At 34.6% G+C, this 72,089-nt stretch overlaps 1 protein-coding gene and 1 pseudogene across 2 annotated transcripts; both read right to left on the reverse strand.

Moving 5' to 3' along the window:
* Window positions 1–16,307: 16,307 nt before the first annotated feature.
* On the reverse strand, window positions 16,308–46,679 carry IL13RA2 (interleukin 13 receptor subunit alpha 2). 2 transcript variants are annotated; one of them, XM_016132215.2, is made up of 10 exons: window positions 46,586–46,679; window positions 29,799–29,925; window positions 27,843–27,994; window positions 26,564–26,717; window positions 25,909–26,029; window positions 22,619–22,803; window positions 20,939–21,084; window positions 19,590–19,734; window positions 17,202–17,317; window positions 16,308–16,437 (listed from the first exon to the last, which is right to left on the reverse strand). In XM_016132215.2, the coding sequence occupies exons 2-10, from the start codon at window positions 29,890–29,892 to the stop codon at window positions 16,387–16,389; spliced, it is 1,164 nt and encodes a 387-aa protein (XP_015987701.2). In that variant the 5' UTR covers window positions 29,893–29,925; window positions 46,586–46,679; the 3' UTR covers window positions 16,308–16,386. The 2 variants fall into 2 exon arrangements, with proteins under 2 accessions (XP_015987701.2, XP_036083126.1); XM_036227233.1 differs by lacking the exon at window positions 46,586–46,679 and adding an exon at window positions 30,967–31,470.
* LOC107503631 lies at window positions 44,668–45,504 on the reverse strand (annotated as a pseudogene).
* Window positions 46,680–72,089: the final 25,410 nt, after the last annotated feature.

A 72,089-nucleotide genomic window follows, 5' to 3' on the forward strand; every position in this document is an offset into this window, starting at 1 on the left:
ATATGACCGATAGTGAAAGTCACCAGGTGGGAGGTAGAATTAACAATGTGTTAGGAATGTAAGAGGTAGGAATAGCAATGTTTTAAGAGATCCAAAGTATTAGTGTGAAAGAACTGGACTCACAAGGTAACTTTTGGTGGTGTCAAGATGTTCCCTACCATGACTGTGATGTTGGTACACAGGTGTATACAATTTCAGAATGAGTTAACTGTGCACCTGAAATGAATGCATTTTGTTATATGTAAATTGTGTCTCAATAAAATCAATTTTAAAATGTAAAAAACCTGTGGAACATATACACTTTGGAGTTCTACTCAGCATTAAAGAAGAGTGAACGATTGACACACAAAATTTAGATGATCTCAAAGAAATTATGCTGAGAGAATAAAGCATCTCAAAAGGTTTTATTATATGATTCTATTTATATAATATTATCAAATGACATAATTATGCAGATGGAGAACAGAGAAGTGGTTCTAAGAGTATAAGGACTTGGGAGGGGGGGAGTGGAGGAGGGATGTACATAGCTAAAAATTAGTAGCACAATGGATCTTTGTGGTGACAGAACAGTTCTGTATTTAGATATCTTGATTGTGGTCTACACATGTGATAAAATTGCATACAACTACAAACAGGCACACACACAAGTGTTCATAAAACTGATGAAATCTAAATAAGCTATGTAGATTATACCAATGTAAGTTTTCTAGTTTTTATTTTGTACTATGATTATGAGGGATGTTACCATTGGGAGAAACAATGAAGGGCACATGGATCTCTTTTGCATTATTTTGCAACCTTCTGTGACTTTAGCACTATTTCAAAATAGTTGTTTTTGGAAGAACATTCAAACACTTTATCATGGTCTACAAGACCCTACAATGCTTGGCTCCTACTACTTTGATATCATCTCACATCATTCTCTGCCATGAATGACATACTAACGACATTGATGCCTTTTTGGTTCCAAAATACCAGCATTTCTTTATTCCAGGTATTTTGTATTTGATATTCCTTCTGATTAATACCTTTTTCCTATCATTTTTTATATTTCATCAGAGAGAACTTTTCAGAGCACTCTGTTAAAAGTACTATTAAACCATATGATTTAACTCATATGTGGGATATAAAACTGAAAGCAACAAACAAACATGACAAACAAACAGAGACTCATGGACATGGACAGTGGTTACCAGAGAGAAGTGGGGGAGAGGGGAGGTAAATAGGGTAAAGGGGGTCAAATATTTGGTGATGGAAGGAAATTTAACTTTGGGTGGTAAACACGCAATGCAATGTATATATGACATATTATTAAATTGTACACTTGAAACCTATTTGATTTTATTAACTAATGTCACCCCAATAATTTTAATTAAAAAAATCTTCTTAACCCAAGCAACAACAAACACATTGTCATAGAACATTATTTCTCTCAAAATACTTGTCACAATCTATATTTAGCTTATTTCTTTAATTATTTAGGTTTCTCTGTCTCACTAGAATGCAAGCTCCCTGGGACATGCCTTTTTCATTTTTGGTCACACTGGCAGTCATTACATGTTTGAAAGAGAGAATGAATAAATGGGATGGTACAACTTGGTGCTGGGAAAACACAAAGCCTATACTTTGTGTGTAGTATAGAAGAGGCGAATATTTCTAAATATTACAACCATTATCTCAAGAAGTTGCCATAGCACTGGTGTGAGGTTAATATTTGGGGATACAGAATTCCAGCAAAGGTTGTTTTTTTTTGTTTTTTTTTAACTTATTATGATTAATCCTACATATTTTATGAGTTTGTTGTAAGAAACAATTAGGGGCATGGTTATAGGCATATTGTGAAATACATAAAAACACACAACAGTGCCAAGAAATACCACCATAATTGTTATCACAGGGTTGTTTTGGCAATACACTACACAGAATAAATATCCTGATGTAGACAGGTTTATGGGGGCTCAAAATCTTTATGCCAGAAATATACAAATTCTGGTCAGCAGTTACATATTACATGTGGGAGACAACTGCTTAGTGAAAAAGTAGACCTGGAATCTTTATTATCTGAAGCAAATGGGGTTTCATAACAGAACACTAAAATCACGGAGAGAAACCACATTATTTCAAAGCCACATCCCAGGAAGATTAATGTGTATTATTTTCTTTTATTAGGTTTTCAAAGTACCAGCCAAGCACATTCTGATAGCAAGCTTATGATAGAAAGGATTATCCCAAGAATTGAGGCTTGATTTGTAATTTGCATGACATTTTTTATGTCACTCCCACTTCCTTCTATAATCCCGACACTCATTGTCATCATGATGCTTCCTGGCTGCCTAGGATCCCAAGCAGTTTTCAATGGTGACTCAGACTTTCTCTATTTTCTGGAAAAATTAAAAATAATGTGACGTAGTATAAAGATTAATGGAGTAGGGATCAGAGGTCTGGGTCTAGTTCTAGTACTTTCGTGAACTAGGTGAACTTGAACTGATTTCAATTTCAGAGCCTCAGTTTTTCCATCCACAATATATAGTAATTAGACTGGAAAACAATCACTAAAGAGTCTTTGAACTCTGATATTGGTGCATAAGTATGATTCTAGGAGAAATTTGATGGTCTGTGTTTTATTTCTTTATGACCCTTTTTTCTGTTATGTAGCAATATCTGATACTAAGTTATTTATCAGATAAATCAATATCTAGCAACATTCTGCTAGCTATTGTGTTACTCCTGCCAGAGAGCACAAAACAAAATGCATGGTTCTTGAATGAGGCCTTTTTCATGAGGAAAAAAAGTAAGGATAAGGATTTCAAAGGTATTGATGCTCTGGTGGGAAAGAGCATTCTAATTAGATGGCCTTAATTCTCATGAAGTAAATATGCACTTATGGATTAGAAGGGACAGCAATGGGATAGATCTAATCTGAGCATAATGTCACCTCGAAATATCATAAACATATAAAAACCAATAGTCCCTACTGCCCTCTAATAATAAAAATGATTTAGTATTTAGCTTTTTTGTTATAATTATAATAGAAAAAAAAGGATAGTTCTCCATTTCTTGACTTTCTGGCCCTAAGTTTCCATGAGGGTGAGCAATCCCTATGCCCTTGCTGTGCCCCGCCTACAGATCTAGGAAGATTTATAGATAGGAACTATTGATTTCTACTTTTGTATAGCTAGATGGAGCTGTTAGTGAATTTATCCTTTAAGTTACTATCAGTCACTTGTATCTTTATATAAATTTATTTGTTAAGTAAAATGTTTTGTTTAAAGTCATTCAGCCAAAAAAAAAAATGTGTAGTGAAAGCATCCTAATTCTTCTTCTAAACATCACTCCTTCTCTAAACGTAAGATACATACTACCTTCTAAATATTCAGAACCACCCAAACTGGGGCTCTACTATCACCTACACTTATTATCGACCAATCGAATTTCCCTTTTCCTCAGTACAAACTACTCAGCTGGGGAGAGAAGACAAATAAGTAATTACTAATTAATACTAAGATATCAGAGACTAATAAAGGCAAAATGCCCAAGAAACTTCAAGGATATTTACATTTTAAAAGAGAATTCAGGTGGCTCCATAGTGTAGTGGTTAGCACATCTGCTTTACATGCAGAAGGTCCAGAGTTTGTGCCCCAGGTGGAGCCACAGACCATTCATTCCACGGGTGCATCTGGCCCAGGGTGTACCCGGCAAGTGTGTGGGAAGAGACACCCTGCCTTCAGACATCCAGTTATTAAGGGGAAAACGGCAAGATCCATAGGTCAGAGGTAGAAGTGGGGGGCTGGGCATGGATTTAAAGAGGGGAAAAAATAAAAGAGAATGTAAACTGCACACTCAAAATATATTAATTTCACTGTATGTAAGGAGAGAGAGTATATGTCCCAGGCCAGAGTGTCAGAGCCCAAACACGTTGTAAGTGGGGCGTGTTCGTGAAACAAGCTCTGGAAATGGAGTGTCAGGTTGAGGAAGGCATTCACATGGATTGGTGGCAGTCCAGTATTTTTGTGATATTAGAGACTGACTTATATAGAGTGGACACACACACACACGCGCACACACACACACACATCCCAAACTATGTTCAATGAGAGGAGCTAAAAAATAATGAGTACTTTTAACCCTCATAAATTGGTTTCTAACTTTTATTTACCACTTAAAGGAACTGAAACTTCCTGGAAAAATAGTTAATTACATGGCTAGAACAGGGATGGGCCCAGAATATCTTGCAGCAAGAGCATGTAATTGCTTTAAAAAATGGGCAGAGGATGTAAATAGACATTTCTCCAAAGAGGACATACAGATAATCAATAGACATATGAAAAGATGCTCAACACAACTAATCATTAGAGAAATTCAAATTAAAACCACAATGAGATATCACCTCACACCTGTCAGAATGGTATTATCAATAAATCAAAAACAACAAGTGTTTGCAAGGATGTGGAGAAAAGGAAAACTTTGTGCACTGTTCATGGGATTGCAAACTGATGCAGCCACCATGGAAAACAGTACGGAGGTTCCTCAAAAAATTAAAAATAGAACTACCTTATGACCCTGCAATTCCATTTCTGGATATTTATAAAAAAAAAAAAACCAAAACAATAATTCAAAAAAAAAAAATATGCACCCCTAAGTTCTCTGCAGCACTATTTTCAAGAGCCAAGATATGGAAGCAATCAAAGTGCCTGCCCATCACTAGACAATTGGATAAAAAAGAGGTGGTAAATATATAAAACGAAATATTATTTGGCCACAAAAAATGAAATCTTACCATCTGTGACAACATAGATAGACATGGAAGATATAATGCTGAGTGAAATAAATCAGACAAAGACAAGCATCATATGAACTCATTGATATGTGGAATTTAAAGAACAAAATAAACCAAAAACAAAAAAATAAAAAAAAAACAGACTCATAGATACAGTGAACAATCCGATGGTTACCAAATTGGATAGGGAGGTGGGGAGGGAGCTGGTGAAAGAATTAAGAAATACAGATTGGTAGTTACCAGATAGTCGTGGGAATGTAAAGTACAGCATAGCGAATATAGTCAATAATATTGTAATAACCATGTATAGTGCCCGGTGGGTAGTAGACTAATCAGAGGGATTACTTTGTAAATTATATAAATTCCTAACCACTATGCTGTATCTCTGTAACTAATATAAAATAATATTCAGTGTTAACTGTAATTGAAAAATTGAAAAAAACAAATCACAAGAATATTAAACCACCTATATATAATTTTTAAAAATATTAATATAAAATGGCTAACTTTTACTGAGCAAAAAAAACCATGAAATTGCTCAAAGAATGATGAAGACATGTCAAAAGGACAAAAGCCAGCTTAAAGAGGTTTCCACAGTCTAAGTCTAGAATAATGTGAACATCAAAATAAATAGTGATAGTGATAGACTGTAGTTTATTAAATAAAATAAGAAACCATTAATCAAATAGATATAAATAAATTAATAAACCTAAAGTTTGATGAGGAATAGGTTATTTGCATACTTTAAAATACAAAAATCTTATTAATTACAAGGTGGGGGGAGAGAACTTACAGCAAAGAAGCTTGGTAGCAACCACTTTGATCAAGTGATCCAAGTGAACATCATCAATAATGGGACACATTAAAATCATGCACCACCTGATAAAATGCAATATGATGAACAGAGCATCATTTCAGTGATGTTCTTGTCAAAGATGCATAACATGCAACTAAACACGAGGAAACACTGGAGAAAACAAAATTGGAAACTCTATAAGATACCTGGCCTCTAGTTCTTGGCATTCGGGTAATATTGGCCTCATTGAGTAAAGAAATGTTCCTTCTTCTACATTTAGAGATTCTGGAGAATAGACATAATTTCTTGTTTATATATTTGACAGAATATACTAGGTGAGGCCAACTGGGCCTAGGCTTTTGAGGGTGGAGGGCGGGGGGAGTTTCAAAATTACTAATTCTATATCCTTTCTTTACTATTCCAATACTTTTTATTACTTTTTGAGTCAATTTTAGTCATTTGTCTCTTTCTAGAAATTTATCCATTTCATCTAAGTTTTCTAATTTGTGGCATGGTATTTCCCTATAATGAATTTTTATTTCTCTAAGGTTGGTTATAATTTCATCTTTTTCATTCTTAATCTTTGTAATTTGAGTCTTCTCATACACTTTTTTTGTCATTCCTTTTTATTTTTAAAATTATTTTTATTTTTCAATTATAGTTGACATTAAATATTATTTTATATTAGTTTTAATGGTACAGCGCAGGGGTTAGACATTTATATAATTTATGCAGTGATTTCCATTGATTAGTTTAGTACTCACCTGGCACCATATATAGTTATTACATTATTATAGACTATATTCTCTATGTTTACAACCCAGCGACAACTTTGTAACTGCTAACTTGTACTTCATCCCTTCACCTTCTTCACCCAGCCCTTCAAACCCCCTCTTATCTGGCAAACATCAGTTTGTTCTATCTATGAGTATGTTTCTGTTTTGTTTTGTTTTGTTTGTTATTGTTGTTTATTTTAGTCTCTAAATTCCACATATAAGTAAGATCATATAGTATCTGTCTTTATGTGTCTGACTTATTTTACTTAGCATAATATCTTCCAAGTCTATCCACATTGTCGTAAAAGGTAAGATTTCATTTTTTATTATGGCCCCCTATTATTCCCTTTTATGAATGTACTACCTCTTTTATATCCAATCATCTATTGATGAGCACTTAGGTGGCTCCTATATTTTGGCTTTTGTAAATTGCACTACAGTGAACATAGGTGTGCATATATCTTTTCAAATTAGTGTTTTGAATTTCTTAAGATACACAGAAATGAAATTGCCTTCTTACTCCCTTAGTTTCATACAGCTAAAGTTTTGTCAATTTATTGATTTTTCCAAATACAAACATTTGGGTTGTTGATTATGTCTACTGTTTTCTATTATCTATTTCATTTATTGTGCTCTAATTATTATTTATTATCTTCTACTTAACTTTAGGTTTGGTTTGCTCTTCTTTTTCCAGTGTCTTAAGTGAAGGTTATTATTGACTTTTCCTTCTTTTATAATATGTGAATTTATAGCTATAAATTTCCTGCTAAGCACTGCATTAACTGCATCCCATAAGTTACATATGATTTGTTTTCGTTTTTATTCTTAAAGTATTTTCTACTTTCCCTTGTGATTTCTTCTTGACCTTTTGTTTTCTTAAGAGCGTGTTATACTAACCACATATTTTTCCATTTCTCAATTTTTTTTTATTGTTTTCTAATTTTATTACATTAGGTTCAGAGAACATAGTTTAAATTATTTCAATCACTTTAAATTTATTTAGGTTCATTTTATGTCTAAGTATATGGTGTATCCTGGAGAATGAGAATATTACATGTTCTCTTAAGGAGACTTTTATCCTGCTGCTGAAAGATAAATTGTTCTATAGATGTCTGTTAGAACCAACTCTTTTATATTATTGCTCAAGTTCTCTATTTTGTGGTTGATCTTCTGCCTAGTTGTTCTATCTATTATTGAAAGTTGGTTATTAAAGACTAACTATTATTGTCAAATTGTCTATTTCTCTCTTCAACTTTATCAGGTTTTTTTCTCCATGTATTTTTGGACTGTTTAGTTAGGTGCATATGTAATTGTTATGCCTTCCTGATGGAGTCAAACTTTCCCTGTTATAAAATGTCTTTTTTGATCCCTACTGACCGTTTTAAAAATTAAAACCTTTTTGTTCAACATTAGTATAGCCAATTCTGCTTTCTTTGGTTGACGTTTGCATGTTACATGTTGTTCAGTCATTTCACGTAAAACCTAATATTATTGAATCTAAAGTGTTTCTCTTATAGGTAACATATAGTTGAGTCTTCATTTTCTATCCAGTCTCAAATTTCTGGCTTTTTTATTAGATTGTTTAATTCGGTCATATTTTATGTCATTATCCATATGATTGGATTTATGACTACCACTTTATTTTTTGTTTTCTCTATGGCTCATCTTTTTTCATACTTCCTTTCCTCCTTATTGCCTTCATTTGTAAGTGAATATTTTTAGTGTAGCACTTGAATTACTTTGATTGTTCACTATATATAAATTTTGGTTATATTAGGGCTTTCAGTATACATATTATCATATCTACTTCAGATTTATACTAACTTCAATCACAGTGAGATACAGAAATGTTACTTCTATATAGCCCCATCTCTTTTCTGCCTTTTTGTGTTATGCTTGCTCATTAGCAAAATCTGTATTTCTTTACAGCATCCTTAGATTTAAACTTCCTCAGACTATTCCAGATAAAATTAGTTCATTTACAGTAAACTTGCAATGTCACCCCTTACAAGAAAAACTATTGTCTGGGGGTGCAGGAAGAGGAGGGCATCACTGGTCTTCTAAGTTTTTCTCTCCCAGCATGGAACCTCTACCCTACACAGAAGCTGGGTGATTACTGGAGCTCAGTATTCTCAATTTTCTGTGGCTGGGGTAGTTTCTGTCCTATGAATGAAACCTGAATGGAAGAAGGGAGCCTCAGACTACCCTTGTCTAGACTAGAGCTTCTGCAATACAGAATTGGGAAGGATAAAGAATGTTGGTGGCCAACCCCTCCTAGAGAAAAATCAAAGTCTTAAACTGGGATGTGTAAAAAGAGGAAGATCTTTGTTATTTGCTACACCCAACAGGGATAGACTTTCCATTGCACTGAGCTGGGAAAAGTGGGAAGGCAATTCACGCTCAAATGCAACAGACCATAGCTGATTGTACCAAGATTTACTAGATTTTCTCAAATAAATGTTTCTTCATTTGTTGTGTTTTTTAAAAATAATTTTCACCAGTTATGATTGTTTTACTGACTGAGAGGGACAATGGAGTTCTTCATGCCAACATTCTATAAGTGCTGTATCAAATAAGTTCATTTTAGAGTAAATTAACCTGAAACTTTTCTGAGCATGGTAATAATAATGAATTTCCATTCTAGCCCTAGCAATATAGATGTATTATTTAAGTTTTTCTTCATTTATAATATGAGTACTATATATATATATACACACACACACATATATATGTATATGTATATATATGTGTGTGTGTGTATATATGTGTGTGTGTGTATGTGTATATATATATATATATATATATCAGATTATGGTGAGGATTGAAAGATTATTAAAATAGTGTTATATAAAGCATCTAACATAAAAGTTGACTCATAATAGACACTCAATAAACATTACTTCTATCCTCTTCAAGATTGTCTCAGGCTGGATAACTGTATCTTTAGTGACTATCAAAGTGTCTGGCATATGGTATGTATGCAATTAATGTTGAACTGGATTGAAGGATGGATGGATGGATGGATGAGTGGATAGATGGGTGGAACGTGAATAATTTCTAAGATTCTAATAATTAATTTACCAATATAAATAAAAACAAGAGATGATGTTCAAAATTTTTTAATGCTACATCCTGAGCAGATTAATCAGAAATGATGCTGGCTCTCGGGAGTGGCTACAAAATTAACAGGAAAGAACGAGGGATAAAATATGTTTTCCCTTCTTCAAAAATTAAGAATTTCAAGGTTGTGACAGGAAATCACTAAACCATGCTTGAGGCCCTTCCTAGCATCCAAGGATGAGATCCTGTGTAATTATCCAGAACATATACCCGTGAAGCTATCTTCATTCACTTTTGCCCTAGACTAAAATCTTGGGGGATGCCTGATGTGAAAAGTTTCATTCCTTAGTTGCTGGGAGGTCTTAGGGGATCAGGGTAAAAGTGAGAGCCTAAGGCAGCCTTAGGTGGTAGAAGACAGGTGGACAAGAAGGGCACTAAGACTTAGGGCACTGTCTATGTACCAAGATTTGAGAAATATTCAATATCTTAAAGCTCTATCGTAATGCAAAAATAAAAAAGTTCAATTACAGAAAATTTCAGGCCATGTTATTTAAAGGTTAATAATCCTACACAGCTGGCAGGCTACAAATTCTATAGGTCCTTTGCAAATCTGTCTAGATTTAGTGCCACTTGCTTGCTATATCCACTTATTGAAGCAATTCTGCAACTACAGAACCAGCTCGAACTGGTCCTATCTTGTTTTTAACAAGACCTGAAACCAAAGTTTAAAGCTTGGGTACACCACTTACAAGTAAGACTTGTGAACCCTTAACTGTTCTCCCACACTAAACCAAAGGACCGGGACATAACCAGAACCTGAATTCCAGAAACTTTCAGAATCAAAAGTTTTGTTGTCCAGGAAGATCTTGTCCTGAAGCTCTTTAAATATTGCCCTGAACCCTGGATCAGAGACACGGATTTGAGCCTTGCTTCCTGTCTTCTTGCCAGTTGGCTTCACAATAAAAGCTTTTTTCTTTTCTCAAGAGCAGGTGCCATAGTATTGGCTTTTATGTACATCAGGCAGTGAGTCCTCACTGGGTAACAATTCTAGTAGGAACTTCTAGGTTTATTGCAGGGATTCCAGAAATCTTTTAATTAGTAGAGCTTGTTATGCATGTTCTGAACAGGGGAATTGAAATACTGGGTCCCCAAGAGCCATCCAGACCCCCAAGGATGAGGTTGCCCACCATTTTCCTGCCTAATCTTGACTTCTTCCCTCCATATTCTTCTCTTCCTCCCCAACAGCCCTCATTATACTAGGAACAACTTCAGCAAGTACTGGCTTGAGAGAAATTTCCATTCATTTTATACTTCAATTCATATTACTGTTGGGGTTTTATTTAACAAGGATACATCTACTTAGGGAAATGATAATGCCTCCTATCATTGATTACAAATGATAGTAAAGAATTATCCCCACTGTCAGCTATGGATAAATCATCCAAACAGAAAATCAATAAGGAAATATCAGCCTTAAAAGACACATTAGACCAATTAGATATAATTGACATTTACAAAACCTTTCATTCCAAAACAGCAGCTTATATATTCTTCTCTAGTTCACATGAAATGTTCTCAAGGATAGATCATGTGTTGGGAAACAAAACTAGCATCAATAGATTTATGAAGATTGAAATCATACCAAGCATATTATCTGACCATAATGCTTTGAAACTGGAGATTAACTGTAAAAGCAGGAAGAGCCACATACACTTGGAGATTAAACAACATGCTACTAAAGAATGACTGGGTCATATAAGAGATAATAAGAAAGATCGAGAGATACATAGAAATAAATGAGAATGAAAATATATCATATCGAAACTTTGGGGACATAGCAAAAGTGGTAATAAGAGGAAAGTTCATATCATTACAGGCCTATCTCAAGAAACAAGACAATCTCAAATAAACTATGTAACATTACATCTTAAAAACTAGAAAAAGAAAAATTGAAGCACAAAGTCAGAAGAAGGAAGGAAATAATAAAAATCAGAGTGGAATTAAATAAAATTGAGAAGAAAAAGTCAATAGAAAAAACCAATGCAACAAAGAGCTGATTGTTTGAGAGATGAGTACAATGGATAAACTTTTGGCTAGACTTACTAAGGAAAAAAGGAGAAATAACATGAATAAAAAAATAAGAAATGAAAGAGGAGTGGTTCCGGTCAAGATGACAAACTAGGTAAAAGTGGGATTGGACTCCTCTCAGGAACACAATAAAATTACAACCAAATTATAAAGTAATCAACATGGAGTATCACCTGAAGTTCTGCTGATTATAACACAGACATCTGATGTTATAAAGAAGGAGCCACATCAAAACCAGTAAGAGAGACAAAGTTGCAAATTGTGTTGAGCTCACATCCACGTATGACAATGGAGTACCAGGAGGGAGAATTCGGCTGCAGAGGCCCCCTTGAAGAAGAGAGGGATCCTAGCTCAATACAGGGGTGCCTTGACCCAAGATCCCGGCCCAGGGAAAGGGGAGTTCCCAAAAAATCTAATAGTAAAAATCTGTGGAGATTCTTGTCACCCAGGTGAGATGAAAGGAGACTGAAATCCCAGATGCCCCTTTAAAGGACCCACAGACTGTCTTGCTGGTGGACACACACTCTGGGCACCACTGGAGTGATGGAGGTTCACACAAGTACATACAGGGAAAGACAGCATTACAAGGCCTGGATGGGCAGCCACATTGTGCCTTATTCAGGGCCCACCTATGGGACAGCCAACAGGCTGACACCGCTTGCTTGTGCTGAATCCTCCCCCACACAGCCAATTTTGAAGTTGCATTGGCCTGGGGAGAACGGCTCACCCTACCCAAAACACATACTGCCCAGGGCGGCTCCACAGTGGCTGCCCCAACCCTGCCCCTTTCCAGGGGGTAATATTTGGTGCAGGCTTCAGAGCTCAGCCAGAGCTGTGAGAAAATTTCAGGAAAATCAGTTGTGAGCAGATCACTGCTACATGGACGAGTTGCAATATCGCTTGAGGGGATCACAGAGGTTCATGGGACTACCCCAGATGGCAGCTGGTCTCACTGTGAATATGACTTCTGTGAGAATGTGCAGACATGGAAGTTGTAGCAACACAGAGATAATATTGGCCTCATAGCCCTTGCTTCACTGAGAGCCTGCCCCATCCAAACCATAAAGTACTCGAAGCCGGTTGACAAGCAGACTCTTCCGCCCTGCCCCTTTCCAAGATTTGGCATTCTGGGCAGGCAACAGACCTGTTAGTGCAGTTAGTGCAAATTTCGGGGAAAACAGTGGTGGGCAGATCACCGTGGCCAGCAAGAGACACAATATCGCTTAGGCAGACAGTAAGAGTTTGTGGTTTATCCCAGATGAGAGTGGGTCTTTCAGTATCTGCGACTTTAGTGGGAGACCACGGTCTCAGAACTGGCAGCAAATCTGGTGCTGTAATCTGCTGTGTCTCATTGAGATGCCACCATACCTCATACACAAGTTATCTGTGTCAAGCCTGTTCCCAGGCAACCCAGTCCCATCTTGTGCTTTCCTTGAGACACCAATTCAACAGTAACTAACAGCATTCAGATCATGCGGCCCACACAAAGTGCATGCATCCCAGGAGAAACTTTTGGTGGTGGACAAAAAAACCCTGCCCACGATCTTCAGTAATTTTTTAACAGGTCTCCCATGTTTGTAGGCCCAAAGAGGACAGCAACTGGCCTCGTTGTGAACTGAGACTTTTAGAGGAAGCCACAAAGACATGAAACCAACCTAAGCCTTTCTTGATAGATTATTGAATAAAGAAGATATGGTACATATATACAATGAAATATTATTCAGCCATAAGAAGTGATTAAATACTGCCATTTGCAACAACATAGATAGACCATGAGATAATCATGTTAAGTGAAATAAGTCAGACAAAAGTTGAGAACCATATGATTTCACTCATATGCGAGATATGAAATAAAAGTAACAGATAAGAGAAACAAATAGGGAATCAAGGACATTAACAGTGGATTAGTGCTTACCTGAAGGAAAGGAAGAGCGAGGAGTTAAATAGATAGAGGCATGGGGGGTCAATTATTTGCTGGCGGAAGGAAATTTAACTTTGGATGGTATTCACGCAATGTAATATACATATGACATATTATTGAATTATATATTTGAAACCTATTTGATTTTATTAACCAATGTCACCACAATAATTTTAATAAAATAAATGAATAGTGGAGCCTGAGAAGATTCATTTGATATGAACCACAAGAAGGAATGTTTCTGCTCATATAGACTCCCTACAGTCAACCAAGGGCCCAATTTTATGACTATTAAGAGTCTAGCAGCCATTTGCTCACACTGGCTCCTTACCCACTTTGTACACTAGGAAGAACCCTGGACTGAACTCTCAGCTTCCTGCACTATGCCCACTTGTTTCCACTATAGGAAAGCCTTGGTTTCCTTTTCTACCACAAGCCTGAGACCTGTTCCATCCAATCAGAACTACATGAATTTATTCTCATTTGCATCTATACCAACCAGTTGGAACCACCCAATTTGGAAACCTCATTTGCATAAAATTGGGAACTTGAATGGGAACTTTATAAAAGATGGCCGTCTATTTGCATCAGGGAGCACAATTTAGGTTGCTACTTGAATCTGTGTCCCCTGGACTGAAGCTCCTTTTGTTCAATAAATGCTTTGTATTCTTTATTACAATTTAAAATTAATTTTAGTTTACAGTATTCTAGGTTACACCTGAAGAGGGGCAGAATTTGCCACCCCAAAAGATGCCTCCATGGCATAAGGATTATTTTAGGCTGATTGTTTTTGAGAAATAGCAGACATAGGAAAAGCTCTGGAATCTGAGTAGACACACTTTTGTAAGAGAAATTTACATTTATAAGGGAAATCTTTATCTGTAAGGGTGTCTGTCTCTCTGCACCAAGAGAAGGATGATTAAATTTCTATAGAATCATCAATGTCGAGGGCAAATGACTAAACTCTGCATAACAACCATGCATTCGTTTACCATGCTTTTCCTGGTAACCTCCCATAACTGGCCTCCCTCCACCCTAAACACCTTTTTTCTTTAGGTGGAGATGATATTTAAGGTGATGGCTTCTGCCATTTTTGGGACTTACTCAGATTCTCTAGGCCTCTCCCATGTATACAGGAGGTATACATATTATTAAACTTCTTTTTGTTTTTCTCCTGTTAAAATGTCTTTTATTATGGGGGGTGGAGCACAATCAAGAATCTAGAAGGGTAGAGGAAAAATTATTTTTCCTCCCCTAGACGCCAAAGTTTTAGCTATTTTTTCTCTCTTAGAAACAGATATGATCAGTAACAATGACAGTCAAAGTTGTAGTTATGCTGCCCATGAGCTTGCTTCTTCATTATTTTAGTGGTTTCCATTCTAAAATAGGGATGTACAGTAAATCCTCACTTAACATAATTGATAAGTTCTTGGAAAGTGTGACTTTAAGTGAAATGACATAAGGAAAACAATTTTACCAAAGGCTAATTGATATAAACAAGAGTTAAGTTCCCATGGCATATTAAGAACACAAACATCACCAAACTTCTAAAGACCCAAACACATCTAATATTAAACATTTAAATAAATATGAGCTATACATATATTTTTTAAAAATTAATAAAAACAAGTATTATTTCCTCGCCCACTTTTTCCAGTTCAGGTGCAAGTGGCAGGAGCTTATTCAAGCAGCTTAGTGTGTAAAGCAGAAACCCACTCTGGACAGGATGCCCTTCCATTGCAGGACACACTCACACACTCACACCCTCACTCACTAAGACTGGGGCAATTTAAACACACCAATTCATCTAACTTGCACATCTTTGGGATATGGGAGGAAACTGAACTACCTGGAGAAAACCCATGTAGACATGGAGAAAATGTGCAAACTCCACACAGACAGTAAACAGGGATGGGAAACAATTTTTTTCATTAATGTTATAATGAAAAGATGTATTTCAATGATTTGCTGTATATCAATGCTTTTCTAACTGAATGTGCAAATGAGTCACCTGGGGACATTATTAAAATGCAGATTGCTAATTGAGTCGGACTGAGTTGGGGTCTGAGATTCTGCATTTATAATAGACTCCCAGCTTATGCCCACTCTACAGGTGTGTGAACCAAAGTAGAACGACTCTGAATAATATTAAACAGAAATTGTTCCAGATTAAACCTTGTCTCTTGATTGTAATCTGTAGTTTATTCATTGCTTTCTAAATTTTAAAGCCCTAGGTTGCCACATTCTCTCCTGGAAGTCAATGGAAGTCTGCAGGTTGGATATACGTTTTAAATTTTTTCCAACTTTCAGAAGCTTGTGCCTTTTTGTCTCTGAACTGAAAAAAAAATCACACCATCAGAAAGTAGGAAATGTTGCCTACCAACTAGTATAGGAAACTCTCAAACTTTAATTGCTTAGTTTGTGACATCTGAAAGTTTCAAATATGATCTCTAGTCATTTCATTATTTTCAGCCTTTTAGGCACTGCATTCTCTCAGCTTCTTTTGTTAAATGTGAAGCACATTTTTAGATTATGAATGTATATAAAATTTCCTGCTTCTCATTAATCCTCTTCATAGGTTGCTTTTAAAGCCAAGCAAACTTATTCATGGTGAATACTTTCATCCCAAGTGCAATTTTCTTAAAAATTAGACTCTTGTCCTCCAAGATTTGACAATATCTCTATGGCTTAGTGCAAGTTGCAAAATTGCATTGTTTTATTAATACATCACTGAATAGAATCTGACCCATCCCTTGACTTCTGTATGTGCAGCACTCTCACCATGGATTAATGAGGAAAAAAACCTGTTAATAGAATCCATAAATTTTACTACTAGTTGAGGGTTTGAATACTCTAATGCCTACTAAAATACAATGCTTTTAAAATAAGATTTATTCAACATTTGGAGAAAAAAAATCATTTAATAGGGCTCATAGTTAACATTTGGCCGTAAGACAAATTTATTGAGTCAAAAAAGTGTCTCCTGATGAGAAAAGAGTTCTTTTTTTGTATGAAAAACCTGAAATTAAGAAAGAGCTCCATTATTAACAGTCATTAATAATACAAACTATTTCTGAGATTAATAACTCAGAGGAATGGGCAATAAAGCATTCATTAGAGAAATGAAGTGAAACATTTCATATACATTTACATTTGTCTTTATCTTTAAAACACTGGCATTAGGTTATTTTTCTCCAAGTCAATATTTCTTCTTAAAGCCCACCAACCCATAGTGATCTTTCCATCTTCTTCTGATCCTATAACATTATCTGAGAACTCAAATAGCAATTATCTAAAATCAACTCTTAATGCAGGTTATTTTTTTGTATAAATTCTCTCTCTCCAAAATAGAATGTGAGGTCTTGAAGGGTAGGTACCATTGTTTTAAATTTTTGTGATCATTTGCTTGTGGCACACTAGAAATACATTTCTGTCTATGTCCATTTTAAATCATTCTATCCTTTCTCTCAATTCCATAACTCTTTTCTTATATTTTCCCTAATCTAGAGGTAGTTTCATGTTCTAAAGTTGTTTTTTTTATTATTATTATTCTTTCAACAAAAGTAAATCCACCGCAACATGTAGCTTTTTATGGTTAATTTTTAAATTGCTATCTTATCTGAAGACATCATCACAATCCATACAACATCAACTGTACACCCATACTGCATAGACAAAATTACAAAATCACAAAATTAAAAAATTGGATCCATCGTCCCTAAATGCAGAGCATTCTTTTTATGTACTGTCTCAGACTAAACATTATAATGTTATACAACTTACCATTTTCAGTAAAGCTTTTTGCTTATACAAAAGCATACAAGTTATTAACAAAACAAATAATGAGACAAAAGCAAATGGTATCAAGAAAAATAACAAGGTTTCCCTCCATATGTCACCTAGGTGAAAATCACAAAAAAGGAAAGAGTTAGATGTTTACAATTATTTTTGAAACTGATTTTATAAATAATCTAATAAATAGTGAAAAACTGAATTTGACTCAGAAACTTCTGCCATCTTTGCCAAAGCATAGATACCACAGCTATGTTTGAGTATAGCATTCCTTTCATTTGTGTACTCTTTATATAGAACAATTACCTTACTGAACTGTGACATTTCTTCAATTCACTTAGAAAAATAACTCCCCAAAGCCTAATTCTTATTATCTGATATGACTTTGTTTAAAATTGACCTTGTAAATTTTTCATAGGAAAAAATGATAAAAAATTAGCCAAGTGGTTGGATAAACATGTGTATCACTTAACTCTCAAAAAAGTCAAATGTTTATATCATATAATGCTGTAATGAACAAGAGTTGATCTTCAATAAAAGTCCCTGTATGAATAATGCAGCTAATCTTTAAAGGTCATGTTTTTAAAATCGTCTCATATTTTAGTGGCTAAAGAGATGTTTTTATTTTCTTTTAGGGATGAAGTTCTAATGATTCTTCTGCATACCAAAAAAATGAGCAATTGCTAGACAAACTTTAAAAAGTAGACAAAGTCTGTCCTTCCAAAACTAGTATCTCTCACTTGTTTTGAAGTAGTACTACAGAGCATCCCGAATCCTAGGCCCATACATATACTTAAACCTACTCCCAACCCCTCCTATTTCTTTGCCTCATTTTCTTAGGATCTTATCTTCTACTAAGTCAGATTTATATGGTCAATTCAGTTAAGATTTGGAAGGATATAATTCAGAGAAATGACTAATAATTTAAGTTTCTGGCATGCAAAATTAACAGTAGGAAAACAGGCTTCTTATCTAGGGTTCCAGTTGCTTTCCCTATATAGAGAGTCAACCCTAGAGAAGATATAGTTTCATTTAAAAAAAATATTCTCCTATTGTTCTATACTTCAAAACATCCAAAAAGAAATACTAAAGAACTAAGACTACAGGCATCTTGAGAAATTCTTTTTTCCTAATCTCAAAGTTATTAAGATTTTACCAAGAGATATCCATCAGGGAAAAAGAAATCTCAGCCATCAACATCATGTTTAGCACTATATGTAAAATACATAAAAGGATGTGTTTATATATTTAAAGTGGATACCCACTCTAAACTATGCACTGACCAATGACAAAATGCAATTTAGGACATGACTTTTTCAATGTTAGTTCCATAGAGTAACGAGATTTCTTACAACAGTGACAAAATGAAAAATGTAGAATCAATAAGTGTTTGTTCTCATTCAATATATCTCTTAGTTTATTAAGTTCTTCTTCTGTCTGCCTATTGTTTCTCCATGGCCTTTAATGATTATATGATATAGTTTATATCTTTGTTTATTGTCTATCTCTACTCAACTTGGGAATAAAACATAAATTTTGTGAAGACAAGGATTTTTTCTGTTATATCTCACATGCCTAAAAATGTCTAACACATAGTCAGTGCTTAATAAATATTCGATGAACAAAAGAAAACAATGATTCCATTATATTAGTAGGGAGATAATAGTGAAACAGCAATTTTAGTATAATGGAATAACATGAAAGGAGGTGAATGATTTAGAGAAATGTAACTATCTATCTGTATCTATATCTGTATACGTATGTACATATCTATATACCTGAAAGAGAAATGCTGAGTTAATTTAATTTCAAAAAAATTATTAGTTATCTTTATTGATAAAACTAATATACTGTGAAAAACAATAATTTTTTGCCTCATTCTCAAGCCTTTTTAGTTTATGTTGTTATTTAAATATGTCTTTTTACCATAAGTCTCTGTCGTGTTGCGAGTGAATGAAATATGCATTTTACTAATGATGACATTAGAAAATATTAATTACACATAGTACTAGATACTTAAAAACTAGTTTATGCTGATCTATCCTGGCTTTAAAATTTCTGTTCTTTTAAAAATTGAAAGTATAGGAAAATATTGTTAAAATGGGCTCCACCTTAAAAAGAACTAGCATGTTCTTTTTATTGAGAAAAAAAGAATGTTCACAATAGAACTATAACAAGATCTCAACTAGTTTAACTCCTCTTAGTTAGAACTGAATATTATATTTTCCATAAATCTATGTTAAATTGAAATACTTGCTAATTTATCTTCTCTGATTATATACTACAGGAAAGAGCCCTTTGATTTTCATAAATATAAAGTACACTGAAAGAACATTAATTTTACTTACAAATAGCTTCAATTATTATTACTGTTCCTACCTTGCCAGCATTGTTTATCACTCCATTCACTCCAAATTCCACCATCTGAGCAATAAATATTCACTCTGCTTCTCACTAAAAAGCATAATTGTTGGCTTTTATTTGATGTTCTTGTGATATATATTTCATTTTCAAATGTGGTAGTCTGAAAACCAAGATAAAAATTAGATGCCATTATTTGATGTAATTACTGCTAGACCAATCCTATTTCTTTTGTCACTTTCAAAGTAGGTTTTGTTATATAAAATACATGCATCAAATGACTAAAAGAATATATACTAAAATACTAGCAATGATTATCTCTGTATGGTGGGTTACTTTTTTATTCTCATTTTATCTTTCCTTATCTATATTCTTAAAGTTTTCTATAGTGATAATGGATCAGTTGTAGTAAAGGGTATGTGTAACAGGACAAAATTCCTAGGTAGTTTTGTTGTTTATGACACCCAGTATTTGTATGAATGTCAAATTTCCCAGATTCCATAAACTTGAAAATGCTACATACACTGAATTAAACAAAAAGACAGAGCCATTACGAATGTTGTTTCTATGAAAACTATAACATTCATAAACATAAAGCTTTTTTCCCTTATTCTTATTTTGGTTAACTGACATAATACCTGAGTAGCAGTGATCAGGACTTGGCATGAAACTACCCTTTCAGATATGAGAATACACAAGGCTGGATGATTTCAATTCTAATTTTAGTTATGTAGTTCGACTGTAAATCAATTAACTTCCTTAGGACTTGGAAAATCAGCTCGACTCTCTGTTTTCTCATCTGTTTATGGTATGAATTAATTAGAACTAATGCCTCATTTACTTTATCTCCACCACTTTTTGAGTTAGAAACGAATGAATAAAATTAACATATAATAATGTGGGAGGCAGTCTTGCAACCATTACCTACTTCCCCAGTTAGCCCCTTTCCCTGATACAAGCAATTCTTGGGTAGCCCTGCCAGACTCTAATTTTGACTTGATGGTTGTTCCTCAAGGAGTGTTTTTTATGTTTGTTTGTGTTTTTTGTTGTGTTCTCTTTTTACTTGAGGCATCTTCATAATCCATTTTATGCACACACTTGGCAACTTTAATTTATTGACACAATATTGGAAACAAGTTGCTAGATTATTTCTAAGGTCCTATGTAGCTTTAAATTTGGTATGATTATACTTTCAGACTGTAAAAATCTTTCTTTTGTCCATTAGATTATTTAATTTGCTAGAAATTAAACTAGTATAACTGTCATGTTCTAGTCCCCATGTGGATAGCAACTGATTGATTCTCATGTTTGCTATTTTATTTAAAAGCTATGTTTATGATTATCCCAAATAAATGTAATGTTCATACCACCAAAGTAGTATCATCTTCTGTGAACTCAATTTCATAAATGAAACACTTTTCTGGAATAGGTCCTATAGGAATGCTCCATTTCAGGTTAATTTCCTCTGAATTCTTCACAATAATACTAAGATAGTCTGGTGGTAAAGGTTTAACTGAAAAGGAAAAGGAAACCTTTTAACATGGATGTAACTGAAGTTTAGCATTAACCATGACCAATAGTTAGGGAAACTTAGTAACCTAAGCCTCCAGCATTAGTCAGGTGGCTTGAGACTATTCTCTATAATGTGAATTAAAATCCAAGTTGCTTACCAACCAGGTTTAATTAATTAAGAAATTGGTTTTTCTTTGGAAATTAGTTTTTATAAGTCACCTACTGACACATATTTAAGCCCAAGATAAAAGTTAGAGGACCTAAATCATCATAGCCATTTTTTTTTTCACTTTGCAGTGAAGAGAAGCAGAATAAGCTGCCCCAAAATATGCCACTTTGACACGTGGATTATTTTGAGCTGAAGACCATCAAGACTCAAAAGACTCAGGAAAAGTTTTCTTTTTTTTCTTTTTCTTTTCTTTTTTACCACTGCCTTAACTCACTAAAAAAAATTTTTAAAAAGGACCTGGTCCAGGAAGAAAGCTATCACCAATGAGTATGGGCTAGGTGGGGTAGGCTGGGAGGAGTTGACAGAGCATGTTTGTACAAACTTTTCTCTGTGTCCTATTGTCTCTGCATGGCATGGCAAACATCTTTTTACCAAACATTTGTTCTTCCCATCTTCCTGTGAACTGCTTCATTCCCTTTGAAGTTCCAGACCCCTACCCTCTTGTCCTTAGCTCAGGATGGCACATAAACTTCAATTGCCTAGTTGCCTTTGGACCTTTCTTGTCTATGTGAAGCTCCCATATAGACAAGATAAAATTTGATTTTCTCTTATTAATCTCACTTATGTCAATTTAATTATTAGACCAGATAAAAGAACTTAAAAAGATAGAAGAAAAGTTTTTAGCTTCTAAAGTAGCATTAGGAACAATTACCATAACCATAACTATTACTGTTTTTATTAATAGCTAACACTTATTTTGAACTTATGATATGTCAGACACTGAACCAGGGATTTTACATAAAATATTCATTCATATCTCACATAAATTTATGAGGTGGTCCTTTATTACCCTCATTTTACTCATGAGGAAATTGAAACTAATGTTAAAAGTGACTTGCCCAAAGTCATACAGCTAGAAAGTGGTAAATCCAAGATTCAGTCTCAGATTTGGCTGACTCTAGAATCTGTCATTGTCATAATTGTTACAGCTGAGAACCCAGACTTAGAAAATATCCAAGCATTTGTTTATTGAGGCCTGGAAGTAAGTGATTCCACAATTACTCTATCACTAGCACTAGACAATAATACTATATAACAGACCAACTTTTGAAGATGAGAAATAGAGTCTGAGTTATAAATAAAAGTGACATTTTACCCTTCGTTCAATTCCTTATCTTGCAAACTTTTAAATTTAACAAGAGCTTCCTCATATGCTCTGTTGCCCCTCATTTTTCTGGCTTTGCATTTCAGTAGGTATCTTTTTCTTTATATCTCTATATCTTTATCTCTATGTCTATCTCTTCTCTTCCATGTGTTTGTAAATGGCTTAAACTAGGAACATCTTGAAGCTGCTTGTTTACCTCACCTATATCTTGAAGCTGAAAAATGAAATAGCTGGGTCTGATAAGCTGGGATTTTGATGATCCATTAACACAGATGTAGAAATCTTTATAGTCTGATGACTCCAAATAGGGAAACCTGCATCCAATATTTTTTCCATTACCCTTGATATAATCAACACATTGCAATGCATGATCCAAGCCCTCATACCTACAAAAAAAAATTTGTAAGAATTGTTTTAATGATACATTCTTGCATCATGAAGTCCAATTTCCAATTATCTTAAGATATCAAGTGAATTAAAAATTATTTAATAATATGCCGCATTTATTAAGTACCAACTATGTCCCAGATCTTATAACAATTGCTAGGGATACCACAGTAAGGAAGATTAAAAGATAATGCAAGGTTAGGCAGACTCACCAACAGGATTTGTGAATTAAATAACAGGATTCCTATTAAGGAAACAAGGGATTTATATAGACAATCTTGGAGGATATTGTACTTCTTTCCTATTTTTTATTATTAAAGTATAGTTGGCTCACAATATTATATTACTTTCAAGTATATAAATTTTTATACCTTACAAAGTGATCTTCATGATAAATCTAGTAACCAGATGTCACCATAAAAAGTTATTACAATATTATTGACTATATTCCTTATGCTGTATACTACATTGCTTATTTATTTTATAATTGGAAGTTTGTACCTTTTATTCCCCTTCACCCATTCCTCTAGCCCCCTCTCCTCTGGCAACCCTCATTCACTTTTGGTGAGATTATAAATTGGTGGATTCACAATGAAAAACAGTATGTATGTTCCTCAAAAAGTTAAAAATAGAACTACCGTATGACCCAGCAATTCCACTACTGGATATTTATATAAAGAAAACAAAAACATTAATTAAAAAGACATACATACTTCTATGTTCATTACAGCATTATTTATAATAATTAAGATATGGAAACAACTTATGTGTCCATCAATAAATGACTGAATAAAGAAGATGTGAGATATATATATATTTTATATATATATATAGAATATTACAATGGAATATTATTTAACAATAAAAAAGCATAAAATCTTGTCATTTGCAAAAACACTTATGCTAAGCGATACTATCTTTTTTTATATTATACTAGAAAACTTATATTTGAAGAAAGCAGATTTAAAAGCAGATTTAAAAATATTGTTATATTTAATAAATGAAAATTCTCGACCGATACAGTACACATCAAGAGATCAATTTCAGAAAAGCCAACAGGGGTCAAAAAGAAAAAAATGAACTATTTGCCAAGTAAATATCTAATTTCCCTTTCTCTTAGACAAGAAATGTTACCATATCATTGAAAGTTGACCTCTTTCCAGTAACAAAACTAATGGGAATTAAGGGGGACTTCCCTATTGATTTCCAAAGTAAAAAATACCTCATTTATTTTCCTAAAGAAAAGCTTGCAATGCATAATGTGGCATTATTTGTAAAAGCAGCCAAAATCCCTTTTGAAATGTGGCCAATCTAGCAGCTGGTAAGATACTGGTAAAAATATCTGGATTCTACAGAATTCACTTCTTGCCAAGTATTTACTTTAGGCAGAATTTGCAAAGTTGTAGTATCTTGGTTAATTCACCTGATTAGAGTTTGAGAGACTTGAGTTCTAGGTTTGACTTTGCACAAATTTACTTTGTGCCAGTGGGAAGCCTTTATATTCCATTCTTTATACTGTTAATATTTTCCCCTTACTACTTTACTAACGTGAGGATAAAGTTATGTTAAACATGAAATGCAATGTATAAGAGGGCAGGAACTTTGTCTTATTCACACTTTCGTCCATTTTATCTAGAACAGTGCCAGGTATTTAATAATTGCTAAATATTTGTTGAATTAATGAGCAAAAAGTTAGACCTTCGAGATTAACACATCCAATTTCAGGTGAGGAAACTGAGACCCCAAAAACAGAAATTGCTTGTCCAAGACCACCAAGTGAAATGATGCCAGAGTGGGATTAGAAACCAGTTAATAGGTTATATCTTATCACTTATTATTATAATTTTCTAAAGAAAAATTTCATGACAATTTGGGCTTGAAATTTACAAAGACTAATACTTTTTCTTTTCTGTTATTTAAGAAGTGCAAAAGTTCTGATACTTATCTATCAATTTACCAATACCATCATCATTTGTCTCATTCATTTAATGAATATTTAGTGATAATCTACTATGGACATAGCATAGCAGAGATAGTCAAGGGGAAAATAAAAAAATAATTCATGGCCACCAATCTCTTACAAATTTAAGAGAGGAGACAATATATATACATATACATATATAAAATTTAAATGTCATCTAGACAATAAGTAATAGTTTAGAAAAAAAACTGAACAGAAGTTGTGATCGGTAAATGGTTAAGGAAATTTAATACCGAATAGGCCTTGGAGGTTGGATAATGATTGGTGAAAGAGAGAGCCAGAGGGCATTCCAGATAGCAATGTACACAAAGGCATAAAAAAAAGCATAACATGGGTGAGAAAAAATGTAGAGATTGGTCTAAATGGAGTGGAACATTCACAATGGTGATAGTAGAAAGTAATATTGGAAGACAGTGATACAATGAGGCAGAGACTTGAATGGCAGCCCAGATTTTTATCCTGGAGGCAATGAGTAGCCCTTGAGGTTTTTGAGCAAAAGAATGGTATATGAATATAGCCGTATAGGAATATAAATCTGGCTACACTGTGCAGATAAATAGGAAAGGGAGAGATTGGAAACACAGAGATCATCATCTGGGCTATGGCAATCATCCAGGTGTGGAATGAGGTGAGTCTAAAATGAAGTTCTTACAGAAGAGGTGGGAGGCGAATAACAGATGTATGACCTTGCAAAGGAGTGTCAGAACATGGTGATCAATGTTATCATGAAACAACTAAGGAATAAAAGAAACAGAAGGTTCAAGATGGTTTTAAGTTTAAAATTAGAAAAATGATCAGGTTTTAATAGGTACCTGTGTTTTTAAAAGACAAGAATACAAAATATGCCAATTTTTAAGCTATAATTCCATCTATCTAAGGGATAGAAAATTTAATCTAGTATAGAAACAGTGATTGAACCACCCATAGAATACCTTCCAGTAGCTAAAACCAAAATTTATTTATTTCCATTGAAAACTCAAAATAATTGTAAACAACCGTCATCATAAATACAGTTCTGAAAAATATAATATATTTAATTAAGTGAAAATACAGCTATTCATACTATGGATTAATTTTGATAGATATTTTCCTAATATGGAATTCTTACTATAAAAATACTTACCAGTAAAACAAGTTGTAATTGGTATCAAAGTGGACACCCAGGCCAAGTTTCCAAGAGCAGACTAAATATTCCCAGTTGTAATATATACAATCCATATCCCGAATTTTAGTTTCCAGATTTCCTAAGGAATGAATCAACTGTGAATGCTTAAAAGGCATGATGATGAATCATTTGGGAAATCGCTATGCAATTTTACTTTATTTTCTTTGACCTCTCCATTTAATTTAGCAATCGACACAATCAGGAATATTCCAAAAGGAAGTTGTTGGAAATCACTTCACTGTAAGTGGGGCATGCAAAATTGAAAACATTTGAGGACTCATTTACTAGTGTAAGTACTAGTGTAAGCATATGCAAAAGTACTAAATTAATAATTCCACGGTGCTCTGAACAGTTGAACAAATGCTAGCATGCCTATTTATTGATATGACCCCAAAATTGGGAGCTATATTAGCCTAATAAGATGTAGGTTTTGCCAAATGTATTTGCTGATTTAAAGAATTCGTGAAGGCCAGTTCCTCACTCTTAAAAAGGATTCTATTTTGTGCCACACTCTCAAATGTACAATACAATTTCATGTATAAGAGTTAAAGGACTTATTCAAGATATGGATTTTTCTGACAGTATTAATGTGAAATGAGAGCTTTATTTTAACCTTGTGGTGATGTTGAATAAGTAGCTTCTGACCATGAACTTTGAACTGCAGATCCATTTGTGCATTGCCCTTGCAGAAGCGTGTGTATCTTTGCTTCAACACCTTTGTTAAGATCAAACCCGTCTTTATAATGTAGATTCTTAGTAACGATCGTCTGATAAAATGATAAGACAAAGGCAAGTTTATAAACAGTGATGGCATCATTACAAGCCACATTCATAAAACTAAGAAGTCACGAATACCCTGAAGAATTCGCAATGTCTAAGAAATCTCTCATGATTGTCTGATACTATGTCTCAGATATATTTCTGGCAGAACTCACTTCTGCATATTATATCATTTGATAAGATCATTTGAATCTTTTTATACCGTTTAAGTCTATATAATAACTTCTCTTTATGAACACCAAAATGGGTTAGACTTTCTTGCTATAACAAGCTCAGATTGCGTCAGATATTTTTGCATTTGAATCTTAACATCTCATTTAAAAATAAAATTCTGGAAGAGAAAAAAAACTCTATGGCAGGACTTAATCTAAAACCAACTTGAAATCAAAAGACAATTTTCACTTGCCATATGCATATTACACGACAAATTATTTATCACCTTTAAAATGTCATTTGAATTCTTCAGGAATCATACAAAGTAAAATCTTAGGGGTAACTGGAGAAAGCTAGACAAATTATGAGTTCCTAGTGGACTAAAATCATATATCATTTATTATTGTATTCCTGATACTTAGCGGAGTGCCTGACACCAAAAAAGTTTCTCGATAAAAGTTTGATTTAAATTATCCCTTGAAATCACCTAGCTGAATTGGAAAGGTAACAGAATTCTTATGCAACAAAAATCCTTAAATAAACATGCTTGTTGATTATGTAGTTAATAATTTAATAAACTTTTATTGGCTATTAACTATAATATATGCAAAAAAGTGTTCTATGGAGAGAGTACAAAGATAACTAAGACTTGATTCCTATAGAGAAAAAACTCAAAGTCAAGTAGCATATATATGACCCATATACAGGTATATATGTAACCATAAAATATGGTAAAATGTGTAAATACTCTTCAAACCCACTATCTATGATACCAAGTAATTTTTTCCTATACTTCTAATAGTAGTCTTAATAATGAGCGGGATGAAAATGGATGTGGCAGCTTGTTATATCTTAATAATAGCTATTGGGATATGGGAATCAGAGTTAAACACTGACACCAGGAATCACAAGAAATTCCTAATAATCACTCTGATATCACAAATACATGTTTTACTTACCTTCCAGTTTTCACTATCAATGTTTCGGTATTTTAATTCATATTCTATTGTGCATTCCTTAAAATTATCCAGAGACAGTGAAGGTTGCCATTGTAAATAGAGATAACCTAAATATCCAGGGTCCACTATCTCAAAATCCTGAGGGGGGTTAACTGAAATAAAGTAAAAATATTTTTACTTTTTTATTGTATTTTATTACGAAAACTGCTAAATCTAGATTACTTTGAATGTACATCACCGATGAATGGATAAACTGTGGTACATCCATACAATGGAATATTATTCAGTCATAAGAAAGAATGAAGTACTGATACATGCTCCAACATGAAGAACCTTGAAAACGTTAAGCTAAGTGAAAGGAGGCAGTCACAAAAGACCTCATATTGTATGATTCTATTTATGTTAAATATACAAAATAGGCAAATCCATTGAGACAGAAAGTAGATTAGTGATTGCCAGAGGCTGGAGAGAGAGGAAAATGAGCCATGACTACTGAATGGATATGGGTTTTTGCCAGGGGGGGGGGTGGCGGTGATGTAAATATTTTGGAATTTGACAGTGGTGGTTGAATATATTCACTTTGTGAATATACTAAATCCACTGAACAGTTTTTCTTAAAGGGTGAGTTTTATATTATGTAAATTATGTTTAAATAAAGCTGTTAAAAAATCTGAATTACTGCTGTATAGTTATCCCCTTTGTAATAAATCACATATGTAAAATGTGCATATATATGACCCATTGCCTAGCTAGGTACTACGTTGTCACAGAAACAAGAAATTCAACACGGAGTTACCTTTGTGATCATACAAACTATAATTTGGTCTAGGATGGGAACACTTTATTACAAAAATTTCTCTAATAGAAAAAACTAAACAGTATTAATTCAGTGTTTACTATATCCATATAACATCATGGTGCGCGTGCGCGTGCACGCGCGCACGCACTCACACACATACACACACAAACACAAAAGCTAGAAAATATAATTACAATAACTAAGTGTCTTAAGAATTAGGGGAACAGACAGATCTTGTTGGTCTATCCTGGTTAATTAAATCCTCTAATAAATCAAAGTTCAGAACTATCCTTAGAGTATGGTAAACCAGGGCCACTCTTTGAAAGGATGGCAGCTGAGTAGAGTGACATCAAGAAATAACCTCTTTTTTATTTTGGAGGAGGAGGCAGTGGGAGGCAATGGCTCTCACATCTGGTAACTTAAAAAGCAACAAAAACAAATAAACAATAATTCTATAAATTTTCCTACAGGCAAATCTAGTAGTACTATACTATTACGCTCATGTTGACTTTCTGCTAATAATTTCCTCTCATTTTTACATGTTGTTTAATACTTCATAACATTTGAGGTGAGAAAAAGAATACACAGGAAGAAATTGTGGATAAATTATAATTTGATGTGGGACTCCCTCCATGTACCAATTAAGAATGTCTCCATTGAGGAAGAAATAGAAATCATGTTGTTTCAACTTTTATGGTTAGAAATCTTTGTCAAATACATTGTTCTAATTACCTTTGGTAATAAGAATAGTTTATTAGACATGATTTAATAATTCTGTAATTATTTTTAAATTTTACTTTAAATTTCTGTGTATTTTTCTTATTCATCTAATTGTCTTAAAAGTCAAGGATAGTAGTAAGGAAAGTTCCAGATAGTTGTGTACTAGGTTGTGAGGTTTCAGATAATTAACCTATTCATTACATAAGATTATACAAAATATATGGAAAGTATCTTTCAGTCTGGCTTTTATTCCACAAAATGTTTATTATCATCAGTTACCTTATACATGAGGCTGGTGACTAAGAACATATCTTTTGTGCATGGATATCCTGAATGACTTCCAGTAACAATCCATCTCCTTGTGATACATTTTCTTAGGGTAGGTTGAAAAGACAGTAAATATCCCTAATTTTAAAACTATTCCATTGTTGGTTTACCTTTTATTTCAGCATCTGAAGACAAAGTAGAGCCAAATGCTGTGCAAATAAGAATGGCATATAGACATCTGATATCCAAATGAATGAAAGCCATTTCTCTAAGGTCTAAGACCTTGAAATTTTCACTCTAAGGAAAAAAAAATACATTTAACTTTATCTTAGTTCAAATAACCAAATGGCTAAATGTGATTGAAAATACATCTGGGGGTTCTCTGCATGTTTTCTACCAAGAATTGGTAAAAACATGCCTCTCTGAACCATGGACACAGAAAAAATCAAGTTTGGAACCAATATAATTAGAAAGGGAAGATCCTGGTCTCATACTTCCTATAAGAGTAAAAACAAAGAAAAATAAAAACCTATATCACTTCACTCCCAAACCCCCACTCCCGCACTCTTCTATAAACCACATGCTGTGGTCAGGATGGGATGACTTCAAATAACCTTCAGCTTGAAGACCGAGCCAGACCCACCAGAGTGTTCTTATTAGTTCACAGGGCCTAGCGACAAAGAAAACACACTGACACATATACTCTTTTCTGAAATAAAAAGTTTGAAAGTTATCTGACTATTGAGAATGTTTAGAACCTACACCAAAGCCTCAGATAACTGAAAACTTTGCTCCATTTCTTCATAAATATTGAATCATCTTCTACTCTATTATCTGTTCCACTCTTTACTATGATTCCCATATCAGTAAATGCTATTATCATCTTCCCAGTTACCCAAACCAGAAACCTGGGAGTCTTCCTCAACTCTTCCCTCTCCCATCCAATCTCACAATTATCGCTACAATATATAGCAAGGATGATCTTTCTAAAATGCAAATCTGAACTTATTAGCCCTTTCTTAAAATAGCACTTCACCACCACAGAATACAACTCAACTTTTTTAATCATTGAAGAATATTGCTTTTATGATCAAAACTTAAAAGATTTGTGTCTCCACATAACTACTCAATCAAAAAACACTCTTCTTTCAAAGAAAATCATTACTCCAAGTTCTACACTTCTCTTTGAGTCTATATTCCTGGAAACAACAATTTCACAAGAAGTTAAGGATTAAAGGTCATTCATCCCAACATTCAGGAACAACCTTTCTTTTTCTCCTACATAAATTAATTAATCAAGGCAGACCCTCCCTTCCTGCCCCGCCCTCATCATCCTACCTGGTCCATCTGCAATGTTCTAATGTTGGTAGGCTTCAATTATTACATAATAGAATCTTGAAATCAAATTGTTAGAGCCAGCAGATACATCGGAGACAATGCTAGTCCAATCTTCTTTTATATATTAGGAAGTAAAACTCAGACTTGCCCAAGATTACATAGCAAGTTAGTAACAGAGCTGGGAGTAGGACAGAGAAATTATTCCAAGTCCAGTTCACTTCCACCCTAGTATGCTGGATTTCACACATTTAACTCAGAATTATGAAAGCTTTTTCTCTGAGACTCCGGTATTTAAGTCTTCCTTCAATTAGCTGGCCAAGCTGAATCACTATGCTATTTTTTCTATGTCTCATAAACTTGTAAGAGGATACCATTTATTTTACTGAGGTCCAATAAATCTCTCTCCTCAATTCCTCCCTCCCCACTCACCAGTCTATTGCTGCCCTCTAAATCATCTGTAAGTAGTGAGTAGATTTGGCCAAAAGAAGGTCACAGATCTTCCATAGAGTTGCTCTCATAGATTGAGATTAACACACTGGTTACATTTGGATCCAAGGCAACATGTCTGACCAAAGAGAAATCTTTCCATATTACCTATAGAGACTAAGACAATCGGGCTTCCTTTAATATACTCTCATAAAGATCTTAAAATTCTCTTTCACTTATCAATCTGTCCTTAAATATTTCATAGCCTTATGTCATATATAACATAAATACTAAGTAAAGAGTTAAAAATTATTTGTTTCTATTATATTTATAAGCTACTGAAATTTGACTCAGGCTATCAAATACATTTCCTGGATCAGCCCAATACATTTAAACAAAGGTAAGAAATGATCTAGCTGGCTTTCTGACACACTTATCTATAAACCCACAAAAGGAGTTCCTGAATTACACCTATGGTCTTACCTAGATTCCTTACTCAAATTCAGAATTGTCACTAGTGCAGAGAGGTGCTTTATATATACTATATGGTTTCAAGAAAAAACAGAGTTTTCACAAGGGAATAGAAGACTTGAAGACAAAGGGAATTTGGGCGATGGAAATACAGACCCTAAGATTTAAAATAGTTTCTGATATACTTGTCACCCCAAACCCACAGTTAACAATGACTTGTCTGATCTTAATTTATTATTTTTAAAAATGAGAAAACACCCAAAAAAGAAGGTGAGTTGTCGAAGCTCACACAAATTATTGGTGGCAAAACTAGAACTTAAAAACACTCTTTTAAGCCCTTTCCACTGACTAGCAAACAAACCTTCTTATAATGAGTCTGCCCTGCACCTATCTTACCAGAGGCCTCACTGTGAACCTTCTCAGCTTAGTGTCACCACCAAAACCATCAATCCCACCACAGAGTTTTATCATCATAACATTTTTGGAAGAGTAATAATTCAACAAGCTTTCACTGGGCACCTAGTTTTGTTGCCAGGTATTATTCCAGCCAAATCTTGTCAAATATACAAAGTGCAAGTGATAAGTCATAATATCTGTAATAATATCTCCTACTATTTTTCAACATTCACAGTGAATAAGCATTCAGTATCTCAGGCACTAACCTGTGCTAATCACATTATTTACATTATTTCATATAATACAGTCAGCCTTGGATATATGTACTATTTTTATTTCCATTTTAAAGACCAGAGGAAGTCACATAGAGAAATCAAACAACTTCCACAAGTCTCACAGACAATAAATGGTGAAGCTTAAATTTGAACCCAGTCTTATAGAAGTGCCCTTGATGATAATCATTACACTTGGGCATTTTCCATGCCTAAGATCAATACGGAAAGCACCTTCCTTTTTTTAACAATTAAGTTTTGAAAACACAACACTATTGCTTAGACAGTTTCCCACTGAGAATCTCTTTTGGAATGACAAGCCTAAAACTATTTCCTGTTTTCAGCCTTACTTCTCCACTTCTTCAAAGCCAAGCTAGGCTAGGATAATCCTTGCATTATTGGAGAAACTTCAAGTACTTACCAATAATAATATGGTTTCTCAAAAAAAATCAAGGGCAATTATCACAGGTACTCTTTTTTTTCTCTTGTCCACTTTAGAGACATTAAATAGAATTTATAATATTTTTCCTCCTGCCCAATAATCGAACACACTAGCACAATAAAAAAAAAATTAGATAGGTGTTCCTGAAACAGCCAGTAGCCAGGATACAGATTCCACAAGTCACAAAATATGGGTGGGGCTAAAAGCCATCTAAAGCAAATTTTGAATCACAGCAAGGTGTTGTAAAAGCTGACAAGACTAATTAATTTTTTGAGAAACTAACAGATATATAGCTGAGGAGCTTGCTATAAAAGGCACAATGGTATAAGTATCAACCTGGATTTCAGCCCTGCATCAACCATTAATATGCTCAGAAATAAATTATACATCAATTTCCATCCATAAAATGGAGATAATGAAACCAGCTTGGCAGATTTGTGTTAAAGATTAAATAAGATAACACATGTTAAAGTGCTATGAGAATAGTAATTTGTTCTATATACTTGAGAGAGGTTTGGTTCTGTGCACTTTGCCACTAAGCAAAGACTTGAAAATAACTTGCTCCAACCTATACATTTGCACCTACTAATTCAGCAAAATTGACCTGAGACTTGATAACTAGGCACTTAATATTAAACTCTAACTTTCAACACTCTTGTTGATATATTATCTGCCTTTACTGATCTTTGTCTTAATAACAATAATTTCTTACATTTGTTTAGCTTTTTATAGTTTACAAAGAATTTATTGAATTATTTTTATAAATCTTCAGGTATATAATGTTGATATTGCATATTTGCAATCAGTAAAACTGGGGCTTGGAGGAGTGATATGACTTATATAAGATACCACAGATAGTATAATCTGTACTGAAAGAAAAGTTTAAAAAAGAAAAGGACAGAAAAATGTTGTGAGACTAATAATTTAGTCATCTACATAATATAGTTTTGTAGAAAAGTTTCTCCTCTACATTGACAAAGAAGAAAAAAGATTCTTCCAAAGTACCTGAAATGACCACAGGTTCTTGTTTCATTTATAAAAGCGGTGACTAAGTTACAGAGACAAATAATTATGTATTTGAAAATGATACATGGAGTTTTTCAATGTCATTAAAGTGGCTTCTAAAAAACCACCTAAAAGAAATATGGGCATGTTATTTCTGTTGTCACTGAGTTAAAAAAAAAATCAGTGTTATAAAATTCGACACTTTCCATTCACAATATTTGAGATATCTAAAAATAGACAAAGCAATTAGAATGTGGCTTGGAGAAAAGGAAAATTGGAAAATAAAGAAGTGGAGCTTGAAGAGAGAAAAATGAAGTAGTGTCATTACAAAGGCGTAAATATTGTGAGTGAAATGATAAATTTATATGGCCTTGCATGAGAAGGAATTGATTAGATCTGGGCTCTACCACCAACTTTGCCAGGTGATTTAGAAAATAGTAATAATAGGGACAATAGTTTATTAAGTTCTAATCGGGTGTCAAGTTCTGTGTCAGGTATTTGATATGAATTAGCTCATTTAAGGTTCATCAACATTGATAGTTACCATTATGATTTATCCCAATATTACAAATGAGTCTTTGAGACTTTAAAAGGTTAAGTAAATCACTCAAGCTCATAAAACTTAAGCAAGAAAAGATGTATATATCTGATTATAAAGACCGTGCTCATTTTAAAGAAGAAATTGTCTTTTAGTTTCACTTTAGTGAAGCTCAAATTCCTCTCATATAATTATCTCAGAGATATTTTTTTTCCATTAGTTAACCTGCTGTGTATCCATCCACAGTTTCAGGATGTGACTCAAAAGCACAGGCTTTTTGAATAACTAATCTTGTTTCAAGGAGACCATCCAACATGTACAAATGTCTACGCAGAGCTTCTGAAGTATGATTTTGACTCAGCATCATAATCGCATGTTTTGAACCTGCCAGATCTTAAGGACTGACAACATGCTGAGATCAATACATGGCTAAATAAAAGTACAATCAGCTTATTAACTGGTGGTGAGTCAAATATAATTTAGATAATAACTAGCCAATATTATGTCTTGCAATAGAGTCATTTATAAAGAATGATGATGACTTTGTGTACTTTCAAATACAAAAAAAGACTTAGAATCAGACAGATTCATCATGCTCACCACTAGTCAAGTGGTGTAAGTCATTTCCCACAAAAATATTCAAAGAAATTAGGCACACATTGCATGATGAAAATCACTGTAGACAAATGAAATACAAGTAGGATCTCTGTTTAACAAATATCACTTTAACCTCATTATGCATAACATGATATTTTTGGGTCCCTGACAATATTACATACCAATATTATTTATTGATATTTATAAAATATATTCAACACATCTTATAAAACATAGGTAGTCATCTTATTCCATAACTTTTTAAAGATGGTTTCCTGTATGACATACTTAGTTCATCCAGCTAACAAATTTCCTAAAGCACCATCAAAGCTAGAGAATTCAGTTTTGAACTACTGTAGCAACTGCCAGATTAACAGTGTTAATTCATGAAGCAGTTTATATATTTCAGAATCTGTCCCTAATCTGAGCAGATCAGAGCTTTATTAGTTTAAATTTTCATCAAACATACCACCAACAGACTTTTATGACCCTTTTTTAAAAATCCCTTTAGATCATCAATTTTTTAACACAGGTCAAATTATTATTAAATATGTCTTACATTCTGTTCAAATGTAGTCAAAGATTAAGAGCAATGTGGTATCTTGAAAGGCCCCACTGCTCTGAAACTAATAAAACAATCTATTTTGTTCAACACTCTTCTCTACATTCCCAGATGCTCTCAAATATTTGTTAGCAAGCAAACACCGTGTAGCCAAAATATTCACTTAGCATAAAAACTTCAGAAGTAAATAATAGAGTGTGCCCCACCCTCTCCATACTAAGAACAGAATACTAATTGTACAATAGCAGGTTTTATATTCCTTCGAGGTGATTCTACCAGTATGCTCTTTCATGACCATAAAGTATAAGTTGTAAATACATATTCCCACGTCAGTTATGGAAGAGAATGCTAACAAAAACTTATAAATATTTCTATCATGTATTTATTATTCAACATTTTTTAGAAACCTACTACATACCAGGCACTGTTCCATGCACTAAGGATACAGCAGTGAACAAGAAAAAGAACCTGCCCTCTTGAATTAACTTTCTGGTGTGGGAGACAGACAATAAACAGATATCAAATAAATATAAGTTTTACCAACAAAAATAAAAAAGTATAATATGAAAGTAAGTAATGGGAGTCCATTTTAGATTGGGTGGTCAGGGAATGCCTCTCTGAGAAAGTGACATTAAGGACCTCAAGAAAGTAAGGGAATGAGCCAGGTGAAGATACAAGAGAAGAATTTTCCACACAGAAGGAATAGCATATCCAAAAACTCTGAGATGGAAATGAGTTTAGTAGTTCTAGAAATAGCAAGACCACCACAATAGGAAACAAAGTTTAGATGATTTCACAGAGATAAGCACATTTATTTTACCATTTATTTTTAGTAAAATGAGAAGCAAGTGGACAGTTGTGAGCTGAGTGAGATGATGTAACTTAAATTTTAAAAGGCTATTCTGCATGGAAGGAAATGGTAAAAGTAATAATCCAGGCTAGAGTTGATGGTGACTTCAACCAAGCTGATAGCAGTAGAGATACTGATACAATCTACTGATGGACTGACTGTGGAGGATCAGAGAATGATGTTCCATTTTTGTCATGGGCAACTGAACAATTGTGTATGGGGCCTGGAAATGATAGACAAGAGTTCAGTATTAGATGGTTCAGTTTGAGCTGCCTGACTAAACATCCAAGAGGAGAAGATGAGTAGGCAGCTGGCTATTTGATTTTGGAGATCAGGGAAAAGGCTGTGTGTGTGTGTATGTGTGTGTGTGTGTGTGTGTGTGTGTGTGTATCTCATCAGCATATAGATAGTATTTAAAGCCATGGGATCAATTGAAGTCACTTAGGGTATAGTGGAAATGAGATTAAAAAAGAAAAAAAAAGAGGAGTAAAGACTGAGATCTGGGACCCTCCAACATAGAGAGATTAAAGAGATAAGATGATACCAACAAAGGAGACTAAAGAGAAGCCAGGGAGGTAAGAGGAAAACCCAGAGTTTGTGGAGTCTCAGAAGCTAAGTGAAGAAAATGTTTCAAGGACAGAGTTATAGTCAAAGATGTTCATAGATCAAGTAAAATGAAGCCTGAGAATGGCCTAATAGATTTGGCAAACTGGAGATAATTGATGATATTTATAAGAAATACACAGAATGTTTGGAGCAAAGCTCAGATTAAAGTGAACTCAGGAAAGAATGGAAGGGTAAAAATGGAGATAATGAGTATAAATAATTCTTGAGACTTTTGCTATGAAAGGCCTCTAAATAGGAGTAAATCACTCATTTCTTCTTTCCTGAAAACACAAATGGAGAACATCTCACATAAAGGCTTGATCCAGCTCTTCCTCAGATTTTTGCCAGACATGTTTAGTAATGGTGGGTGTTATTCTTGAGGGACACAGGTCAGAGTACCTTAGTATTATAATTATCAAAGGGTACCACACCAAGGCAGAACATTTTTCTGAGACAATTAGAAACCACCAAAGTTTAGTTTCACTACTGATAACTTTAACAAATACTTTTTATCTGCACAAAACTCTCTCCAACTTCTCGCATTTCTAATTAAATATTATTTTTTAAAGACTGCCAAATTCTCCAGACTATAGCACACTTTTGCTTTCTATCTATGTGGAATCTGAGATTCCATTTTTTTTTCTTCTAAATTTGTTCCCTGCAGCAAAAGTCTTCAGAAATAATTTTAACTATATTTTTTAAGGCAGTTTGTATTCTGACTTAGATGCACAGCCTATTTGAAACTCAGACCATGGAGGATAGCGATTTCATCATTTCAGTCTCTTACTTTGGGCTTCTCCCTCATGCTCTGTGGCCCCCTCCTCTTCTTTCTTCTCTCTACTTTTCTTTTTCCATTTTCTCCTTCTTTTCCTCTCTTACTGATGTTTCTCTTTACCAATAAGTGGAAATTAATATATTTTGGGGTCACTGGTTATCCTTATTTTAAAAATACTGGAGTATTATCTCTTTTCAATACATTTCCATTAGTTCTTTGACTTCGGAATATTTTCCATGCATCACTTAAAGATTAAACCAGTTTTGGAATCTTCTAAGCTTACTTTTTAAACGTGCTTATGACGAAGTTATTTTTTACTTGTGTGTGGGAAGAGCCTTATTGTTTTTCAGTGGACTGACTTGCCCTTCATTAAAATAAATTTCCTGATTCAGGACAACTGGTTCTTTAGAAACATCTGCTTAAAACCTCTAAATCTACTTTAAAATCTTAAATGGTAGGTCTGCATACTCATCTACTTTCTCACCGTTTCGATAGCTGCTTTTGAGCTTGGGATAGCAAATGTTTCCTAAGTGATTTTAGAGCCTTCTCATCAAAATAGAACCTCAGAGTTTCTGTTTTTCTAACCTGTGCCTTTGATTGCTGTATTGATGCTGACATGGTCATAGGCATCCTTCCAGATCTTTATTTCACAGACATTTCCTGAGTATCAATTTTGCATTGAAGACTGCAGACATGAAAACAAGCAGGGAACATTGTTCCCTGCTCTCAAATGTAGTGAAGGAGCAGACAAAAAAATACTCATTACACACCTATTAAAATGGCCAAAATCCCATAGGAAATGCAGACAGCAGTAAGGTAATGGCTATGTGTAGAGCCAGAGGGAAGATAAAGCAATCAGGGAAATTGTTTCATAAACTATATAAATGTCTAACGAAGATACTGTATACCTGAAACTACTAAAAATTAAAATTAAAATTAAATGTTCAAAATCCAAAACACTGACAAAAAATGATGGCAAGGATGTGTAGCAACAGGAATTCTTATATTTTGCTGGTGAGAATGTAAAATGATGAAGACAGTTTGATTATTTCTTACAAAACTATACTCTTACTATGCAATCAAGAAATCATGCTCCTTGATATTTACCCAAAAGAGTTGAAAATACGTCTACAAAAAAACCTCCACATGGATATTTAAAGCAGCTCTATTCATAATTGCCAAAACTTGGAAGCAACCAAGATCCTTCAGTATGTGAATGAATAACTAAACGGTGGCACATCCAGTGATAATGTTTTTTGGTTCTAAAAATATTTGGCTATCAAGCCCTGAAAAGGCATGAAGGAACTTTAAATGCAAATTACTGAGTAAAAGAATCTAATCCTAAAAGATTACATACTATATGATTTCAATTATATGACATTTTAGGAAAGGCAAAATTATGGAAGCAATAAGAACATCAGGGGTTGCCAGAGGTTGGAGTGAGCAGGAGAGATGAATAAGCAGAGCACAGAGGATTTTTCTGGCAATGAAAATATTCTGCATAATGCTATAGTTATGTATACATTTCATTATACATGTGTCTAAACTCATAGAATGTATAAAACTAAGAGTACAAGCCAAAACTAAACTATGGACTTCGGGTGATTATGGTATGTCAATAGAGGTTCATCAATCGTAACAAATATACCACTCCAGTGAGTAATTTTGATAATAGGAGGCTGTGCATGTGTGGGGACAGGAGTATAAGAAAAAAATCTCTGTACCTACCTCTTAATTTTGCTATGAACCCAAAAGTGCTGTAAAAAATAGGCTTTAAAAATTAACTTATATAAACTTATAGTTAAATAAATTATAATACAAGCAAATTTAATAAAGTGTGAGCCTTCTTTCAGGCTACTGGTAGAATTATGAAATGGTACAATTCTTTTTGCATGTGGTACAGTTGAAATTACTAGCCATCCCCTAATTTTCATTCTTTTTTCCTTCAATAGTAATGGAACCCCCAAGTTTCAGCTGGGTGGAAAGTCACACAAAATGAAGACTTCATCTGAATGTTCTTTAAGCTGTATGTGATATCCGATTAAGTTTTTGGCCTAAGAGATGTAAATTGAACTGTTATCTCCAATTTCTGGGTCATGCCTTTAAAGAGAATAGACTTTTTCCATCCCTTCACTTTTCTCCCTTTCTCCATCCTGTGTCTTAGAATGTGCTCTTGATAGTGAGCCACCTTTGATGAATTTGAACTCATTCAGTAAAACTACATACTCTTCATGCAGGCCTGGATTATCTATCTCGTCATCTGAGAGCAAAATAAGCCACTTTCTTATTTAAGCAAAATCTATAATCTAATTTAAGCAAAATCTATAATCTAATTAGGGGAATATTTAGCACTGTGTTTCAAAATCCTTTAAAAATTCATAATATTTTAAGCCGAGATTTCCAAGTAATCAAAGAAGTATGCATTTATATAGTCCAACTCCTCATTTTCTATACAGTCTTTGAGTCAAAAGTTCATTCCTGAGGACACCATTTAAGCTACATAGCACTTCCCTAGGATAAAGTCTCTGACCAGATATCTGGGGGGGGGGGGGACTTCCTGAAGCACTCCAGTTGCAAATGTTAGAACCACAAAATACTGAAATAGAAACTTTTCACAGTGACAAAATACAATATGGCAACATTTCAATGTCCTCTTTTGTGGCCTTCAAAGTCCTTACTGTTGTAAGCAAAAGGATATAAGTGCTGGAGGACATTCTTTGGTTGTCTGTAGGTTCTGTTAATATGAGCTGCTCTTAGGTACCAGAGCATTTCTTCCACCACATGAGCTGACACCACAATTTTCTGAATGATGTTCTGAATCATTCTTGAATCTAATGCTGCTTCATCTTTTCCAAATGTTAGCAGCTCACCCCACATTCTTTGGTTATTATCAGAATACCCTGGAGTTCAAGTTTCCTCTCAATGAATCAGTACTAATTCCGTCATCAATTGTACATTGCTCTTCCTGCAAAAGTGCTAGATAAATAAAATGACAGATTCTATAATCAGAGATTAATTTCTGCTGGATGAACAAAGGTAAACTTGCCTAGGGGAAAAAGAACTACTTGTAGTAGAATCACACCTATCCTGCATGGCTTTGTCTTCCTTTCACTGAGCAACCATGGGAGGGTTAAGAATGACTAATACTTCCGACCCTCCAACTCTACTTCATTCCTTGGAAGTGGATGGGATGCTCTTAACGAGCTCCTAGGCCCTCCTGATTATCTTGATACTACCAAAAGATAACAATATATATGTATAAATTTACACACACAAACATGTACGTGGCTTCCATCCTCTATTACCATGGCTTATATACAGGTGAGAAAACAGAGGCCGGAGAAGTTATAATTTTCCCATAATCTCTTTTCATCCTAGCTTACATTTTTAAGTACTGCCACTGTGATCATTTTTTCAGCTTTGCAAAGACTTGACTGTTTTATCCGAATCCATCAGCCAGATTTTGCCTTCTTCCTTTCTTTATTTGATCCAGATTAGCTTCCATACCCCAAACTAAACTTGCCTCTCTGCTTTTTTGTCATAACTTCCTAACAAAATCTCAATTCTAAATGAATCCAACTCTCAGGTTTCTCTGTGTCTGTGCCTAAGCAGATGAATGCTGATGGAAGATGTCCCACAATAGATTAGTTCCATGATAAATGCATAACATTTAATTTTAAGTAAACCCACAGTACTACTCAGAAACACTACTACAGCTGTTTAACTTTATTCCATTCTTGATCATTAGACTTCTTCCAATATCTTCAATCTTTTCATCCCCTTGCCCCCGCCTCAGCACATGACCTTGCCTCTTTAAAAACAAAATTGAAACTATCTGATAGAAGTTCCCTCATTTTTCCAATTCCACATTTTCCTTTCGCGATATCTTCTCTTCCTTCCCTCCAGTTATAATAAAGAAGATAGATTTCCTACTTTCGAAAGTAAAACTCCTCATGTTTGTTTGGAATTCCAACCCTGCTCACATTGTTATAAATCTTACTATTTATTTTTTCTTCTCTCACATATCTTCAACATACATAAGATATTTATATAAACACATATGTCTCAGCTGCATACATCTCATTAGCATTTAAACATATTAATTTGTCCCAAAACTTAAAAAAAAATGAACTACTATACCCACATTTTAACCTCCAGCTACTGCTCCAATGCTCCCTTCTTCTTCACAACCAAATTTCTAGGAAGAGTTTTCCATACTTGTTATTTTCTTCACACCTCCCACTCACTCTTCATCACTCTATTTCTTTCTGGCTTTGTCCTTCATCCCACCACTAATTCATAACTCTCCTGAAACATGTCCCACTAGAATAATTACCAATGTCTACCTTATGTAATCCAATTGATATTATTTATCCAATTCTTGTTTATCTCTTAGTGGGATTCATCTGTTTACCATTGTCCTTCTTAAAATATTTTTCCCTTGGGTTTTCTGACACCAGCTTCTCAATTTTCCTTCTATTTCTCTGGTGACTCTTTTTATTTCACTTTTAGGCTCATTCTATATTAAATGTCAGAGCTCTTAGCGTCCCTTAACTCTTCTGACACTATGTTCTTCTTAGGTCATCTTATCCATTCTCACAGCTTCCATTACCATTGATATGTCAATGAATTTCAAACATTTATCTCACACCTGAACTACTGTCCTGAGTTCTAGACTTGTATATTCAATTGCTTGTTCAAGATCTTCACTTAGAATTCTCAAACACACCTTAAATACAAAATGTCAAACACCAACATCATGATCTTCCTTCAGAAAATGGGTCCTCTTGACAGAGGTTTAGTAGTTTCGAGGTACGGTAGTCCTATCTCACTGGTTGGCAGTGGTATCCATTCAACATTACAAGCCAGATACCAAAGAGTCACACTAGACACCTGACAGCTATATCTACCGTGTCCAATCCATAATCAAATTTGATCCTATGGGTGCCAGACCTGGCTGGCTCAAGGTCTGGCTGTTATCCAAAGCCTGGCTGATCCAAGGCCTGACTGGCCCGAGATCTGGCTGGTCCAGGGCCCAGCCATGATCCAGGCCTGCAGCTAGACATAGGACCCCAGATTTAGAAAATACGTAAACATGCTTCAGCTTATTGTATCACACATGAGTGGCTGAGTGCCACTTTTGCGCTCTGCTATGTGAGGAGCCATGCAGTCCCCTAGAAAGAAGGGGAGAGCAGAAGGGGAGTACTGCATGGGGAACGGAAGAAGTGTGCGCAAGACTGCTTGCCCCGTACAATAGACTGCACTCCCCAGCAAAACTGTACTTCCCAACAGAAGTGCACCGCACAATAAAATTGGTGCCTGTTGGTTCATCCTCATGTCTGCCTCTTGTGCATTCTTCCAACTGGGCGTCTCACCGTCGAACCTTCCCTTCCTGGTCAGCAATACCTCTGACACTTGGCGTAGCCAACATGATCCATTTGGCCCTGATGGATCCATTTTTCAACCATCCCTTGAAACTACTTATTCTATCTCCCCTCCCATGCTAGTCCAAATTGCCATCAAAATTTGTCCTTATTATAGTAGATTCTTAATACATCTTCCTGAATTTTCTCTGGTCCCAGTTTATTTCCACAATACAGGCAGATGCTTTTTCTCTGTTTTCCAAAAGCAAATCTGATTATACAAACTCCCTGCTAAATTTTTTCATAGATTATTTTTCATCTTGAGATAAAGTTGAAATTTTTTTACTTGGTCCTCAAGATCCTAAATATTGTGGCACCTGAAACTTCTACAGACATGTATTCTCCTATTTTGTACTCTGCATTCTCACCACAGCTGTAATAACAGGTCTCTAGATTTTCTGTTTCTTTTTGATTCAGTCTTGGGAGTTCGTATGTTTCTAGGAATGTGTTCATTTCTTCCAGACTGTCCAATTTCTTGGCACATAATTGCTTGTAGTAATTTCACATGATCCTTTGTACTTCTCTAGAGTTCATAGTTACTTTTCCTCTTTTGTTTCTGATTTTATTTATTTTAGTCCTCTTTCTATTTTCCTTGGTGAGTCTGGTTAAGGTTTATCAATTTTGGTTATCCTTTCAAAGAACCAGCTCTTGGTTTTATCAATCTTTTATATTGTTTTTCTAGACTCTATTTCATTTATTTCTGCTCTGATCTTTATTATTTCCTTATTTCCACTCATTTTGAATTTGCTTGCTGTTCTTTTCTAGTTCTTTTAAGTGTAAGGTTAAGTTGTTTTTTTTTTTTTGAGCTTTTCCTTGTTTCTTGAGGTAGACCTATATTGCTATGAATTTCCCACTTAGAACTGCTTTTACTGTGTCCCATCGATTTTGAGCTGTTGTGTTTTTATTTTCATTGTCTCTGGGTATCTTTTGATTTCTTCCTTGATCTCATTGTTAATCCAATAATTGTTTAGTAGCATGTTATTTAGCCTCCATGAATTCGTGTATTTTCCAGTTTTTGTTTTTTTGTAGTCAATTTCTAGTTTCATATTATTATGACCGGAGAAGACGGTTAATATGATTTCAGTCTTCTTAAATTTATTGATACTTGCTTTCTAGCCTAATATGTTGTCTATCTTTAAAATGTTCCATGTGCACTTGAGGAGAATTTGTATTCTTCTGTTTTGGGGTGAGATGCTCTGAAAGTAATTATTGAACCCATCTAATTTAGTGTGTCATTTAAGTCCACTGTTTCCTTGTTGATTTTCTGTCTGGAAGATCTTTAATAGGATGTTAAAGTCTCCTACAATGAGTATATTACTGTTGATTTCTCCTTTTATGTCAGTCAATAATTGCTTTGTATATGTAAGTGCTCCTATGTTCAACATTACTAAACTGTTCTTCACAAACTGAAGTAAAATTCTGAGAAGTTCATTTGAATACTATCTTGTGAGAAATTACCAGCAATTCAGTAATGATATTCTGTACAGCTGTTATTAAATGGCCACATTGTTTATTTAATTTCAGAAGAAAGTTGAGTAACTCATCACTACTGATTTCCAACTTTGCCACTTCAGGTAATTTTCCAAATTTTATCGCTTCTATCTCTAGTTCTTCAAGAGCAGCCAGAATTTTCTGCTGATCTCTATTGGTAATTCGATTCTTTTAAAACTCATCTTTCCTCATGATCAAAAGATGTCTTAAAGCTATATTCTTTTCCTTTAATAAATCTGTCATATGCTCAAGTCCAAGGCCATGTAAAAATATCTCCAGATCTTCAAATGAACTAAATATGTGATCTTTTTACTTATCAGAATCCATCGTCAATAATTTACAAATAGTCTCTTCTTTAGTTAGCTCTGTATGAAAGGAATCAAACCAGCTCTACATTGGAAATGCTAGCTTCATACATAAGGACTGTCCATCTATACTGGAATCTACACTAATGCCAGAATTTGGGAGCTTCTCGACCAGTGAAATATTTCCTGTGGTCAATACTTTCTTAAATGTTTCATTCTTTTCTTCTGTCTGTAATACTCCTTTTAATTTCTGTGCTGCCCAATCGATATAGCCAGTCTCCCAGCAGTCATCCTCACTCTTGCTACTCTCATCTCCACCAGTCACCTCCAGGCCTCATAGCATGCCTGCCACTATGCCCTCTGGCCACTGTGGACCCATACTGCTACACATATCCACTCCTAAATAATCATTTCTAACATTTCTATTGCATATCATAACATTAGGCAGAGTCAGGACATCTAGATTATTTTACAGATGAAAAAATTAAGATGGAGATGGGGTGGGATGCCCATCTCAAGGTCACAGGACTCAACAAGGAAGAGCTAGAACTGAAAACTAGATCTCTTAGTCCTTAGTTTATTATTCTATAATAATAATAATAACAACAATAACAAATACATTCAATTTACTTAAGTCTTGAACTCTCTAAACATTCTATATAACATTTTGATTGAAAACAACTAATAAATAAAAAGGGTTTCATATACCCTTTTACATATTGAAAAATGAAAGTTAAACTGCAAGCATCCAAAGTGAGCCCAATGTGTAAGAGTGATGTTTTTAAGTGTTATATTTACGTGTTAATTATGTATTCTTTCAGAGGAAGCACCAAATGTATAAGATGCTACTTCATTTCACAGCAAAAGCAGTGAAAATTGGAATTTTTATTTTAATAACTCTACTATATCTGTAACCACAATGGACAAATAAATGAAATCAACACATATAGAGGATAAGCATGTTCTATAAATTCAATCAAAACATCATATAAAGGTCAATTAAATAATTCATTTTAAAGGAGTTCTATGGTTATTTCTGAGCTTAAAAGTTACTACAAAGTGAAGGATTCCCATTTATAGAAAAAAAAATCACATAGAAAATAAACTCAGAAAAACTCTTAACTCTAAAATACAACTATCCTTAGCATTTCCAAAGAACCAAGTTTGCTTATAAGAGGTATACTTTTTAAAGAAAATAAAAGTTAGTAAGAAGATAACAATAAGAATGAAAAGCAACAGTTTTATTTATGCCAATTATCCAGCACCTATGAATTAGCTTCATGCAAAAATTGCGGTATTTCTCCAAATTAATATTATATCAAATCAAACATAGTATTTTTTGCCACAAAAACAGATATATGAGCCCATTTTTTATAAGGTGAAGAAAGTGAAACAATTATTCAAAACAAATTAGCTCTCATCCCCACAGTCCCTCCCCCAAATTTAAGTTCTAGACTTACTGTAAGTGAATAATGTGCCCAGTTATAATAAAGTCTTCTGTAATACCACTGAAATCTGTCTCAATGAACAGCTTCTTAGCTAAATGGATTTTAAATGACCTAAGAACTGAAATCTTTATGTAGGAGGAGTTCTGTTTTATCCACCAAATTTACCAAATGTCATGAGAAAATTTGCATTCAAAGCAGGTCAGCATTCAAGGCTATATTTGTCAAAAGATTCAGAGGAAATCACAAAGTTCAACTGAGTGATTTTTTTCCCCTTTTAATTAGTTCCTGATAGGCATTTCAGTATGCCAATGTTATTTTACTATGTGACTCACCACGTTGGGAATTAACAGATAATCCAAAGGTAAGTATGTGATTGCCAGGTCTATGTTGTTTCCTCAGAGTGCACAATCCAAAGTACCTCACTGTTTTGAGTTTCAAATACCTTTAAGTATGAAAGGAGTCATAAATAGACAAGGAGTCTGGAAACTTGTATTCTGCTCTCCCTCCCACAATCAGCTAGGTGAACTTGGGAAATTTCCTTAACATCTTTGGGCTTCAGATTCAAAAAATTTATTGAGTAAAACCCAAGACATCATCTGGTCCAACCTCTATTGCAAAGCAAAAATTCTCTCTTCATTTGCCCTAAGGTTTCTCTGATTTCTAAAATCCGCAGTGTTGTAATTAAAACTCAGTGTCATGTATCATTTTCTTTGCCATTGAAAGTTTATCAAATATTTTTAAATAACCAAACAAGAGTCCATTTCAGCCCAGATATAATTAAATAAACTTCATCATTCAAGTCTCCACAGAATTTTTATCTACCCCTGATTTAATATCCATGCCAGGAATTGTGCAAGGCCATAAAAAGCCAGAATATTTTGAATATTTTCTAAAGTATATGAAATGATGTCAGTGATTTATTTTAAAATAAGAATTGAGATTAAATCCAGTCTATATACCACCTAATATTTCAATAAAAAGTATGGAAATAAAAAGTATCTTCTCTGCTTTGAAATACAGGTTCAAAACTTGTGTTAAATTTGATAACTTTTCTCAGATACCAAAAATATATTTTACACTAAATATATGAATAAACAAATAGAAAGTAAGGAGTCTAATGAAGAGTGGATTATAGATAGTCTTCTCTCCATTATTAACTTTATATTTTACCCTAAGAGTTTTTTTCATTTTTTATTCATTTGCATAGTAAATGCTTCACTCTAAATTGAAGTTGTAAAGTGAGAAAAAACAGAATTGTTTAGGGAGTTTAGTGTCTGCTTTTCAGATGTCAGTTAGTTTGGCTCTTTCACAGTCATTTTTGTCAGAATCATCAGGCCTGCATCAGTTATTTTATAATCAGAATTTGCTGACATGATGGTGACAACGGAGACCTAGATTTAAAATATTTCCTTTTCCTGAAATTGAAATTCTAATTAACTCATTTATCTTCTTCTATGTAAAAAAAAAAACTCTCCAGGAAGTTTTCTTCAAGCTTCCTGTTTCCCCCAAATTTTCTGGCCCTTGCAAATATTTCCTTATATTATACTTTACAACATAATGGAAAAATACAATTCAAAGAAATGGTACTATAACATCTTGGAATGATGCAGTACATTTATTTATAGACATGTAAACCATAAGTTAAATACAGTTAATAAAATGCAGTTGGAAACAATAATGCACCATACCTCAGATGTTAAAGCTGATTAGATATGGACTTCCACCCTGGTTTGATAGTTTAACCAGTGAAAGCATAAGCTAAGCTTTGCTTCTTGGTGTGAAGAGAAAGACACTAAAAGGGCAACTCATTTTAGTATACTGAAAGCCCTATTTGATGGCTTTCTAGTCACATGGATAGAAGTTTCCAACAACACTTGTGTGCTTATACCTTAGCACTCATTACTCTGCCTTAGATACAAGGCAAATTATAACTCCCAAGAAAATGAGAATTTGGGGATAAACCTTAGTGGTGCAGAGAAGGAGGTTGGATAAGACTAGTTGGAGCAGTCCCTCCCTAGCTAGCTGGAAGCTGGTCTACACCAAAATTGAGAAAGTGTATAAATTCACATATGAAGCAGGCCAGGGTCAGTGTCGCCCAACAGATGTGGAATAAAGAGGTATATTAAAGCCTCAGGGTGGGAAAGTTCTTCAGGGTAGTTGTGATATGGGCCATCACTTGCAAAATTCTTAATCTTTTTAGTAAACCTAATTAAGTCTTTTCTTTCTTCCTTTCTTTAAAGAAAGACCCTCTCCCTCAAACTTAGATAATTACCTTGACTCTGGTGACTCAGGTCCTCTGGCTATTGATAAGAATCATTGAAACTCAGCATTATCCTTGGCCCATTATAAGACAGGAATGGCTTTTGGCCAAAACAGGGCCCTTTGAGTCCAAGAAAGGAAGGCACCTTTTACCCAATTTTTTTTTTCATTCTTTTTAGAAATATATTAATCAAGCCTGATTTCTTTTACCCACTTGATAGGCAAATCAATATTGAAATGTACCTAGATATATGATTCAAGTAACAAGTTTGTATCTTTTTCCTTGTCTAGAGACTGAGGTGGCACTTTAGCAGGAAACCCAAAACTCTATCCTAAGGCAGAGAGGGAAAGAGCTCCATGAAACCCCAATAGGCAGGCACTACAGCCCTCTTCAACAGGATGCAGATACGAAAGAAGAGACCTCCCTCGACATCCGTACTAATAAGAAGGGGTTCATGGCTCTCAGAAAAAGAGTTAAGCAAGAAAGTTAGATAGGAGGGTTTGGGTCTGCCTGCAAAGACACTGAGGTCATCCTATGATAGAAAATGTCCGTCCTAGTCAGCCCACAATTAAGCAAGCCAGAAGGCATTTTGGGGCTAAAAGTAACTCATGCAAGGAAACAAGTGAGCAGAAAACTGGGTACTAGTTTTGGCCAATTGCACCTGCTCAATGAAGACCACAACAACCTTTAAGTCACCTGAGCCTCATTATACCATCATTATAATATGATGCATATGCCAGGAAGTTCATTAATATAATTATCACAGACTGAATTCTGAGAATGAACATGCACAGAAAGCAAATGATTAATCACTGACTCCTGTCAGTCTTAGCTGTCAATCAAGGAAGCCCATTCATCTAAGAAAAGTAACTACCCACAGAAAATAGGGATAAAAACCCCAAAGGCTTTGTTACCAGGCTTTTGAGCCACTCTTCTTGCTCAGGCCCCCTTCCTGGAAGTGTACTGTTGCTTCTAATAAAGTTATTCTTTTCTGCTGTATTTCAGTGTCTTGCTCAATTTTTTGTTCAAGACATTAAGGACCTGGACAATGCGTTGAGAGGGGAACCCCACTCTCTGGTAACAGTTGGTATCAAGTCATTCTTCTGAAACAATTGGGAAAGATGAAACAAATGATTCCGCAAGCAGTCTACAGTCAATACTTGTAAAGGGGCCAGCAGAAACTAGGCAAAAAGATTTAGGCCTGGGCCCCAATTTCAACTGAGACACAGGAAGAATTGCGCTTCCAAATTAGAGCCAAGTCCAATTAAACAACCAAAAGCAGATAGTGGGGTAAGAGATAAAAGCTAAAGCCTGATGCTTAGAAAGTCTCCCAGGAGTACAAATAAATTCCAGAGGCCAAGAACACATCAGACTATTTCCAAGCTACTACCTGCTAAAAGACAATGATTCTCATTGAGCCCGGGCTGTATTAGAACTGAGACTTCCTAGGCCGACATCATGAAATGAAGCTAGAATGGGCCTAGGATAGACAAGTGCTATCCCTGGCCTCTTTGGTAGGAATATATACATATTATTTTGTGTATAGATCTTAGCCTAATTTGAATTAAGTGTGGTAAACAGGAAAACAGGAAAGCTTCAGGCAGGGACCTGATATATATTGAGATATGTATCTTGATATAATCAGGAGCAGATGTGCTCCCCCTCCAAAAAAAAAACATTTCTGCCGGAAGATACCCTTTTCACCACAACTCATGTAGAATGAATTGTTGTTTCCTTTGAGCTACCTTAGCTGTCGATGATTCTATCATAGTATACTATTCCTATCACAGTATCTTACAATTATTTAATAGCTTCTAGTTTCTATCCCTCTACTTAGAAGGTAAGCTACCTCAGATAATACCAAATCCACCTTTGTAACACGAGCATCTAGCACAGCACTTGGCACATGGTAGCTCTGTAAACTGTTGAATGAATTTGAGTCAATAAAAACCAGAGTCTGGCACTGCTGACCTCTGTGATCTGTGGGTGTGTATTTAAGCCTGTTTGGTGTTAAACTAGGCAGTGTATCATGCTGTTGCTAACTGTATTTCCCAGGTCATGTGGGTTTCCTGAGAATCTCAGCTCTAGTGTCCTGCTGTTGAATTTGTGGTTGTTTGGAGGGGAATTCAGAGTTTATATATTAATTGGTTTCAAAATAATGAAGACTGGATTTCAGGGAAAGAAGGCAGTCTAAATGTCCTCTGCCTCACAGAGTGTATTCTTTATAAGATGCTGTTTTTTTCTGTATAATATGTCAGCTCTACCAAATAACTTTTAAAGTCAGTTTTTGGGAGGCATTATGATTTTAAAAAAATCAAAAACCTCAGAACTTTAGAAGTTTGACATATGTCTGAATGTTTAAAAACTGTTCTGAAATCCAAAGAATTTTGTTAAGAACCATGTGTGTGTATACATATAAATTATATAGTCAGTAGCTATTTTTATTTTGTTATATTATTTTCTTGTGTTTCCTTATTTATTTAATGTCCTTTAACCTTACAAAGGAAATAACACTTTGGGCCATTGAATTCTGCCTTTGCTGACTGCCTTATTTGAAAAGCAGTTCAGAAACACCCATTTCTTGTTATTGTGGTCAACAGAATGAGAGTTGAGGGTACTAAAAACAGTAATAGTTTTCTTCCCACCTTCTAAGTTCTTCTAGCTGGGCTGATAATCAAATTAACTGAGCAGATTAATAGTAAAAAAAAAAACAAATTCACATAAGCATGAAAATTCCGAAGATAGTGGGACAACACTGGGTATATATGACATTTTTGACTTAGGAGAAAAGGGGGATGGTAATGGGATCTTAGACTTCAGAAATGAGAATGAATGATTTACAGGTATTTGAGGAAGAGCAGAACACATGGTAAACAAATTCTTGCTAGGCGACTATGAAACAATGGGACATAGTGGGTATCTAGCTAACAGGCCCCTGACTGAAGCCTTCCTATTTACCATACTTAATTCAAATTAGGGTAAAGCTAACATCTTAAGATTTTATTTACAGCTTTTTCTATCTGAATTTCTTGGGCAAAAATGTTCTTTCTGAGTCTTCTGTTTCTGAATTAACAACTTAAAACCAATATCCCTCCTCCGCCCCCCCCCAAAAAAAGCAGCTTCAGGCTTGCAAAACATTTGTTTCCTTCGGAATTATAAAGCTTTACACAATGAAAGAAATATCATGATCCCTGCTAATCAATTATTTTAGCTACTGAAGTATCAGAAGGAACCCCAACAGTAGCGTGACTCTGCTGGAAGAACATTGAACTAGGTGTCAGATCCACCTAGATTTTATTTTTCCTGAATTTTTGACTTTTGGAAAGTAACTTAACCTACGAAAACTTGAGTGATATCCATTTGTGAAACTGAAATAGTATCTCCTTAGCTGTCTCAGGGGAATAATAGATAATATCAAGTTATATATACATGATATGTAACATATATATTAATATATATTATATCACACACACACACACACACACACATTATATATTTGTCCCTCGTTCCTTCCTGGCATAGAGATCCTAAAATCCTTGGAATTTCCTAAGTGATAGGAGTGCCTTTTGTTTTTTGGTAATGCGTCCCTTTTGACTACACCTGAGTTTATGCCAATGAGGCGACTACTGGTGAGCCCCTGAATAGCTTCAGGATAAACCTTAGTTACCAGAGGAACCAACCTTGTGATTAGAGGTTTGGAATTTTCAGTCCCACCCCCTGACCTCCAGGAAGGGGAGAGTGACTGAAAGTTGAGATCATTCACCAATAGCCAATGATTTAATTGATCATGCTATATAAGGAGACTTCCATAAAAATCCCTAAACTGAGTGCAGAGAGTTTCCACCTCGGTGAACAAACACATCAAGGTGTTGGGAAGGTGACATGTCTGGAAAGAGAATGGAAACTCCCCAAGCTGCAGTACACCTCCCCCACTCCAATACCTTGTCCTATGTATCTCTTCCATTTGGTTGTTCCTGAGTTGTATCCTTCATAATAAACCAGTAATAGTAAGCAAAATGTTTACCTAAGTTCTTTGAGTTAGTCTAGCAAACTATCGAACCTGAATTGGGTCATGAAAACTGCCAAATTTATAGCTGGTTGGTCAGAAATACTGATATTTTTGACTGGCATCTAAAGTTGGTGCAGTCTTGTGGGACTGAACCCTTAACCTGCAGGGTTTTTGCTGACTACAGATACTTAATGCCGGAATTGAATGGTAGGATAGCCAGTTGGTATAGAGAATCTGAGGCCAGATAATTGTTTGATGTCAGAAAACACCTCAGACAAGTCAACCATCTTTATAACCATTTCTTTATCGGTCATATAGCCCACCTACTTGGAAAGACCTAGGTCTTTCAGGAAATTTATCAAAATAAAGTCATCTTACAAACTATGGTAAACACTGCTAATTGTTTCTCAGTATCCATTTTCCTACCCCTTTTTATAGTAATAGAAACTCATGTGTTTTAGCTGTGTACATGACCTCCCAGCCAAACTGTATTTTCCAGACTCCTTTGCAGTCTGGTATGAAGATATGACAGAAAAATAGACAATGATAAGCAGCAGTGATGCGTGCAACCTTCGGATCATGTTTTGAGAAGAAAATCTCTTGTCCTCTTCATTCTCTCCTGTCACTCAGCCAGCAGAGACATGACAGTGGGAGTCATATTTGACCACGCAAAGTTATCATACTAAGAGATAGCAAAGCAACAAGGTGAAGGACCCTGGGACTTGGATGACCTTCTGCAGAAGTGCTGACTGTCTACCATTGGTCTATTGCTTGAGCCATGATATTTTGAGATCTCTTGATTATTACAGCTTATACCCCAAATAATATAGAAACAAATCTTCATTAAAGAGCAATTCATATGATTTAATGAGTTACTCTTCTCAAAGGCATTTTCATGTGGATTCCAAAAATCAAAGGATGTATAAATTTCAAAGGAAAAATATACTAATGGTGTTTCAGACCTAGTGATAGGCCAGACGTTTTTGTTTAGTTTTTATCTCCCTTAAATTTCAGCATACCAGAAATTGGCTACTTTGTCTCTCCTTTAAGTTCAGCCCTGACTCTAAGCTCTTACATTTCTGTTTTTCCCCTTAGAACAATAGTCCTCCCTTATCCAGAAGGGATACATTCCAAGACCCCCAGTAGATGCCTGGAACCTTGGATAGCATCAAACTCTCTCTCTCTCTCTCTCTCTCTCTCTCTCTCGCTCTCTCTCTCTCTATATATATATACACACACACACACACACACACACACACACACACACACACTATGGTCTTATCTATGATACAGTTTAATTTATAAATTAGGCACAGTAAGAGATTAACAATAATAACCAATAATAAAATAGAAAATTATAACAATATACTGTAATAAAATTATGTGAATGTGGTCTCTTTCTCTTTTTCCACTAATTTTTATATTTTTCAGTCTATATCTATCCTAAATCTTTGTAACCATCCATTACTTGTAGTAAATGACTTGGTGTCTCTCGCTTCAGGGGATTCCTTGCTGAAGTTTCAATGCTTTCTGGTGCAATACATTGTCATCATTGGAACACATTTTTTGTTTGTGTCTTTCATTCACAAATGTAATAACTTTTCTATCTTAACTGAGCACTTCTCACACACTGGCCATAACTTTTGCAGCCTGTGGTAGGACAGTAAAGCTAGTAAAAATTTCTTTGCCCTTCTTTACAATTTCATGGAAAGAAGAGTCAGTCTTATTATAGATGTTAGCAACCTCAGCATACAGATTTTTTTCATTCTTTAGTAAACCAAGAACTTTCACCTTTTCACTTAAAGGAAGTGTTTTCTGGCTTCTCGTTGGTATGTCCAAATTGCCAGCATCACCACTCTTGTGTTTTGAGACAATTATTAAGTAAAATATGGGTTACTTGAACATAGCACTGTGATACCATGACAGTCGACCTGATAATCTAGATGGCTACTAAGTGACTAATGAGTGAATAGTGTATACAGCACGGATATTCCGGACAAAGGCATAATTCACAAACAATGCAAGATTTCATCAAACTACTAACAAAGGCACACAATTTAAAATTTATGAATCGTTAATTTCAGAATTTTCCATTTAATATTTTCAGACCACACTTGGCCACAGGTGACTGAAACCACATAAAGCAAAGCTGCAGATAGGAAAAAACTACTCTATGTGATTTCCTTAAGAACAGGAAGTACACCTTACTTATCTCTATAAATCGAGCTCCTAGAATATAACAGATGTTCCATAAATATGTTTTGAATACTTCTAGTGAAGGTAACCAAAACAGCCATATTTCTTCCCTTGCTTTTTAAAAAATTATCTCACACTTAACTTTTATTCTAATAATGCAATAACTAAAAGACAACAATAATGAGAGAAATAGGCTTTATTGTTGGTTTAAACTGCTTGTCAAATAGTATGTTTAATGATTACCCATGTTCTTTAGTCCTCACAATTACTTTATGATGTAGATACTACTATTGACATTCCCATTTTACAGAAAAGGCAACTGAGACTCAGAGAAGTTTTAAAAACTTTCCCATGGTCTCACATTTAGTATGATTGAAACAAGGATTTGAACCCAGCCTTGTTTAACATCAAAAGACACTTTCTTAGCCGCAATGTAGTATGCCACATTATCTTCTATAAATGGCCTGGCACTGTGAAAGATAGCAAGTGGAAAAATCAGTCTGAGTTTAAAAATTAGTTGCAGATAATTAAGTCAATCTAAATTATGTGTTGTGAGTTGTCAAATTAATATAAATTATATCACGTAAGAAAATTTTGCTAGCTTCCTCATCAATGAATACCATCACCTTGAAAATCTGTACATGGGGGAATTTGTTAATCTGGTCTGAACCTTGGCACAGTTACTTGAAAACTGAAGAAACTGTTCTAGAATGATCACAATGGGGACTGCTATTTTGTATAAATGTTTTAGAGGACAATGGAAGAAAACAGCATAGACACAAAATAGACTTCACAAGGGCAGTTTGAATGTAGTATATTATCTGCTATCAAGCATTTTAATATTTCTAAATTTGTTACTGTTTAAGAATATTCAAAGATACATAAAAGTCAAAATGGTACAATGAAATTGTATGTACTCATTATCCAGATTCAACAATAATCAAGATAAAATATTTATTAATCATATCATGAGAACTGATATTCCTACTCTTAAAGATTAAAAAGTATCATATTCGCTGAATCTTGAACTGGTAATACTGAAACAAATTAAACATTCCAGTCTAACAGCCTCTTTTTACAGCCAAGGGAAACAAAGCCCTAAAGGGAGAGGTGATCTAATGAGGTTATTGAGTTAGTAACAGGCAATATAAAAATCAGTTTGCACTATATCACACTGCTATTTGGTATTAATTACTCTTTAGTTGATTTGAATCCTTTGAAAATAATTGATAAAATATGGTAAAAGCCTTTTCTCCATAAATTCATTAAATCAGACTATCCGCCATATATGAGTCTTTTCTACCTAATTTTTCCCAAAAATACAAGTTACAAAACAACTCTCTCATTTATGCCCTTTAACATTTAAGTGTATTATAAACAGTTTTTCAATCAAAAGAGTTCAGAGAAACAAGCACAAAAAATTTTACCGTAACATCATGATCTTTCCGATTTGTCTCTTGATAATGCTGGCACAGGAACAAACACATAATGAACTTGTTAATGAACTACTAACAGGAAACCAGAGTGTACACATGTGTGTCCTTGGATTGAGCCTTAAAAAAATTAGGAAGTTAAGTTCCAGCTGGGGACCAGACAACCAGCAGAAATTCGTAAGAGCTAAGGCACAGCAGAATTTCAGGAAAAATAAAGATCAAAAATACATATTAATTTTCTCAAGCTGCCATTCTATTAGTGGCATATGAGTGTTAAAATGCTTACATGGGTTATTAAATTGGGTTCCAAAACCATCTCACTCATTCATCTTTACATTTATTTAGAAGAAAATCACAAATCATACAGATCATATTTACTGCATATTAACATTTAACTTCGAAGTGGCCGAATCTCCTGAAAAGAGAACAGTAGGAACTTGTACATTAATATTGAGATGATCTTGTGAACTATGTTTTAGATTGGCAGCATATCTTTGAAAAAAATGTTTTATTTCTTTCTTCAGACTGTAGCCTGCTTTCTACCTAGGCTACTGCCAATGAGTGATTTATTCAATCTGTCACCCATTCACTTATTCAACAAATAGTTATTGAGTTTTGTGATAGGTATTTAGTACACAACAATGAATGAACGAATTCCTTCCCTCATTGAACTTACTTTATGGTAATGGAGTAAACCATAAATAAATAAATAACAAAAATAAATTAGGTAATGGCAAATGCCATAAAAAAATAAAACAAGGTAAGATAGTGATGGTAAGAGGCTAGATGGTAATGAGTGGAGTGAGGGAAAGAGGCTATTTTAGAAAAGATGATCAGGAAGGCCTGTCTAAGGGAGGACCTGAATAAAAGGATAGAGGGAGTTATGAAGTTAACTGAGCAATAGTGTTTAAGGCAGATGGAATAGCAAGTGCAGTGGTCCTGAAAAAGGATTGTGACTGATGGGGTTGTGAGTCTGTGTTGCTGGAACAGAGTAAGCAAGGAAGAAAGAAGAAGGAGGAAAGGTAAGAGAGGTAAAGGCGGCAGTTTGTATGGTGTCTCATTGGCCATTTTATACTTCGGCTTGTGTTCTGAGTGAGATGGGGAGCTCTTGGAAGATTTTGATCAGGGGAGTATATGAAATCAGTTATGTTTTAGAATAACTCTGGCCGCTGAGTAGACAATAAACTGAATGGATATGAAATGGAATCAGGGAGATGACTTAGGAAGCTCTTGCAATTGTCTAGCCAAGAAATGATGGCGGCTTGCACTATGATGGTGAGAAATACCATATCTTGAATATATCTTGAAAATCAGGCTAGTGCGATTCTCTAAAGGATTGTGGGGGTATGCAAGGGAGGGGGTAATCAAAAATGATGTCAAGGATCTTAGTCTAAGTAACTAGGTAAATGTCGATGCCATTTATTGAAAGGAGGCATACTGGAGGAGGAGCAAGCTTGGTGTGGGAATAAAAAATTCAGTTTTGGACATGATAAGTTTAGGCTGTTCATTAAACTTCCAAGTGGAGATGCTGAGTAGACATTTGGATATATGACTGGAGCTTAGAGGAGAGTCTAGTACTCCAATAAAATTTGAGAGTTATGGTGTATATATATGGTACTTAAAGCCTTGAGACTAAATGAGATTTCCTAGTGACCATTTGTTTGGATTATATAGCAAGTAGGTTTAGGAATGGGTAGTTCTAAAATTAGAAAATTAGGAACTCTAGAGAATTACCACAACATTAAAGAAAGATGAACATTTACTGAGTAGACCGATTATCAAATATCACTAGATAAACTAAATCATTTTATTTGGTTTTAATTTTATCCTTTATTCTCAATTACAAAAGTACATTATCCCACATGGTTGCCTTTCAGAACAAATTGTTTTAAGCAGTCAAAAATTTAACAATGTTAACACTACATTGTTAATCATTAAGCTTCTAAAAGATATATAGTCTTATTCGCTTTATAAGATTTGTTATTACAAAAGCTCTTATACTTTCTAGAACACTTCCTTGCCTGGCTGTTGGAATTACCACATTAAAATGTGAAACTTTCTTACTTTTAGCCATCTCATTCCCTTCCTTTTTATGCAAGTTTGAAGACCAATTACAAATTTTTGTGCTTGTGTGACAATTAGGGGACAATAATTGAAAATTTCCCTGAAGAGAAAGCTGTTCAAAGACTCATAATTTCAGTACTGTAAAGACACACTTTAAAAAGTCCTTCAAACTCATCAAATTGTACACATTACATATGTGCAGTTCTTTGTATATCAATTATACCTCATTAAGCTGTTAAAGGCAGTTTTTAAAAACATCATCCTTTTTCTTGTGTCACTAAATCGTTGCACTGATTTCCTATTACTACTAGTTTCAGTTGATTTTTTCAGTTGATCTCTACTGCCTGGCACACAGTAGCCTATGTGTGAATTAGGTGATGGAAGGTTTTGATAAGAGTGGGCAGGGGGGTGAATGAAATAAAGTTCCACTTGTCTATTTACTTGCCAATATTTACCCCTTGTCACTTACTGTGGTTATAAGTCCCATATTGGCATCACTCCTTTGTGATGGGCTCTCGAAGCAGGAATCATTTTTTTCTAAAATCCCATTAATATTCACATAGAGAACTCAAGAGGTCATTGTGGGAAATAAGTAGGTATGTGTTAATCTTTCACATTTTCACAGCATGACTAATTCTTATCTTAAGTATTTTGCAAAATACAAAGACTAAGACTGATAAATTTTAGTGATGTGCAAGGAATTAATTTGTGAATACATAGATGTATGCCTAAACAAAATCTTTAAAATCCTAGACAAGGGAGGATAAATGTAATAAAAAAGTATCAAAAAGGAAGGAGATGAGAAAGCAAGAATTGCTAAGCCACCGAAGATCTCATTTCCACACTTGAAAACTATGCCTAAGCCTCCTACACTTTATTTTTTTAAGTAAAAGGAACCATTTTCTGAAATGCTTAACAGAAATCCTTCCAGTTCCACTGTTGATGCAAAAGAGGCTCTTCCTTTGAAGAAAATGAAGCAGAGAGTGTCTCAGGACACATCCACAGATAATTCTAAGTCCCCAAACATTACATAACAATGACCAGATCCCTTCCCTGGTTTATAGAATTTTATAATAAATTTTAAGAAAATTAAAAGTTAGCTTTACAAATGTGCATGAGGTCCAGCCACTCCTTGTGAATTGCCTTTACAAGCCCTATGAAAGGAGAGTAATGGGAATTAAAAGCAGATGGACTTATAGGAAAAGAACATTAAATGTTGTAACCTCCTGATGATATCTGTAGACATTATTCAAATAAATACTGTTTTCTTTTACAAAATGTTTAAGGTAGCAGAACTTGTGTGAGCTGGTATAGTTCACATTGTTTTAATCATCACCAATGAAATAATTATTACTGACACAGTAAAGAAACATCTTGAGATATTACTCAGACTGTTATGATATGTTTAGAAATGAGAGGACACTACTAAAGTTTATAATTTGTTTACAGATGTTTTTTTAAATATCACTTAATAGTTTGAATGCAAATCATGCCAGTGCACTCCATCATTATACAAAGACAACGTGATTCCAAAAGAGCTGGTGTACCGAATGTAGTATTACAGAGAGTATTACAGAGAGTACATCTCATATCCTGTGACCTGTCTTCTGTTTCCCTAAGGAAATGCCTTGTTTCTGGTAAGGTCTGCCTGAATTTGAATTTCTCTTTGCATGGTTTGCACTCTAAAACTGTTTAGAATGTATTTAGAATTTCCATGGAGTCTACAGAATGTGCTCCTTCCCTAAAATTTTATCTCCCAGAATAGTATTGAGCAATATTGCCTAGATTATCCAAAATATAGCTGCATTACCACAGTGCAAATAATATATATATATATATATATATATATATATATATATATATATAAATTAAAAAATTTAAAGTCCTGACTCCAGCTCACAAAATAAAATAAGGTCAGCATAGCTTTAGCTTTGTGATGTCCTGTCCAGAGGCCAAGAAATTACTCAAGTGGTATTTCTCAGGAAACAAATGTTTAGACTCCTGGGAGGAAGCCAAAAATCTGGAAAGAATGATGTGGTTCTTGGCTACCCTTATGTCACCAGAGAAATATTTTTGGCTGAACACTACATACTCGTCCTCATTTCCAGACCACATCATCTTGTGCAGTTAGATTCTTTGGATGATTACATAGTGCAACCCGAGGTGCATTTTAATGGTGTAATTACCATATGTTATATATTTGAAATTTGAACTTTTGGAATGTGTGAAGGTACTGCTGATGTGAAAGCTGTCTTTCTATATATATTACCCAATAGCACAAGAACCAATGCTCTACAAAGCTTCTGTCCTCTACTGCTAAATCAGACTCTCAGCAAGAGAAAGAAATGGCGCCATCTGGATTTAACCATAGCATGGCTTACAATTGGGACTAACCCTATACATAAGCAGAATAGGTACCACCTTTGTAGTGAGATTTGAGGAGCTCCAAAAAATCAGTCAGGTTCAGTAACTGACTTTGTCCTTTGAGACTTCAAATGTCTCCTCAATAAGATTTAGACTGTGGTCACTGTATTTAGAACTGCAACCTGTACCAATCCCAACCTCCCAACACATAGAACACCTACTGTTTCTATATTTTTCAAAGCATGTATTTCCTTTTAATATATAATATCATTTAGTTAGTTAATTCCTTGGTTATTTTGTCATTCATTGCCTGCCTCCCTCCTCTAAACTACAAACTCTATCCTGCAGGTATTTTTGTCTATTTTGTTCACTGATGATGTCCAGGAACATAAAACAGTGCCGGAGACACATTTAGTGCTCCATAAATATGTTCTAAATGAATTAATGAGTTGAATAATCTCTATGAGGGATAGCTAGTATTCAGATTGGCACTATGACATGCTCTATTTTAATATACTAGTGAAGGCATCAAATCATTGGTTAAATCATCAAGTTGAAAACAGAAATAATAAGTCTAATTTATCCAAGTTCAATTATTGGATACCTCTCTCATTTATTTATTTCAAAATATTTATTCAGTCCTTACAAGTTGCATTTCATCATCATACACACAATCACATATGTAATATTTATAAACACTTAGACAAAGGCATACATGCAAGAAGCAAAAGGAGTAAAGGAGAATAGCAGAAGGAAAGTGACAGATTTCTGAAGTGGTGGCAGCAAGGGGTTTTGGGTTGCTGAAGAGAGTACAAAAAATTTCAGAAAAACACCAAGAAGTAATGTCAGAGCATAATTGGAAAATATCTCACCTGGATCTCTCATGAACCTTAATTTTGATCAGGTGGATACGTTAGCTTCACTCCATATAAACCTCACTCCTTTTATTCCTCCTTTTGAAATCTACCTATTAAAACCCTGAGATTTTAAAACCAAACTCCTTTCTCCCAAGGTACCATATCTCCCTATAGTTTAATAAAACTGCTATAGTGCATTTCTTCACACTCAAACAAACAAACAAACAAACAAACAAACAAAGGTATTTGGTTACCTTAGTTAACAAAATAAAAATGAAGTGTTAGACTTGCCTTTTCATGTGACTATAAGCCTTCACAGTCTCAGAAAATGATTTCTCAAACAGTACAGGAAAGCTGCCCCATTGGTTTTCCTTGTCTGCTTTCCATTTTCATTCCTTATCTCTAAATGAGTTATTTTTAAGTAGAACCGAAAAAAGAAAACGAGGACAAAGAATTCTGACCACTTTGGACTATAGGAGGTATTTGGAAATGGTAGGCAATGTCTACATCTCCCTCTCTCTCCTTTTCAAAAAATCCTGAAACATTTACAGCATGCTCATTGAAACAATTGGTTTGAACGATTGAAAGAAAGGGTCACATTCCAAAAACTAAACACACTAGAAGGCAATTATTTTCATTTTCAGGACACAGTTAACAACATTTTTCTCATCCGTCATTTTCTTAGCTTAGTTTTTCATGACACTAAGTAGTTTATATTTGAATACTTCCTATTCTACCTATCTCAATGGTTTAAAAAATGAAAAATAAAATTGCATTTTTTAATATCACATGACCAAAAATTTCTATTTGGAAATAGAACTCAGGCTGTTTTAATCTTTGCTTCATTTTAATGTTATGAACTTCTTTTTCGATTTAGCAGAAATCAATTGAGTACCTTCCACTGTAAAACCAAGAGCTACATAGTCTAGATACAAATAAGACGCAGTCCCTCTCCCCTCAAGGACATTAGTATTTAGCATAGAAAACGGACATGTAAATGTTGTCCATATAGTAAGATAGTGGTCTCCAAACTTTGTAAATAATAAACTCCATTGTGTTTTCATCTTCTGAACATGTCTTCTCAGGAGATGTATGTTTATTTATAAATTATACACATGTAGTGTCATAATTAGCTAACATCTTAAGGTATAAAACATATTTGGGGTAAAGCTTACTGTTATTATACAGGATATAAATTCATGAATCATTCTTCTTAATTTTGAACTGTATTGGCCAACATTTAAGCAGGCCTAATTTGATCATCATAGTTTTTTTTTCTTCTTTAACAAGCTTTTTTTCAGGCTTTATTGAAATATAATAGACAATTAGTTATCTATTATAATAGTTGCTCATATTTACATTGTACAATTCAATGAGTTTTTCAATTATACTTGGCATACAGTAATATACCAATTTCAGTTGTACAGCAAGCATAGTGATCAGATCCACATAACTCACAAAGCAATCATCCACTAAATCTAGTACTCCTCTTCTTTACATATTTATTACAACATAATCATTTATTACATTATTACATCTTCCCCATTCTACATTCTACATCTCCATGTCTATTCTGCAACTATCCATTTGTACCTCTTAATCTTTTTGCTTTTTTTTGCCATCCTCAAACCCTCTTCTCTTCTAGTAGCCCTCAAAATTTTCTTTGTATCTATGAGTTTATTACTGCTTTTGTTGTTGCTATTTGTTATTTAGATTCTACATGTATGTAAAATCATGCAATATTTATCTTTCTCTATCCTTCCCATTTCATTCAGCACAACACCCTCTAGGTCCAACAAGGCAATATCTTTTCCCATCCCCTTCCTTTTAGTCCATGTGTGTCTTTTAATCTGAAGTGAATCTCTTGAAGATAGCATATGTAGGGGTCTGGTTTTCTTATCCATTCAGTCACTCTATCTTTTGATTGAAGCACTTAATTCTTTTCCATTGTTGATAGGAATGTAGTTATGACCATTCTTTATTCCTGTTTTTGATATATGTTTTTTCTTCTTAAAGAAGTCCCTCAAACATTTTCTGTAATACTTGCTTGGTGTTCATAAATTCCTTTAGCTTATTTTTGTCTGGGAAGCTCTTCATCTGTCCTTTAACTCTAAATGAAAGCTTTGCTGGATAGAGTATTCTGGGTTGTATATCCTGGGTTTTCATCGCATTGAATATTTTGTGCTTAGCCCTTTTGTCCTGTGTGGTTTCTTTTGAGAAATCAGCTGCCAGTCTTAGGGGTACTCCCTCGTAGATAACTAACTGCTTTTCTCCTGCTGCTTTTAAGATATTCTCTTTGTATTTAACCTTTAGCATTTTATTTATGGTGTGTCTTGGTGTGGACTTCTTTGGATTCCTCTTTCTTGGGGCTCTCTGTGCTTCCTGGGGTTGTATGTCTATTTCCTTCACCAGGGGAGGAAAGATTTTCCATCATTATTTCTTCAAATAGTTCTTCGACATCTTGTTTTCCTTCTGGTACCACTATGACAAGGATATTTTTACATTTAATAGTGTCCCATATGCTCCTTAAATTATTATAATCTTGGCTTATTTCTCTTGCCATTCTGATTGAGTGTCCTTGGCTTCCCCATCCTCTACATCAATGGTTCGATCCTCTTTTTTATCCACTCTCTGTTCCATCTAATATACTCTTCATCTCAGATAGTGTGTTCTTCATTCCTGACTGGTTTCCTTTTATAATTTCCATTTCCATTTTTATTTTATCTTTGTTAAAGTTCTCACTGAGTTCATCTACACTTCCTCTAAGTTCATTAAACACGTTTATAATCAGTGTTTTGAACTCTGCATCCGTTAGATTGCTCGACTCCATTCATTATTCCTGGATCTCTGCTCTGTTCTCTCGTATGGTTCTGCTTCTTTGTCTTCCTATTTTGGCTGTCTTTCTTTGACTGTTTCTATGTACTAATTGAAGCTCCTAAGTCTCCCGGTCTTATTAGGGTGGCTTTGTGTAGTAGGTGTCCAGCAGCACAGTCCTGAGAGGGGTTCAGCTGTAGGCCAAGTTTAGCTCCAGCCTGTGTCCTTCCAGGGCTACCTCTTAAGATTTAGTAAGCAATCCACTAATGCTGTGCTTATTTATAGTTGCCTCAAGAAACCATACCAAAACCTGAGGCCAGCTGCCACCAGTGTGGGTCTTGGGGTTGGCTCATTAAGGAACACTGGACTCACCGAGGATACAACTGAATGTGGCTTACGTGTGGCTGTGAGTTGGGGGAAGCAGAGTTTCAGGGAATCCTCTGGGCAGCGTGACCTCTGTTATCCAGTTAAATGCTATCTCAGCTATGGTGGTGCTGTGTTCCTTACTGGGAGCAGAGAGGGCTCAACAAAGGAACAATGGATACTGCTGGCACTTCTGCCCAGGAGAAAGCCTAACCTCCAGCCCTCACTCTGATAACTCAGTGTCCTCCTATAAGTCCCTGGTGCTCCCCATGCAGCCGACCTGGAAATGGTGCTCAAAGCAAGTAATTCCATTGTCGCAAAAGTCCACTCCTGGACACAGCCCCTTTAAGAGGCATCTGCAGTTACCATACTCTCTGTCCCACTCAGCCACTCAGGACCAGGCAGCCTCGCATTTTCACCCCATCTTACCTTCTACTGTTACTGGTTGATTAATTATTTCTCTCTCTAGTTGTAGTGCTTCTGTTCCTCTAGATCCCAGGTGACTTTCCCTGCTGCTTGTTCCTTGTTTCTGTCACAATTTTGATTTGGTTGCAAGAAGGATAAATAAAGCCTCTATCATCTATGTTTTTGTCTCCCTCATCATGGTTTTTGCATGTTTTATTTTGTATTTAAACTAATAATGTAGTTGACAAAGAATACTGTCAATTTCTTGTCCACTTGTCCCTACATTGTTAGTAATATAATCAAGCTTTATTGTAGGAATCTTTTAGAGTCATTCGTGAGGGTTAACTTATTTAAAATTTGATAATGTGGTTAATAAATCTAACTGGGAACATGTAAACTGCAATATCTTGCAATATGGTGAAATAAAACTAATGTGTTTGTCTACTCCTCCACACTTTTGTTCCAGAATACCTCATAAATATTACGACATCACATTTGACCCTCTTTTGTTAAACAGACTAAATGATAACAATGTTTATATGTTGTGTGTGAAAGTATCTGTATATAATTATATACATTATTAAAGAAAACATTATCTTTATTAAAATAGATATAGACATGCATTTTAATATGTATATTCAACCCCAATGTCCATCTACAGAAACCCTAGAGTACATTTCTCTAGTTTCAGATATCACTGCAACAGTCTGTTTAACAGTCAAAAAATGAATTTCTGAATTTTGAAAGATTTTCAAAAAGGACTAAAATTAAAAATATTTTGTTGCTTTCTGATTGCTGACCAGAAAATTATCTAACCATGGTATCTCAAATTCAACCCCCATGCCTTCTAGATGAGCTTTTACTATATTTACTCTATAATTTTAAAGATCACTTAGGAAGAAAGTATAAGAGATGGTCATAAGCTGATTACTAGACTAAATGGTACTATTAATTAGCTAAGATTACAAATCTCATCTATTTTTACTTTATTAAGAGATTTATTAAGTTCTAAGTAATTATGTCTTGCTCTGAATCATATTGTACTCTCAGGATTATAAATCTAAGCAACAAACATGGTTTATAAAGCCAAACACATATTTAAAGAAGCATGGGATAATGGAAAGGGTTTGGAGTTACACAGGTTTGAATTTGAATCCTAGTTTAGTCATTTAGGAGCTGCATGGTCTTGGGAAAATGGATTAATTATTTGAATCTCAGTTTCCTAGTATTAAATGTAGGTAATATCATCTCCCTCATCAAGATTTTTTGTGGGTAAAACATGGCATTCAGTAAGTGCCCAATACCCCAATATCAATTATGATTTAAAATGAATGAAATTTTGTGCACATGGGGAAATTTTGCTGCTCAGTGTTGCATGGTAATTATACCCTCTGAAAGATCTTTTATGAATGGGCTAGTGTAGTGACTCATTCATTCAACAATTATTTATTGAATATTACTCTATGCTCAGCATTGTGCCATATTTTGTGGGGGATGCCTTGCCCTCCTACTATAATGTAGCAGGGTAGATTAAATGCTGTGAACAAATAAAGAAAAATGTGTAATGATTCAAATGGTTCAAAAGCAACAGTCTTAATTCTTATTTATGTAACAATTCAGAGTGGGTATTTAGGTCACCAGGTAGCCTTCCTACTTTCAACTTGTGGTTTCAGATGTTGCTTTGGTTGCCACCATTCCTTCCCACAGGGAGGCAAATAAAGCTTAGAAGTACATGTGTTGGGAGTTCTATGGGCAAGTCCTGGAATTGACATATGTAACTTCTGCTCTCTTTCCACTAGAGAGAACTTAGTCAGATGGCCTAACCTAACTGCAAGGGAAGCTGAGAAATGTAGTTTAGCAGTGTGCACAGGAAGAAGAGGAGAATGGAGATTGGTATAGTTATCATTCTGAAGTTGACTTTTTAAAAAACATAAGACAACAAGGTCCATATGCATGAGAAGTCAATTTATAAAAAGTTGGGGGGAACATATTGACACTCGCTGTTGGAGAAAATGTTCACAACCAGATCACTGTGTTTACATATCATCCAATTTACTATAATCCTATCTGTACCTTTATTCAAACTGTTGTTTTCCAAAGAGATTATAGAATAAAGTCATACTAACGCAGATGATTTCCTCATGGCCTGACAAAGTTTATATTTTCTTTTTCTATTCTTTTTCCAGTCCATCTTTAAGATCTGGGTGGCCTTAAGAATTAAACTTATATTGTTCTCTTTTTCCTCCAATAGTCCCAAGGCCATCTTGGCTGCATCCTATAGTTAAAACTAGAACAATAGGGCATAAGTATCTACCACTACAAATACATACTGTTCCTTTGGAAAAGAGAAAAAAAAATAATTTGAAGGGAATATACACATATATTCACCCATATACTGAGAGAGAGAGAGAGAGAGAGAGAGAGACTTGCTTGTTTCTGAATAACTAAAAAATCTTATTTTCAAGGCTGTATTACACATCTGGTAAGTCATATATCACTGGAAAACAATCCAAGAATAAACCAATCCAAGGAAATAAGCAATCATAGATACAAGAGTTTCCTGAAACTCTTATACACTATGTTTGTTGCTCAGATTTATATTACACACACATATGTCCCTGCACATATGTACATTTAGGTATTGTCTACTCTCATCCTCATACACACATCTACCATGTTTCACTTTTACTATTCTGGTTAAAGTACTAATATCTTCTTGGAATTGAACATGTACAAAGTCTAGTAGAATGGGGTAACTGGAAGAATGAGGTTCAGGAGGAAAGCAGATATGAAATTGAGAAGTATGTTAGTAGGAGCACAAAGAACATCCTTGAACAAATAGTGAAACACATTTCATTAAACCATTAGGAATTCGTTCTTGGGCCTATAATGAATTTTGGTCTATAATGGACTTTTAGTAAAATGCAAAAACCTGTGGGAAGTCTAATACTTTTAAATGTGTCCATTAATATTCTAGATGAAATAGCTAAGAAGCTAGCATGGGGCAAAGCCCGACAGATAGGAAAATCAGGCTATGAAGGAATGAGATGAAAGAGCAAAAGTAGGATGGTGAAGGTATGGAGAAAGGCTGAACAAGGAAAATAGAAGGTATCACAGATAAGTGCTTATCTGCTTCATAAATTTGATTACATCCATTTCCAGATCTTCTGGTTCCCTCTGTTTTTTCTTTTCCTTCAGATTTCTCATTTTACATTATACTTAATTTCCCAAACTTTGTAATATAATTCCTAATCCAGACAGGATTGATCTAGTAGACTGGAAAATAAAGACTCAGTGTAAAATTTCTGGGTACAAACAGAGGAAGTATACAAGAATAGAAAGCCAAGTTATAAGAAAGAAAATATGAAGTATAGGTAAATATGTATTATGGCTTTTTCTTTTTTTCCCATTAGAGTACTTCCATCTCAGTTTATTTTCTCATCCCACATAACATCCAGAATAAAAATTATATTAGATAATCTTTAGGTTAGAAAAAACTAGGAGACAATCCAGAGAGAGAACTTTAAAACAAAGTACATATGGGAATATTGAGTTATATACCTTGGTCATTACACAATATAACATAAAGAAAGGAGAAATTTGCATGGCATTGGATTAGAGGTGGGGGCTGGGGGGGACATCCATACCTTAAAACTCTTGAGCATCTTAGAAATATTGAGGATTTATTTAAAGTTTCATAAATTTATCATTTTCATTTAAAAATATTTTCAAAATCATCAACCTTTTAAAACAAAGATTTATTATCCTACTTTCCTAGGAACATATTAGACATCTTTGTCTACATATCATGACCTGAAAAACTCTAATGAAAATAGACATCTTATTACCAGTGTCTTCCCTACACTTGTTGAAATATTATTCTTGAAAGGCACAGAGCATGACCATAATTAAGGAAATATTGTTAAGAATTCAGTCTTCTTGGAAGTTGTTTATTAGCACATAGCCAGTTGTACTGCATGCAGCTCCATGTCACATGGTTGGCTTATTTTCTCTCTTAGTTCATTATTTTTTCTCTCTTAGTTCATTATTTTTAGCATCTATTGAAATGAGAGAGTTCAGTGGAATTGGATATAATAAATAAAAACAGCTTTGTCAGAAAAACAAAGCATTCAAGAAAAAGAAAATACTTGATTTATCTTGGTTGGGATTAGCATAACAAGCTTCTAAGGAAAGAGAAACATTTTAATTAACCCTCAGAACATTTTAAAAATTAAGAGTCAATCCGTGGGTTGATTTTTCTCATTTTACTCAAAAGGTAAATGGTTCAAGTGCCTTCATGAAGCATTATCAATGTTTAGGTACACAAGTCCTTTGAAAACAGGTCATCCCTGGAGTTTTAATCCAAGTTTATTCAGGTATCACAAAGTCAGACTGTCAGTGTATAGCCCAGGGAACAACTGATTGATTCCTGGTTAGCTTTGTCTATGTTTATTGTCTAAAGTTATTTTATATTTTGTCTTGCTTTTCTCTATATTTTTAACCTTTTTGAATAACAACTTTATTGGGATATAATTAACTTTATTGGAATATTATAAAATTCACCCTTTTAAAGTGTACAATTTAATAGATTTTAGTATATAGAGTTGTAAAAACACATCAATACTATCAATTTTAGAATATTTTCATCACCACAAAAAGAAACCCCAGATGGGAGACCACCTAGGAATACCAGGTGCTGTAGGCATTAAAAAGAAAAAAAAAAGAAACCCCATATGCATGAGCATGCACACCCATCACCCTACCCTAATGTTGTCAACCCTAGTAAACCACTAATCTACGTTCTGTTTCTATAGATTTGCCAGAATGAATATTTCATATTTACAACTACACATGGTCCTGAGATTGATGGTTTTCAAGGCTACTCCAGAACTCAGGAAAGAAGAATGGGAATAGGGTAAGTTAAAACTTCATAATGCTGTTTTACTGAGATTCAGCTATTTTGGGGGGGGGATTGTTGCAAGACTTTGATAAATTTTTAGAGTTGTGAAAAATTTTGAAAATTTTTTCTAGTGTTCTCATTTCTTTTATGAAGGAGTGGATTTTGAGAGGCCCTTCTTCCACCAATGCAAAAGTGCTTCTCTCATCATTCTTTCATTTTTTGATTGATGTGTTTTCTCACACCATTTTCCCTTCTTATTTTAAAATAATTTTTCTTTAATCTTTTAGTGGTTGCCCTCGGGATTTTCTCATGCATGCTTAAAGTCTAAAGTTAAACAACATCTTCTCTTTCCCTAAAAATACAAGCATCACAGAACATTAACTTAGACCACAAATTCATCACAAGATATGTAAATATGGTCTGGTACTCTACTTTTACTTAATATATTCTTTAAATTAGCCATTATTATCACATAATATAACCAATGTTTTGACTTACCCATATATTTACTTCAACCTTTGTCATTTGTTCTTGATTCTCAGATAATATAAAGTCATTTTCCTTCTGCCAAAAGTCCTTTCTCTAAATTTTTCATTAATGTGATTCCATAGGTGGTAAATAATTTTAGTTATGTACATGAATAATATTTTGTACTAGTTTTTAAAAAAGGATTCAATCTTTGGAAGTATGGCAGAGTAAGAGACTCCCCAGATTTCTCCCCTTGAAACAACAATAAGTTGAACATCTAAAACTCAACAAAAACACCAAAACTACACATCAGCACACTGAGCACAGGATCTGTGCATAAGAACTAACACGGGTAAGAACCCCAGATGTTGGGCGGTGGACTGGGAGAAATAAAGAAGCTGTCTCTCACAGCCACTGGAGCTACCTGTAGGAGGAGAGGTAGGGGAGAGGGTGAGGAGAGTTCTCTGAACAGCCCTGCCTGGAAAAGCTGTGAGCTCCCTGAGCTGGTGGCAGGGCCCAGGCATCACGGCAGAAAGCAGAGAAGTGGGACGGCAGAAAAACAAGTTGATTTGTACCGACCGTGGTTACAAAATCGAGGCTGAGCTGCAGGTCAAAACTCCAACCTAGAGGGCCCCTTCCCCCATATCCTCTGACACTGAACACCGAGGAGCCCTAGAGGAATCTAACCAAACGCTACCAAAACTATTGCAAACACTGACAGGGAATGAAATTGAGAGTAGCAAACGTGATTAAATATCTATCGGAAAATAAAAAGGTATTTTTCAGGCTTTATATACAGCAGGGATCCAAGATGCTTAAACGCCACCTACCAGACACAAAAAGGAAAGTTCCTTCTTTGCAGCAGGTTAAAAGAGAGATCTTTATATAATAAATCTTTCTGGGGGGGGGGGGGGAGGGAAGCAGAATACATGTCCATTAATGTCCCAGCAGAGAAATAGTCTATTAAACACCATGAACAACCAAGGTGACAAGGCATCTCAGAAAAAAAAGAGAAAAATCTCCAGAAAATAAGCTTACAGACATAAAAACATGCAACATAAATGACAGAGAATTCATGATGGAACTTCTGAAAAAACTCAGTGAATTCTGAAATGAATCTATCAACAATTTCAGGAAATGAAAAAACAACTAGATGAGCAGAACAAGGAGATTGAAACCCTCAAAAAGAACCAACTAGAACTTCTGTAGATGAAGAACATACTACAAGAGCTAAAAAATGAAATAGCAATCTTGAGAAATAGAGTCAATCAAATGAAGGAAAGGATCAGTGATATCAAAGACAGAAATCAAGAAATAAATCAGAAGGATGACGAGAGAAACCGAAGAATGAAAGTAATGAAACAGAAATTCAAGAACTAGCTG

The sequence above is a fragment of the Rousettus aegyptiacus genome, unplaced genomic scaffold (genome assembly GCF_014176215.1).
Source record: "Rousettus aegyptiacus isolate mRouAeg1 unplaced genomic scaffold, mRouAeg1.p scaffold_m13_p_9, whole genome shotgun sequence".
NCBI classification, from domain to species: domain Eukaryota; kingdom Metazoa; phylum Chordata; class Mammalia; order Chiroptera; family Pteropodidae; genus Rousettus; species Rousettus aegyptiacus.

Coding starts and splice junctions, on each gene's coding strand:
- IL13RA2 (XM_036227233.1), bottom strand. Junction 26,718..27,842: donor TTGATAGTGAAAACTGGAAG/GTAAGTAAAACA, acceptor TCATTTTATCAG/ACGATCGTTACTAAGAATCT. Junction 19,735..20,938: donor AAGATGATACTACTTTGGTG/GTATGAACATTA, acceptor CTTGGTTTTCAG/ACTACCACATTTGAAAATGA.